Below are 72,089 nucleotides of genomic sequence, written 5' to 3'. Positions count from 1 at the left end.
TTATTCTATCCTGTATGTATAAGAAAAAAATAAACTGGTTTACAAATTACTTGAATAACGAGCCATGTCCTCCTTAATAGCCATTAATACTAATTCTCCATTTTCTTCCTTTTTTACCTTGTAGCAAATTAATTTCCAAATATATTTCATAGCTGTTCAGATGCTGCTGCGATTAATTAATGATATTCTGTTTAAATGTTGTATGTTTGCTACTTACTTGTATACCTCTGTTAATTACTTGTATACATACTATGTTCTTTACATAATGTTTTCCTTTTTCCAGATACACTTACTGTTCAACAGTCCTAAGTCCAACAATTCTATAAAACCCAGTACTGGTTTGTATCCAAACACCTTCATATCACTTCAAAAATATCATTAACCATCCCTTTCAGTAAAATCAAGAACTGGACCTAAACATTACTATCATCTACAATAGAACCTAGCATCCAGTTTTAAATATACTGGTGTTTGTTGAATCACCATAGACTTTCAGTTTTATACATACTGGATCACTTATAAAATACAGACATATGGCATATATATAAAACAATTAGAATTCTTAAAGTAAAGGAAAAGACAGCACCAAATAAAACATTCTGCAACCACAGGAGCCGGAAGCTGTTAAAGAATGGGGGAGATGGGGTGGAGGGTGACCGGGGCACTTAGGGAAATAAAAAGGGTAATTTTTTTATAACTGTTGGCTACCATAACATAGGTTCACTTGGAGGACATTTTAAACTTAGCCAATTCCCTTTTGGTGTTTGAATTACCATTTTCTGATTGGTCTTAGCTATCCTCATGGCTGATAATTGTATATTAGCCCTAGTGAGAACAACTGTGATCATACCATTGATAATTTTAGGGGGCCATGTAAGGGATGCAGTATTTAGGAACTGCCTCTCTCCATTAGTTAAATGGATAGAGTCCATTAGTCCATTAGTTAGCTTAAAATGTCCTCCAAGTGAACCCATTAACTATTACAAACCTATCCCAATTGTTAATACTATTGTGTATATATATATATAAAAAAAAAAAAAATATATATATATATATATATATATATATATATATATATATATATATATTGTATTTTATCATGTTAAGCAATGTGACTTATACCATGAACTGACCAAATGATTATGTACATGTCTTAACTGAATTGTCCTATCTGAAAATGACCTATCCAAAATGTACTGTATACATTGTATAACTATATATATATATATATATATATATATATATATATATATACACACACACAACTATGTATAACTGTCTTATCTGAAATTTATTTCATGTATTTGGTTTCCTTTCATTGTATTTGTGCTTCTTTTCATTATCTATTTGTATTTTTCTTTTTGGAGCTTTTCTCCCCAGGACTCCATTGAAGATGGGCCCAAGTGGCCCAATGGACTATCCTGGTAAACAAACTACAAATAAAAAATAAATAAATAAATTAGTGACATGAGGGGAAATCCTGGAGTACATTTTCTATTACCCATCCTTAGATCCAAGTTGCATTTGAACATGGATGGATGAGCTTTGCTTTATTTTTATGGATAGTCTGTTCCGGAACAGTGGTAGCCTCTGTGATATATATCCATATCTCCACAACATTCAGTTTAGTTACCTGAACTGAGTATTTCTGATGCCATTTGACTTGCTGATGTTCAGTAGGTCCATCTGTATTATGTCGGTGGATGCTTTGTATGCCAGAAATGTCACCTCTAAGCACTCTGTAGGATACTGAGTATAGTAATAAATCTTTGAGGTGATCCATGCAAGACCTATTGTTTAGGACTTGTATCCTTTTAGTAAGGTATCTCTGAAGGTATTCTAATTGTTACATGGGGCTGGACAGATACATGCCAAAGTGGGCATTATACAAAATGATTGACATAATGAGAACTTTGTAAAGGGGGACAACAACATCTCTAGATCTAGTCACAATCAATTTGTTTATAAGCTGTGCAATATAGAAAGGCTTTCTTATGACTCTGGGCACATGTTGGTCAAAAGTTAGGTCACTGTACACACAAGTTCCCAAATGCCAAACAATTGGATCAGTTCTCAGAGGGCATTATCATGATTTTGACACCAGTTATTACTTGGGACAAACCTTCCTGCATGCTGGTTAAGTCATTTGGGGATTCACTAACTTCTCCTAGCTTGCAGTCATCTCAGACTTAGCTGGCCAAAGCTCTTTGGTATTTCCTTTTACTTTTGAGATGTATATGCCAAACAGAAAAAGTCTCAGCACCGAACCCTGGGGGACTCCATTGGTGACTGGTCTCTTCCCCTGTTTTGATCTCCTGCATCCTGTGAGCCAAGTTGGCAATGCAGCTGGTGATGTAAGTGTTTGCTCCTACATTATTCATTTTTTATACTACACCTGAGTAGGGGATTGTGTCAAAAGACTTGGCCATGTCAAGGTAATGTGGTGTGATCTGTTTTACCTTCATCCATTGCTTTGGTAACAAGAGTAAAGCTCAAAATTTGCCCGTGATTTTGAGCCTTTCACACTTTCCTCTGGGCTGTTTTCAAACACATTTTTACGGCCATGCATACATGTATGCATTCCTTGATTCACCTTCCTGATTATATTAAATTATATTCCTTGTATAATACAGCACACTTGTTAGACTTAAGTTAGAGCGATTTTAAATTTATTGTTTGAACATTTTTCCAGTAGGCAATGAAGCAAAATGCATGCACCAATAATGACAAAACTGACCTATTCAGAACATTTCCATGATAACAGTCTACTTCTACACACAATATATAAATACAGAATCACACTAGAGTGTAAGCCATAGGCATGTTGCACAGCTTCGTGAACTTATTTTCAATTGGGGGGGGGGGCAAAAGGCCAAAAACCAGGGACGCATTTTAAACATTGCTTGTATAATTTTGGAAAGTTGCTTGCATAAAATGTGTTACCACCATGCATTTCACTGCCAACTCCTGAACCCAGAACCCTGTGCACTACAATCAGAGCAACATACCACTAAGCTAAACCAGCAGTTTCTTGAAAGACAGGAAGACAAACTTAAATGGCTATCATATCATTTAGTGAATTCAGTTCTCACTTCTCACCATAGCTCTCAACTTCTTAGTACAAAAATACAGAACAAAGCCAATAATGGGGGAATATAGCCCCAAAATAGGGACACATTTCAAATACTGATTTTATAACCTTAGAAAATTGCTAGAATAAAAGGTTTTGTTTTACCACTCCTGCAAACCAGAGGCACAGAACAAAAATGTGAGGCATAAATTCACAAGTGATGGTGGCTAGGGACTTTAGGCTCTTTTTACCTGTACCCAAGGTCTAGGGTTTGAGCCTGAGTACCTCTAGCTACCAGATGTATCCCGTTGGGGGCATTTACACACACACACACACCGAAAATACAGTCCAGAAAATAACAGCAGCCACACACACACACCACTCAGAAAATAACATCTGCAGGCAGCTTCTGAAAATAAATCTTGTCCGTTCCCACTCACAAAACCCAGCCGGAAATCGCCGACAGATGGGAGGCACGGAAAACGAAAATAATTTGTAATATGGGACAGTTGGGATGTATGGGTGGTCTGCAAAAATGGGGGGGAGCTCCCCTCTCGCTCTATGGTTCTGGCACCCATGTCTGCAACCAAAATTTAACAAATCTCTTCCACTCCTAGTGAATATCTCTCATAAAAATCAAAGCAATCTCCTGATCCCACATACTGCTAACATCGCTCACATGGTACTCACCCCACTACTATATCTCTCTGAACAAGGCAGACTGGATCCTGATCCCACATACTGCTAACATTGCTCACATGGTACTCACCCCACTACTACATCTCTCTGAACAAGGCAGACTGGATCCTGATCCCACATACTGCTAACATCGCTCACATGGTACTCAGCCCGCTACTACATCTCTCTAAACAAGGCAGACTGGATCCTGATCCCACATACTGCTAACATCGCTCACATGGTACTCAGCCCGTTACTACATCTCTCTAAACAAGGCAGACTGGATCCTGATCCCACATACTGCTAACATCGCTCACATGGTACTCACCCCACTACTACATCTCTCTGAACAAGGCAGACTGGATCCTGATCCCACATACTGCTAACATTGCTTACACAGTACTCACCCCACTACTACATCTCTCTGAGCAAGGCAGACTGGATCCTGATCCCACATACTGCTGACAAAGCTCACATGGTACTCAGCCCGCTACTACATCTCTCTGAACAAGGCAGACTGGATCCTGATCCCACATACTGCTAACATCGCTCACATGGTACTCACCCCACTCTAGGATGCTTACTGTTAGTTTCACTTGTATTCCCTTATATAACAGAATGATAGAGCTATCACCTATCAACTACCCAAAGACTCCAATAAATTATTGAAATGACTCTCCAGTGGCATAGAGAGAAAAAACCCTGACCACAGTTCAGCAGACCACAGTCTGATTAGCATCTCAAGTGACTGCTGGAGGGGCAGGGGAGAATGGGTGTTATCATTCCAAGTGGGGAGAGGTGGTTCTGTGGGTATCTCTTGTAACAAGCCCTGGTGGAGGCTGTGGACATCTTGATCAGAAGGTGTGGTCCAAAGGAGTATAAAGTGGTGAACATGGCTGAGATACTGCAGAGGTGGGGTAAAATGCTGCATGTTGTCACTGCAGGACCACCCCTTGGATGTACCACAGAGACATTTAGGGAGAGGGGAAGTAACAGAATAGGTCATAAGTGAAAAAGCAAATTAGATCACTAGTAAAAACCACCAAGGCCAATTATGAAGCAAAACTAGCCTCCATAACAAAGGGAAACCATAAAGTCTTCTTCAGTTACATCAGGAACCTCCAAGGCAAAAACCAGGTTTGTTCCAAATTAGTACTTCAAAAGTATGACTTACACTGATCCTGTTGACTTAGCCAACCTGCTAGCAGATAGGTTCAGAGCAAACTTCACCCCTCTGCCCTCCTAAAGGCCCTTTTGACATCCCCAATACTTGTCCCGCACCTGACATCTCCATAGATCAAGTGTTACAGGCCCTATTCAAGGCAGAAAATACAGCTTCCATGAGACCTGATAGTATCCCAGGATGTATTCTGCACCATCTCCAGCAAGAACTGGCTTCACCATTGAGCACCCTATTCAACCACAGCCTAAGTACTGGCTTCATTCCAGCAGAGTGGAGAATCGTTATTGTCATCCCCTTGCACAAAGGTGGTGCCACTACTGACCCTGGAAATTATCACTGCTTTAGCTTGACAAGTCTGATCTGTAAGGCCATGGAGTGTATTATTACGGATCTTATAAACAAGGACATAGGCAATCTCCAAGCACTTGACCCCACCCAGTCCGGATATATCAAGGGCAGATCTTGCCTGTTGAACCTGGTTAACTTCTTTGAGACTGTCACCAAGGCCCTGGATGAAGGAAAGTCAGTGCATACAACTTACTTTGACTTGGCCAAGGCTTTTGACACAATCCCCCACTTGGGCATCATCGAAAAGCTAACACAACTTGGCGTAAATCCCTGTCTCATCAGGTGGGTGGCCAACTGGCTCAGCAACAGGACCCCCAAAGTCAAAATAGACACCTCCACCTCTGATAGCAGACCTGTCACTAGTGGAGTTCCCCAGAGATCTGTTCTGGGACCCCTACTGTTTGGCATTTATTTCTTGGACATACAGGCAAAAACAAAAGGCCTGTGGCTGACCAAGTTTGCCAATGACTGTAAGTTGGGTACTATCACTGACTCCCCAAACAATGTTAACATACTGCAAGAGGGTCTCACAGCAACTAATGACTGGTGCCAAAGTCATGGCCTCAAGCTAAATGCAAAAAAATGTATCATCATACCATTCGGCAAAAACACAACCCCTCCTGATTACCACATCAATGGCAACCCCCTAAGCATACAACATGTGGTGAGAGACCTGGGCACTCATGTTGATAACAACCTCACATTCGACCATTATGCAGCAGCAGTGGTCAGAAAAAACTTTTACTTGGTTCATCTCATAAGTAAAGGGATTGCATCCAGAAAAAAGGAGGTTATTACCTCTCTATACTCCTCCCTCAAGAGAACAATAATTGAGTATAATGCCTTGTTTGGAATGTACCTCTCCAAACATCTGCACCAACTGGAAAGGCCACTGAAATACCTCACAAAGAGAATCCATGGCCTCCAACACCTGTTCTATGCAGACAGGCTCAAATCACTATCACTCTACTTGGTATCATACAGATTGCTCAAGGGTGACCTGTGTCTCGCCTACAAACAAAAGGCCTGTGTTAGGGTCCTCATTCTACCTAATAGACTCCTTCTGCACTTGTTTGTAGTCATTTTTAATTTAATTGTATTTTCTTAAACTGTTTGGTCTAACATTGCTACATACTCAAGTGTGCTAGCTTGCACTGCATTTGAATTGTTTTTACTGCTGTTTTATCTACTTTCCTGTAACTAGTGTAGTCTAGGTTCAGATTTGCTGTATCCAGGACTGTATGTAAGCTTCTGAGCCCCCCCCCCCCCCAAGCTTTCTGTGTTGGAGGGAAGCCTTCTAGGTTATCAGTGGGAGTGGTAAGCACTAGGTAACCTATCTACCACATAAGGAGTGGTTCTGGCCCAGTAATTGTAGTTATTGGCCATTTGGGCAGTTTTTCCATCTCTCTCAACTTTCTGATTTAAAAGCCCGCATTTGCACTTTTCCCCCCTTTCCTGTAACTAGTTTAGTCCAGATACAGATTCTTACTTTTAGCACTTGAATTTGCTTATTCATGATCAGCATTTGTTCAGAACTTGTAAGCACTAAATAACCTACTAATTACTACAGCACTCACCCTACCTCATCACCTAGAGGAAAACAGTTTTGGTACTTACCTTCCACACTTGCTTAGAGAAAAACAGCTCTTGTACTCACTTTCCTCACTTATCAAGAGGAAAATAGTTTTTTTTATTCAGGCATGTCCAATGGTCAGCTCCCAGTGTTCTCTCCTGTCTATCTGATGAATCTGGGCATCTTGGGGCAATGTTGAAATTGCCTCATGTACACAGACAACCCTCTCCTCCTACCACCCAACACTACAACCTGTGAGAGATGCACTTATCTAGCCAAACTGGAGGTAAAGCTCTCTCCAATCAAGACTGAACTTGACAGTCAAGAGGAGAAGGTAAACACTTGCACCACACCACACTCATCACATAGTCTCACTAAATCTACACCTCCAAAATCCACACATAGTAACACAAAAACATTCACGGAGGCTCTCAATAATAATCTGTCTAAGCAACAGAGACCTCCAAAGCAGAAACGCAAGCAACCTCCATCCCCCAACACAACCCAAATGACACATAGCACGCAGACTCAGTGTGCCATTCAACCACAACCAATAAGGCAAAACAGTATACCCAACACACTAGTCATAGGTGACTCAATAGTCAGGCACACTGATGTCCCACTCACCAGGCTAAACAAGGAGAAGGTTACTGTCAGCTGCCTGTTGGGTGCCAGGATCCACCACATAACCCACGCACTCAGGTCACTCCACACAAGTACAAATATGACTCTATCATTGTCCATGTTGGTGTGAATGACCTGAGATGTACCTCCCTGGACTACATGAAAAGAGACATGGAATAGCTCTCCGATCTTGTAGCCCAGGCAGGTATGACCCTAGCCCTGAGTAGCATTCTGCCATCATGCAGAATGATGCTGCAGTACAAGGACAAAATGATTGACTTCAACAATTGGTTAAGCTTCTGGTGCCATTCTAAAGGGATCCAGTATCTGTCTGCCTGGGATGACATGGTCGATAGACCATGATGCTTTGCTACAGATGGCCGGCACCTGTCACCCCTGGGATTCCGGATACTGGCTAAGGTTCTTGCCACCCCTATAGTGCCTTTTTTAGGCAAGGTTCAAATGACAAATTCACCACCGTAACAGGAACAGGCAAGCAAAAACTGAGGGTGATGCTACTCAATGCTAGAAATCTAAATCTCAAAATGCACTCACTCAAGGCACTCCTTAAAATGTAGAACATCGATATCTGTGCAGTGACTGAGACCTGGTTCAAGGCTCCAGAGAGCACCCCTGTACTACCAGGCTATAACTCATACCACACTTTTCGGCCATGTAACTTGGACCAGAACACCAAAGACGAATGTGTGTCCATATTCATTAAGGATATCCACAACTCCAGGCTAGTTGTTCAGCATAATGCAGCCGAGGTTATCGAAGTGCAACTAACTCTGGGCAAAACTGCAATCCAAATTGTAGCTTGCTACAGATCACCCACCATGCCCCAGGATTCCCACTCCTCTTTTCTTGATGTACTGGAAAATATTAGGGTTCAACCAAACACCTAATAATGGCCGATTTCAACTACCCCACCATTTACTGGGAAAACTACTCATGTACCAACTCCTTCGCTCAACGCTTTTTGGAATTCATAAACTCTAATGCCCTGGATCAACATATCCACACCCCCACCAGATGCAACAATATCCTAGATCTAGTCATTGCCAACATGTGTGACCAGTGTTCCACACCTGAAGTCAACGCCTCATTGGTCCGATCCGACCATAAGCTAATTACCCTAGATATCCACATCCTGCCCCCACCCCCCATTAAGGAAACCATGGTAAAAAAATTTCTCCAAAGCCAACTTCATGCTTCTTAAGACAGAAGTGGATAACTTCATGACACCCATGCAGATGGATAATACTGTTACGACTACTGAATCCTACACAATTGCACTTTATAAGCACTTACATGAGTGCATGGATCATGCTATCCCAAACAGAATCAAGATGCTATCCTCCAAAAAAAGGAAGCCAATCTGGTGGTCCCCTACCATAAACAAACTGTACAACAAAAGGAAGAAACTGTTGCAAAAGAGAGTAAAATCCCATGAGTGGAGGAGCTCCCAGGTCAGCCTCAGTAAGAAGCTGCAATCCCTGATAAAATCTCCCAAAGCTAGTTACAAAAACAAAATCGCCACTGATTCTAAAGACAGCTACAAAGCATTCTATAGCTTTGTCAAGAATCTCGATGGCAACACTCAGATCTGCTCTGAGTTACAGCACATTGGTACTAAATATACAGACTCAACTGATATTGCCAACATCCTGGCAGATAGGTTCAGTGCTAACTTTAGACCCCTCTCACCCCCTAAAGAGCCCATCTCTATACTGGAAGAATGCAAAGTTCCTGTAATCACGGCTGCATAGGTAGAAACCACACTCTCCAAAGACAAGAACACAGCATCCATGAGACCAGGAAACATCCCAGGCTGTGTTCTACATGAACTACAGAATGAACTGGCACCCCACCTAAGTACCATGTTCAATCATAGCCTCACCTCAGGCTTTGTGCCTGCTGAATGGTGCACAGCGACGGTTATCCCACTCCACAAGGGGGGAGCTACCATGGACCCCGGGAGCTACCACACCATTAGCCTGATGAGCCTGGTCTGCAAGGCCATGGAATGTATCATCATGGAACTTATAAACAAAGACATCTGTAATCTCCAAACTCTGGACCCCACCCAGTTCAGGTTTGTAAAAGGCAGATCATGTCTCCTAAACCTGATAGACCTCTTTGAAGCAGTCACCAAAGCCGTAGACAAGGGTAAGGTGGTTCACACAGCCTATCTAGATCTTGCCAAGGCTTTCGACACCATCCCCCACTCTGGAATTATAGATAAACTCACTAAACTAGGTATAAATCCCTATGTCACAAGATGGGTTGCCAACTGGCTCACTGACAGAACCCACACTGTGAAAGTAGCAGACTCCAAATCTGGCTTCAGACCAGTGACAAGTAGAGTACCACATGGTTCAGTCCTGGGCCCTCTCCTGTTTGGTATCTACTTCTCTGAAGGACAGGCTAACACAGAAGGTCTTTGGCTAATGAAGTTCGCAGATGACTGCAAACTAGGAGCCATAATCGAAACTCCTAACGATGTGGACATCCTACAAAAGGGCCTCACTTAGACAGATGCCTGGTGTCAAAGCCATGGCCTCAAGCTCAATGCCAAAAAGTGCATTGTCATCCCCTTTGGTAAAAACTCTGTACCCATGAACTACAGCATAGGAGGTAGTATACTTAACACCAAAAGTGTGACAAGAGACCTTGGGACACAGGTGGACAGTAGTCTCTCCTTTGATAATCACATTGCCACAGTAGTCAGGAAATCCTTCTATGTGGCACACCTCATCACAAAAGGTTTCTCATCCAGAAAAAGAGGTCATTGTTCCCCTCTACTCATCACTCATTAGACCCATTATAGAGTACAACGCCCCTTTTGGTATGTACCTCACAAGACATCTACAACAACTGGAAAGGCCACAGAAATACCTCACAAAGAGGATTACCGGCCTCAAACAGATGCCCTACGCAGACCATCTCAAAAAACGCCAGCTTTACTCTGTCGCATATCGCCTACTCAGAGTTGATCTCCGCCTAACATACAAAGCTATGTCAAACCCAGAGCTGTTGGATATGCTCCACTTAAAGAAATCCCAATCCCTCTGAGCTACATGCTCTAGGGACCTAAACCTTGTCACCACAATAAACAGAACATGCCAGAGGGATAGATTCCTGTCCCAGAGACTTCCCATACTCTGGAATAAACTACCTATCTATATCAAACAAAGCTCCTCATTAGCACTCTTCAAGAAAATTCTTGATGATTGGATGGGAAATAGGAAATTCACCCCGGGGATCACATCTGTGGCTCTGCTCGACAGTGGCACAGGAAAATAATTTTCTTGGGTGGCTAAAGCCAGGGTACCTTTTTGGCTGGGCTTGTATAGGCCCCAGGGCCGATAGCCTAGTACCTATGTATAAACAAGGCAATCTTGGACCCTGCCCTTCTAGAGATGTTCCATATCCATAAGTCTAACTTCTCATGCACTACCCCGCTCAAAAGACCTGATTCTAGTATGTGACATTAACAAAACCTGCTGGAGAGATAGGTTTGTCTCCCAAAGGCTGCCCCATCTCTGGAATAGACTTCCCATACATGTCAAACAGAGTACCTCACTGACCCTCTTCAAGTGCAACCTTGATGAGTGGATGGGAAACCACAAATTTATCCCAGGGATTCCACCTGTGTCCCTCCTTGACAGGGGCGACAGGTGCTGACTGAGGTTTCTTTTTGGGGATAAACTCTTGGCTAGGCTTGTAAGGTCTCCAGGGCCATTAGCCTAGTGACCTTCTATGATCTTGTGATCTTATGATCCCATGGTTCTTTGCAAACTCCTGCCCTTTGGGACAAGTTCAGGAGTTAAAAAGTGGCTGGTAGACCTGGTGACAGATGTGGGGGGCTGGGTAGAGTGTCAAAATTGATCCAGAGGATAGAGTAAAAGCTCATAATGAATAAATAAAACTGTTGAAAATGTTTACTAAATATGGTCTTAAATTATGGAACTTACCAGTAAGACGCTGACCGATTCGACTCTCAGCTAGAGCGTCTTCTGCGTGGAGACATGCGTGAATGGGCGTACCTTCATTGAAGGTTGTGCGTTAGGATTGGCAACTCAGCACGTAAAAATCAACTGCCAATCATTAGCGGACCGGAGTTCCACTGTGGTGACCCCTAACTGGGAAAAGCCAAAAGACACAACAACAACATCCTACAAAACTGAGACATACCCAAGGCCTTTTCAGCTTTAGGAAGAAATTATTAGAACTTCTAAAACAATATGCAGGATATGTGCTCTTTACAGACAATGGGTTACAAATTCAGTCAAATTAAATACAGCTGAGACTAGCCTATAAAAAATGCTTTGTTCTTAAAGAACTAAATTATGTGGTTACATTCACTTATCTGTCATTGCAATATTATACTAATCCCCTGACTTTTCATATATTTTGTCAGTGACCCTAATCACATTTCTATAATCATTTCAAAGACTACTCTTGCATTATTAACATTTGCATATTGCACAAAAACTAATTTATAGAGATCATATCTACCCTTTTTTCCAATTTATTAATTGTATTTTGAATATTATAAACCACTTAATTATCAGAACAGGCTTACATTCTAGCTTATTTTATGTGCAAATACATAGCTCTGTTTTGAAATTCTGAATGTATGTACTACTATTTTCTCTAATATGCAAAGTTTACTCTAGGAATGTTGTAATTACTAATAATTGTACCTATAAGTGAGTGCTTTCAGCTACTAACATACCTAATGCTATGATATGCCACTGGCCTGGGTATTTGCTGAAAAAAGAAAACAGTTTATTTAAAGTTTTAACCAACAAGTAGGTAGACAACAAGTTGAAATTTTAGCTACAGAAACAGTAATTTTGAAACAGAAAATAAAATCACCTCTGAACTTTGTAATATTTTCTGAGAATGAGTCCATTAATCTTTTACTTTCATTGTATTGAGACGCGGAAGTCATTAGGCCTGTTTTCAATGGAGCAAGCAGAACCTTAAAGATTTATACAAGTATACAGATATATGTACATACATACATAGATGCATATATACATCCATGCATACATATATATGTACATAAACATGAAAGACAAATATGTGCATAAATCAAAAGAAACACTAAAAATGTCTCAAATTGCAATCAAATTTCAGTCAGAAATAGTTTCTCAAAACATCCAAAATAAACTTAATGAATGTAACAAAAGGTACTCAAAAACTTTTTCAACAACTTTTAATAACAATATACTGCAGGAAGCACAAACATATTTAAATTGTGTTTGATAAAATGATGGCCCTAAAAAATTTTAAATTGTCTTTATAGACCATGAAAGCAGGTCAAGGTGAGTACAGGTTTCTTCTAAACTTACAGATAACACTAGGAACACACTTACAATAAATATTACAAGCAAAAAGAAGTGAGCTGGGATTTAAAAATGCATAGCACATATTGCAGTCCTTTTGTCTGGATTGCATATTGTATTTTACCTGAGTGATACAGAGACCCCTATATTGCTAGAGTGGCACGATGTAGATAGGCTTTGTGTGCTACACCATAAATTTCCACTGGTGTTATCACCCCCCTTGTACCTAATCTGGTTCTTCACTGCTGGGGAATAATTCTGTGATTAAGTCAGCCTTTCAGAAATATTTAAGATTATATTTGCATTAGTTGGATGATTTATTTATTCTATGAACAGGCCGTATTGGTGAATTTCACAGTTTTTCAATGTTTGAAGGACACAAAAGCTTGTTAAGCTTTTCTTACTAGGTAACCAGATATTCTATTAGCTATTTGGAGGTCACTATTATTAAAGATATGATTCTGGAATATTTTCTCTATTATTTATCATAAACACTCTTTTATAATGCATATTTACATTATAACAGCAATCATCTCAACTTTTTAAAAAGAAATCTAGTTAAGAGTCAATTGATTTTGTTATCCCAAATTATATCTGGTAAATGTAAAAAATACAAAGGCAAAAAATACAGTCTCCATAGGACCTGATAACATCCTGGGCTGTATCCCACATGAACTCAGGCATGAGCTGTCAGCTCCATTAGGCAACCTATTCAACCAAAGCCTGAGCACCGGCTTCATCCCAGCCGAATGGAGGACAGCCACTGTGATCCCTCTACACATAGGTGGAGCGTCCACTGACTCAGACAATTATAGGCCCATCAGCCTAACTAGCCTGATCTGCAAGGCCATGGAACACACATCATGGATCTTATAAACAAGGACATTAGCAACCGCCAAACACTTGACCCCACACAATTTGGTTTTGTCAAAGGGAGATTGTGCCTGTTAAACTTGGTCAACTTCTTCAAAATAGTCACCAAAGCCATCGATGAGGGGAAGAAGGTGCACACATCCTACCTTGACCTAACCAAAGACTTCAACACTATTTCTCACTCAGACATAATAGATAAACTCTCCCAGCTAGGCCCCATTTCCAAACCTGGTTTAAAAAAGTTTAAAACCAAAAATGGGGTAAAAGGGGCCCCTTTTTTTTTTAACTCATCCAGAAAAAAAGAGGTCATTGTTCCCCTCTACTCATCACTCATTAGACCCATTATAGAGTACAACGCCCCTTTTGGTATGTACCTCACAAGCCATCTACAACAACTGGAAAGGCCACAGAAATACCTCACAAAGAGGATTACCAGCCTCAAACAGATGCCCTACGCAGACCATCTCAAAAAACTCCAGCTTTACTCCGTCGCATATTGCCTACTCAGAGGTGATCTCTGTCTAATATACAAAGCTATGTCAAACCCAGAGCTGTTGGATATGCTCCACTTAAAGAAATCCCAATCCCTCTGAGCTACATGCTCTAGGGACCTAAACCTTGTCACCACAATAAACAGAACATGCCGGAGGGATAGATTCCTGTCCCAGAGACTTCCCATACTCTGGAATAAACTACCTATCTATGTCAAACAAAGCTCCTCATTAGCACTCTTCAAGAAAATTCTTGATGATTGGATGGGAAATAGGAAATTCACCCCGGGGATCACATCTGTGGCTCTGCTCGACAGTGGCACAGGAAAATAATTTTCTTGGGTGGCAAAAGCCAGGGTACCTTTTTGGCTGGGCTTGTATAGGCCCCAGGGCCAATAGCCTAGTACCTATGTATGAACAAAGCAATCTTGGACCCTGCCCTTCTAGAGATGTTCCATATCCATAAGTCTAACTCCTCATGCACTACCCGCTCAAAAGACCTGATTCTAGTATGTGACATTAACAAAACCTGCTGGAGAGAAAGGTTTGTCTCCCAGAGGCTGCCCCATCTCTGGAATAGACTTCCCATACATGTCAAACAGAGTACCTCACTGACCTTCTTCAAGTGCAACCTTGATGAGTGGATGGGAAACCACAAATTTATCCCAGGGATTCCACCTGTGTCCCTCACTGACAGGGGTGACAGGTGCTGACTGAGGTTTCTTTTTGGGGATAAACTCTTGGCTAGGCTTTTAAGGTCTCCAGGGCCATTAGCCTAGTGACCTTCTATGATCCTGTGATCTTATGATCCCATGGTTCTTTGCAAACTCCAGCCCTTTGGGACAAGTTCAGGAGTTAAAAAGTGGCTGGTAGACCTGGTGACAGATGTGGGGGGCTGGGTAGAGTATCAAAATTGATCCAGAGGACAGAGAAAAAGCTCATAATGAATAAATAAAACTGTTGAAAATGTTTACTAAATATGGTCTTAAATTATGGAACTTACCAGTAAGACACTGACCGATTCGACTCTCAGCTAGAGCGTCTTCTGCGTGGAGACATGCGTGAATGGGTGTACCTTCATTGAAGGTTGTGCTTTAGGACTGGCAACTCAGCACGTAGAAATCAACTGCCAATCATTAGCGGACCGGAGTTCCGCTGTGGCGACCACTAACTGGGAAAAGCCAAAAGACACAACAACAACATCCTACAAAACTGAGACATACCCAAGGCCTTTTCAGCTTTAGGAAGAAATTATTAGAACTTCTAAAACAATATGCAGGATATGTGCTCTTTACAGACAATGGGTAACAAATTCAGTCAAATTAAATACAGCTGAGACTAGCCTATAAAAAATTCTTTGTTCTTAAAGAACTAAATTATGTGGTTACATTCACTTATCTGTCATTACAATATTATACTAATCCCCTGACTTTTCATATATTTTGTCAGTGACCCTAATCACATTTCTATAATCATTTCAAAGACTACTCTTGCATTATTAACATTTGTATATTGCACAAAAACTAATTTATAGAGATCATATCTACCCTTTTTTCCAATTTATTAATTGTATTTTGAATATTATAAACCACTTAATTATCAGAACAGGCTTACATTCTAGCTTATTTTATGTGCAAATACATAGCTCTGTTTTGAAATTCTGAATGTATGTACTACTATTTTCTCTAATATGCAAAGTTTACTCTAGGAATGTTGTAATTACTAATAATTGTACCTATAAGTGAGTGCTTTCAGCTACTAACATACCTAATGCTATGATATGCCACTGGCCTGGGTATTTGCTGAAAAAAGAAAACAGTTTACTTAAAGTTTTAACCAACAAGTAGGTAGACAACAAGTTGAAATTTTAGCTACAGAAACAGTAATTTTGAAACAGAAAATAAAATCACCTCTGAATTTTGTAATATTTTCTGAGAATGAGTCCATTAATCTTTTACTTTCATTGTATTGAGACGCGGAAGTCATTAGGCCTGTTTTCAATGGAGCAAGCAGAACCTTAAAGATTTATACAAGTATACAGATATATGTACATACATACATAGATACATATATACATCCATGCATACATACATATGTACATAAACATGAAAGACAAATGTGTGCATAAATCAAAAGAAACACTAAAAATGTCTCAAATTGCAATCAAATTTCAGTCAGAAATAGTTTCTCAAAACATCCAAAATAAACTTAATGAATGTAAGAAAAGGTACTCAAAAACTTTTTCAACAACTTTTAATAACAATATACTGCAGGAAGCACAAACATATTTAAATTGTGTTTGATAAAATGATGGCCCTAAAAATTTTTAAATTGTCTTTATAGACCATGAAAGCAGGTCAAGGTGAGTACAGGTTTCTTCTAAACTTACAGATAACACTAGGAACACACTTACAATAAATATTACAAGCAAAAAGAAGTGAGCTGGGATTTAGAAATGCATAGCACATATTGTAGTCCTTTTGTCTGGATTGCATATTGTATTTTACCTGAGTGATACAGAGACCCCTATATTGCTAGAGTGGCACGATGTAGATAGGCTTTGTGTGCTACACCATAAATTTCCACTGGTGTTATCACCCCCCTTGTACCTAATCTGGTTCTTCACTGCTGGGGAATAATTCTGTGATTAAGTCAGCCTTTCAGAAATATTTAAGATTATATTTGCATTAGTTGGATGATTTATTTATTCTATGAACAGGCCGTATTGGTGAATTTCGCAGTTTTTCAATGTTTGAAGGACACAAAAGCTTGTTAAGCTTTTCTTACTAGGTAACCAGATCTTCTATTAGCTATTTGGAGGTCACTATTATTAAAGATATGATTCTGGAATATTTTCTCTATTATTTATCATAAACACTCTTTTATAATGCATATTTACATTATAACAGCAATCATCTCAACTTTTTAAAAAGAAATCTAGTTAAGAGTCAATTGATTTTGTTATCCCAAATTATATCTGGTAAATGTAAAAAAATACAAAGGCAAAAAATACAGTCTCCATAGGACCTGATAACATCCTGGGCTGTATCCTACATGAACTCAGGCATGAGCTGTCAGCTCCATTAGGCAACCTATTCAACCAAAGCCTGAGCACCGGCTTCATCCCAGCCGAATGGAGGACAGCCACTGTGATCCCTCTACACATAGGTGGAGCGTCCACTGACTCAGACAATTATAGGCCCATCAGCCTAACTAGCCTGATCTGCAAGGCCATGGAACACACATCATGGATCTTATAAAGAAGGACATTAGCAACTGCCAAACACTTGACCCCACACAATTTGGTTTTGTCAAAGGGAGATTGTGCCTGTTAAACTTGGTCAACTTCTTCAAAATAGTCACCAAAGCCATCGATGAGGGGAAGAAGGTGCACACATCCTACCTTGACCTAACCAAAGACTTCAACACTATTTCTCACTCAGACATAATAGATAAACTCTCCCAGCTAGGCATCAACCTGTATGTTACCAGATGGGTAGCTAACTGGCTCACTAATAGAACCCACTCAGTCAAAATATGGGAAGCCACCTCTAGTAGTAGACCCGTAAAGAGCAGTGTGCCACAAGGATCGTTCCTGGGACCTCTACTGTTTGGGATATACTTTTCTGAGGTGCAAGCCAAAACCAGTGGTCTGTGCCTGACCAAGTTTGCAGATGACTGCAAGCTGGGTGCTGTCTTAAACTCCCCTAGTGATGTGAACATCCTCCAAGAGGGACTTACCCAAACAAATGACTAGTGCCAGATGCATGGCCTCAAACTGAATGCCAAGAAATGCATCATTATCCCCTTTGGGGAAAATGGAGTCCCCTCTAATTATCACATTAATAACAATGTACTAAGAACGCATCAGTTGTGAGGGACTTGGGCACCCAGGTTGATAGCAACCTGACTTTTGACCACCAAGTTGCCTCTGTTGCATGGAAGGATTTCTACATGGCCCACCTCATAAGTATGGGTATTTCATCCAGGAACAAGGAGGTCATAACATCCCTGTACTCCTCCCTTATCAGACCCATTATTGAGTACAATGCTAACTTCAGCATCTACCTTGCCAAGCACATATAGCAGTTGGAGAGACCACAGAGGTTCCTGACCAGGAAAATCCAGAAAATCACCTGTCCTATACTGATAGACTAAAAGCCCTGTCCCTCTACTCAGTCTCATACAGACTGCTCAGAGGTGACCTGTGTCTAGCATATAATGCCATCTCAGACTCAGCCTTGATGGAGTTGCTGCATATCTGTAAGTCAAACTTCACTCGTGCAGCCTTCACGCAAGGCCTCAACCTGGTCTGTGACCTTAATAGAACTTGTTAGCAGGATAGATTTCTGTCCCAAAGACTTCCCCATCTATGGAATAGACTCCCTCTCCATGTCAAGCATAGCACCTCTCTAGCCCTCTTTAAGAGGAACCTGGACGACTGGATGGGAAACAGAAAATACACCCCTGGGATCCCACTTGTATCCTTGCTGGATAGGGGAACAGGTACTGACTTTGTGGGAACATGGATAAAATTCTTGGCTAGGCTTATAAAGGCCTCCAGGTCAGTAGCCCAGTATCATCCTATGACTCTATGCATGCTTGTAGAAGAACTTTAGTTACCTAGCCAAATGATTCATGACAGGAATTACCCGGCAGTGTTGGCTGATGACATAATTCATGAAATTACTGCAGGTTTAGCTAATAATTTTTGCCATTCTTTAAAGCCCCCTGCAAACTACAATCAAGTACACTACAACAACTTTTTCTTGTAATGCATTATGTATCTGTTGACAATAAGGCAATGCAAGTCGTTTGTAAAAACTGGAATTTATTGAGGTGCAGTGAAGATCTCACAAACACTTTAAGAAATGTCACCCAACTTTATTAAAAAAAAGGAAAGAATATTAAATGTATTATTGAGACCAGCACTGAAATGAGACTTGTTCACTCCCAGCATTACTGTGGGAATTGCAAATGTGGGTCTTGTAAGCAGGGTTATTTTTCCATGAAGATCCACACATAACTATAGCTGACTGCCTTTTAGTCATGCATGCAAGGGACAGTTTTAATTGTACTATATTCTGCTTCGTTTACATAGTCAATTGCGATACATTCTAGTTTGAAATAACTGAGAGACATTTATAACAATGTATTTATGAGGGATCCGGTTACTACAACTAATTTACGTTTCAACGAAATGTAAATTTGCGAGTGCACTTCCGCGAACGTGCATTTTGCCGAAAATGCACTTTCATGGGAAGATTAAAAATAAGGAAAAAAAAACATAAGTAGTTATAAAAACATGCAGCCAGAACCATAGAACATGGGGGAGGGGAGCCCCCCCACTTTTGCAGATCACCTTTGTCCCTTTCAGTTTTGTTTGCTACAATGACATCAGCACATTTCCAGCTGTTATTTGCAAGCAGGATAGTGGAGCTCTGGCTGTTATTTGTGAGCTGCTGCAGATGGAGTTACAGAGTGGAGCGGGGGAACAGAGAGTTTGGAATTGCAAAGTGCAGCAGGGGAACAGAGAGTCTGTCTATCAGAGTGAGTACACAGCAGGAGAACAGAGAATCTGTATATCAGAGTTAGTACACTAATTGCAGTGTGTATATGTTTGTATGCTCCCAGCAGGGTACATCTGGTGGCTAGAGGTACTCAGGTTCAAACCCTGTACCTGGGATACAGGTAAACAGATCCTAAAGTCCCTAGCCACCATCACTTGTAAAATTATGCCTCACATTTTTGTTCTGTTCTTTCTGGTTTGCAGGAGTGGTAAAACAAAACCTTTTATTCTAGCAATTTTCTAAGGTTATAAAATCAGTATTTGAAATGTGTCCCTATCTTGGGGCTGTTTTCCTCCATTATTGGCTTTGTTCTGTATTTTTGTGCTAAGAGGTTGAGAGCTATGGTGAGAAGTGAGAACTGAATTCACTAAATGATATGATAGCCATTTAAGTTTGTCTTCCTGTCTTTCAAGAATCTGCTGGTTTAGTTTAGTGGTATGTTGCTCTGACTGTAGTGTATAGTGCTCTGGGTTCAAGACTTGGCAGTGAAATGCATGGTAGTAGCAATGTTTTAAACAAGCAACTTTCCAAAAATATACACGCAATGTTTAAAATGTGTCCCTGGTTTTTGGCCTTTTGCCCCCCCCCCCCACAATTGAAAATAAGTTCAAGAAGCTGTGCAACATGCCTATGGCTTACAGTCTACTGTGATTCTGTATTTATATATTGTGTGTAGAAGTAGACTGTTATGGAAAAGTTCTGAATAGGGCAGTTTTGTCATTATTGGTGCATGGATGTTGCTTCATTGCGTACTGGAAAAATGTTCAAACAATAAATTTAAAATGCAGTTGTGTGTGGACGTAGACCTTTATGATGAAAATGTTCTGAATAGGGCAGTTTTGTCATTACTGGTTAATGCATTTTTGTTTCATTGCCTACTGGAAAATGTTTAAACAATAAATGTAAAATGCACTCTAAATTAAGTCTAACAAGTATGCTGTATTATACAAGGAATGTAATTTAATACAATCAGGAAGGTGAATCAAGGAATGCATACATTTATGCATGGCCCTAAAAAGGTGTTTGAAAACAGCCCAGAGGAAAGTGTGAAAAGCTCAAAATCAAATTTTAAGCTTTACTCTTGTTACCAAAGCAATGGATGAAGGTAAAACAGTTCACACCACATTACCTTGACCTGGCCAAGCCTTTTGAAACAATCCCCTACTCAGGTGTAGTACAAAAAATGAATAATGTAGGAGCAAACACTTACATCACCAGCTGCATTGGCAACTTGGTTCACAGGATGCAGGAGATCAAAACAGGGGAAGAGACCAGTCACCAATGGAGTCCCCCAGGGTTCGGTGCTGAGACTTTTTCTGTTTGGCATATACATCTCAAAAGTAAAAGGAAATACCAAAGAGCTTTGGCCAGCTAAGTTTAAGATGACTGCAAGCTGGGAGAAGTTATTGAATCCCCATATGACTTAGCCATCATGCAAGAAGGTTTGTCCCAAATAATAACTGGTGTCAAAATCATGACAATGCCCTCTGAGCACTGATCCAATTGTTTGGCATTTGGGAACTGTGTGTACAGTGACCTAACTTTTGACCAACATGTGCCCAGAATCATAAAGCCTTTCTATATTGCACAGCGTATAAACAAATTGAGTGTAACTAGATCTAGAGATGATGTTGTCCCCCTTTACAAAGCTCTCATTATGTCAGTCATTTGGTATAATGCCCACTTTAGCATGTATCTGTTCCGCCCCATGCAACAATTGGAATACCTTCAGAGATACCTTACTAAAAGGATACAAGTCCTAAAAATAGGTCTTGCATGGACCACCTCTAAGATTTATTACTATACTCAGTATCCTACAGAGTGCTTAGAGGTGACATGTTTGGCATACAAAGCATCCTCCGACATAATACAGATGGACCTACTGAACATCAGCAAGTCAAATGGCATCAGAAATACTCAGTCCAGGAATGTTGTGGAGCGATGGATATATATCACAGAGGCTACCACTGTTCCAGAATAGACTATCCATAAAAATAAAGCAAAGCTCATCCATCCATATTCATATGCAACTTGGCTCTAAGGATGGGTAATAGAAAATGTACTCCAGGATTTCCCCTCATGCCACTAATGGATAGAGGCAGTTCCTAAATGCTGCATCTGTTACATGCCCCCCTCAAATTATCTATGGTATGATCACAGTTGTTCTCACTAGGGCTAATACACAATTATCAGCCATGGGGATAGCTAAGACCAATCAGAAAATGTTAATTCAAGCACCAAAAGGGAATTGGCTAAGCTGAAAATGTCCTCCAAGTAAACCTATGTTGTGGTAGCAAATAGGTATAAAAATATTACCATTTTAGTTCACTAAGTGCTCCTGTCACCCTCCCCCCCCCCAGTCTTTAACAGCTTCCTGTGCCTATGTCAGTCATATAGGCAACTACTCACTCAAGAACTCCTTGATAACTAGTCAAAAACAATTGCCTTGCATATGGTAGCTTTATCTTTGACTTTTAGTACATTTGAAGTTTGAATTTTAAGTCAATGTATATATAATCTAAAATTTAAAAATAAAAGTGTTATCTACCTTAATTGCCTCCTTGCCTTTTGCATGAAAGAGCATTTCACAGTGCTTTTTCTTATTTTTTTTCAGCAAGTTTACTCACAGTAAGGCATACCTTAATGCACTGAAAACAGTGGATCCACGGTTTCCATTTTATGGAGAGTTCAATGAAACTTTACAGACTATAGCAATTGTAATGTACTCACATCAAAAATTGTAGAAATGCAGATGAAAAAATATTAGTGATTTACTGGAACATGGAATCAAAAGTAATATTTTAGAGTGAAATTTAAGCCTGTAATTTGTAAAAAAAAATAACTGTTTTATTCAGAAAATTTAAAAACATATAAAATGAGAGTTTTGATAGTCTTTTAAACAAAAAAAGAGTTTCAAAGCTGATCTGCTGTTGCCGATAGATGTGATATAGTAGACATTTTATTTAATTTGCTAATCTTCAGAAATATCACAGGCAGCTGAAAAGCCGACATACCAGTAATGCAGCTTCTGGATTCAAATTAGTTTATTTCTGTCACCATGTCATATATGTAGAGCTATAAAAATATACATTGTTAAAATGAACAAATAAGAGACATTAAAAATAAAATGCTTTCACCAAGAAACTTAACCACAGGCTGACTGTTATGGCAATATCAAGTTTGCATGTCATCTTAGCTGTACATCAATGTTTAGTGTTGATGTACAACTAAGCAAACTAGTGCTGAGATTGTGGTACAGTGAGGATAAGGGAATATTCCCTTTTCCCCACTGTAGTTCGATCTCGGAGTGAGAATATTAAAGTGGGGGGGTGCAGGGGGGCTTGGCCCCCTGCAAAATATTTTTTTTGTGTGTTTGTTGTTTCTGTTAGGGATCCGGTGAGTATACTTCACCGAAAGTGCACTTTTGTTGAAGTGCACTTTCGCTGAAGTGGGGATCTACTTTTCTTTTTCAAACAAGTGTATTTTCGATTAAAAAAGGTAGATCCATTTATGAGCATGTTTACACTTTTCAGAAACGTGATAAGAATAATGCCCTCAGAAAACAAGTTCATTCTAGAAAAGGGTCCCAAAGACTAGAATACCAGGAACTTCTCTGTCTACAGCAGAACCACTTTTGCCTAATTCCCCTTAGGCCAAATTACACATTTCCTATCATGCTATTTATCACATTATCCTAAATTGCTCCATACTGTAATGACTTGACTGTGCAGATTATGTGTGATTACATCTGTGGCTTCTTTAATTTCAACTTTGTTAAGGTGCTGTAAATGTGCCCCCCCCCCAACATGTGGAATTTTCTATCCCAGAAGAGTGAGATATATTTTCTGCACCAGGCCATGATCCTGGCTGATAGAACTACATATGTGGGTTTTGTGTTTTAGGTCATAGGGTCCATGATGAAGAGATTGTCCTGTTTTTACACTAGTCGGATTCTCTTTGCAGATCAAGAAACCTGATGGCTGCACACTGAGTAACAGATTGTTTCTACCTCTCCCAGTGTGAAAACAGAACTTGGCAGAGGAGGCCAGTAGACTCGTGTTTATGGGTAAATATCAGTAACTGTCAAGTAAGTGCGCTACCTGGATGCCACGGATAAAGAAATACAGAAAACCTGGAAAAAAACTCAGCTACAGAAAGTGAGGAAGAAATACTGACTGGGGAGAGTTCTACAGCTGCTCAGCAAAAAGCAATGCAACCTTCAGACATGACTTTCAGTAACTTACAGGAGGATATAAGGCAACTGCATACAGACCTGTTTAAAATAAACAAATCACTGATGGAGTATATCAACACAAACAATAAAAGGCTGGAAAAAATGGAAGAAGCTTTAAACAGATATTCAGATGAGGTGATAAAGCTGCAAAAATCAGAGGTTGAAATGAAGAAAAGGCTAGCTGAATATGAGACTGCTCAGGAAGAGAAGTTTCAAAAAATAAGAACCATTGATGTATTGTCTGTAAGAGATAATAATTCTGCAGCATGAATGCCATAGTGCTAATATTAATTATATTGCTTTGTTTTAGGACAAGGTAATGGATTTGTGCAGTCATACAAGATCATTAACATTCTATGGTTAATATGTTGTGTTAACTTTCATTATCAATAAAAACATAGCTTAATAATGGATTAGTGAGAGAGGAGGTTGACTTCCTTCCTTGTCCTTACCTTCAGGTGAGCAGAGTCAGTTCCACCACTTGTGGTTATTGCTGTAATCCATGAAATACATTTCATGGATATATGTCATCTGGATAGGCACCCACTGCATCGATGAACATCTCTCCACCCCTGCTGATGTAAAATGCACTAAGTCTTAAAAGCATTTAGTTGATATGCTGGTGACTCCAGCTTTACTGTTGTGGCTTGGTTGAAGATGGTTAGAAATGAGTGTGAGTGGTCTGTGATATCTTGTTTGTGCTGAAAACATGTATTCCAAATGAGTATTTTTCCCGGTACAGGGCTGTTATACATGTATACCCTCAGTAGGAATGTGCGAAGGAGTTGTGCATAAGTGGTCTTTACTGAAATTCTGTGACTGCCATAACCAATACTGTATTAGAAGGCACAAATAGAGCTATGGGGAGTACATGATGGTACATGAAAATAAACACATAAATACCAATTAAGTCTGAGTTGGTGTAAGTGGGTATAGAATGATAGATGTGTCTCACATGTATTTTAATGAAAGGATAACTGAGCCACGGTAAAAAAAATGCAGCCACTTTAAGTTAATTTTCTAGATAACATTATGTGAACATAGAGTGGAAGAGTATAAAGCTTGTCCTGTACCTGTGGTATCCTACCAAGAACAAATTGTTTATTTATGCTGGTTATAGAAGACACATTATAATCACTTTTTTTCCAGTTTGCCTGTACAAAATGTGCGTTGAACTTCTTATTGCCGATTTGTCCTCAAAATGCTTTCAGCACGGTCACTGAAGGAATAATAAGATATGTCAGTAAAATGTTATTGAAGTGCTCACTGCTTGGTACAGATGGGTGTAAATGAAAATATGAAAGAAATACAGGGAATATTTTAAGGTGTATTCAAAATAATGATTTAAATCTTGTAGGTGTCTAAAATAAACATATTAGGGCCCTGATTAAGAATCAGACACATCATTATCGATTTACCTCACACATTTGCTCATATTTGTATCCTTTAGTAAGTAGAACAGCCTAGTTTAGCAGGACCACCCTTCACAGACAATTCTTGTCAACCATGTCATGAGGCATATAAATACTTTTACTTTTAGTTATGTTTATTTAGTATGTTTTGGGGAATTATAACTATTGTAATTGAATTTGGGGATTATTAGAATTATTGGTTCATATGTCCCTTATACATATCCTGTTAGGAGTCTATGGGATTATTCCTAGGGGTAATGGGTTATATGGGAAAGAAGTATAATGTGGACTAGGTCCACTTTACTGAGTTTATATTGTAATGAAACTATTTGTTAAAGGCAACCTCAAATTAGAATAAGCCAATGAAGCATGTTTACAATTGCAAATGTTTTGCATTTTCAGACTGAACTAAGAAGTCTGTTATATGGTACCAAAAAAGTCTTACAGAGCATAATCTGGAGAAAATAAAAAGATGGCACAAATTAAATTTGTTTCATGTAATCCCCAAGATATCCATGCTCCTCAAAAATGAAAACTTTTTTGACATTTACTATTTCAAGTGAATATTGATGTTTACTTAATACAGAAAACTCAAAAGCCTTACAATTCAGTGGTTATAAATGAAAAGGGGATTATAATATCTTTGCTACAGATGATTCAGCTAGAAAAATGGTGTACCAAACCTGGTCAAAAAATGTCACTGTTTGAAATAGCTCAAGCGTAAGAGTCTCATTTAATAAAACCATTCTCTATAGTATAATTTTATGCACAGTGTAGTGAAAGTCAACTTTTCTTGTATCACGTATTGAAAATACTGTCTCATAAATTGATATACATGATTACACGTTAGCTGGAGATTGTAATCTAACAATGGGTTACTATTTGGACAGATATGGATAGCGTATTAGAGGTTTAAACTCTCAGAGCTTATTAAGGATCTAATGAATATCAGTGATTTGTTTCATTCACATAGATCTTTCTTCCCTGAAGATAGGGATTATACTTTATTTTCTCCTCCATATAAAGTATGGGTCTAGTATAATTATTTCTTGGTTTGCAAATTATGGAGAACTCTGGTTTGGAATGTAAAACAGAACCTATGTCTTCTTCAGATCATTCTTTCATATACTTAAAGATACATTTTCAACTTTTATAAATTCCTAGATCAAACTGGGGGTTTAATTATGATTTGCAAAAGAAAATAGATGTTAATGAACAGATAATGCAGCTTATTAAACTTCCGTTTTTGAATGCCCTAGATAAGAACATACACTTTGATATAAAAAAGATGGTGTTCACATTGTTTGATGTGGGATATTAATTAGTTAATTAAGTATTGTATCTGAAAAAATATAAGAAGTAGAAAATTATTAAAATAGAGAAAGCTATACTTAAACTAGATAAAGATTTGCAAAATAAACATGATTAATCAAAATATTCAGATATGCTGGTGTTTCAAAACTAGATAAAGATTTGCAAAATAAACATGATTAATCAAAATATTCAGATATGCTGGTGTTTCAAGGTGAATTTAAAATATCCATGCAACAAATCAATTGAATTTTGAAATGATAATAAAGATTAAACATAAAACTGAATGGACCAATGTTTTTTTTCTGGCAGATATTTCAAAAGTAAACCATGCTACTAATTGTATAATGTGCAACAAGGGTAGTGATCTGGTCTATAATATGCATCAAGAAATACTAAATGTTTTCTTCAACAATTTATGAGTCATCAAATCCTCGAAATAATCAATCAAGTATCAAAAATTAATTAAATAACTAAATTCAAATACAATTCCCAGTGGTATGATAGATATATTGCAAATAATATTATTCTACAGGAAGTCACAAAAGCCTTGGCTTCTCTAAAATCTGGTAAGACATCTAACTCTGATATATTGATGCATCTTTCTCTAAGAATTATTAACACCAACTGATTCCAGTTATATAAAATATTTAATTTAATCAAATAAAAGGGAATTACAATCACTACGATAATTCTCAAACTATTTCCTTCCAAAACCTAATATGCACTCTAATCTTATTAATCATTTTATTCATATATCCTTAATCAACTAGGAAGTTAAATTATTTGCTACAGTTCTAGCTAAACATTTAGGAGTGGTAGCTGGTCAAATGATCTCAAGGTTTCAGTCTATCTTTATCAAAGGAAGGTAACCACAAAATAATCTCATTTTGAAACTAATCTTACATGATAATTGAAAACTGAACAGATCTAGACTGGTTTTGTATGCAGTCTTTGCAGAACTTTTAACAGTGTTCATATTCCTCTCCTATATGAAATTTCCAAGAAATTTAATTTTCCTGAGAAATACAATAATGCTGTTAAAATTCTTTATGAATCAGCATCTACTGTCATTACAATAAATTTGCTAGTCTCCCTCCTATTAATACCCTTAACTGGAACCCAACAAGGAAACTTCTTTCCCTTATTTTTTCTTCCTTTCATCTAGTCTTTTACCATACTATACAAGATTTTAAACATATGACAATATGCATTGGAGGAAAATTATCAATACTGCATCCATTGCAGATGATATCCTAGTTTGCTTTCTTAATTTCAAGCATGACACACTGAGGTTGCTAAAGATAATACAAATCTATAGTAAAAGTCCAAACTATAATTTTAATACAGATATATTGTTGCAAATCACTTAATCATTTATGGATACCATTGAGTACAATGAGTTTGTCACAAAATTAACATAGCATTTGAAGATCTTAAATATTCTGGAGGTCAAATACAACTTAAATGTTAATGCACATTCTAACATTAGTATGGACCATTCAGTTAAAGTTATAAAAGAAGATTTAATATCATAGTCTAAACGCAATTTTAGTATATTAATTAAATTCTTAATAACTAAAATGCATGCTTTCCCATGACTGTTCTATCATAATAACATGACCCTTAAAATTTCTCTGGAATGATTCAAGGCCATTCATAAACTTATAACCAACTTTGGTATGGCAAAATTCTGTGGATCATTTTAAATAAACCTTGTGACCAGAAGACTAATGGTGATTAAAATTACCAAATTCCAAATTTTCCATGTTTGTGCAAGAGTTATTCATCCCTTATCTACTGCAGGTCACCACAAACACATTTCTCAAAATACTCCCTTGTGAATTTAACCTATGAGATCACAAATTAAACTATGAACTCCTCACATAGATATGTACATCTTCCCAACAGTAATTTTAAGTGATTTATTTAATTACCAATACATATTAAACTCATTGTTCTAGATTTTCATTCATTATTGGAGAAAATTGGCTATTCGTTTAATTTAGTTTGCGGTAATATCTTTTTCACAATCCCAGTATTACAATTAATAATGATCCATTATGTGGCAAACAATTTCCAATGCTTTTTGATGTTTCTCTGATCTATTTACTGGTTAAAAATGAAATAATTTATGCTAAGACAATGCTGTTGAAATTGTATCTTAAACCTTCAGCTTATCCTTTCCTTTACCTGATCAGGATTGCAACACTTAAGATTACCCCAATTTGATTTTATATCTTCTTGGATGAACTATCTCAAGAAAAAAATGCTTTTTCATTTCTACATAATTCTATTATAAATTCTAATTTATGTTCTGATATAAATATTTCCAGTTACAGCAGCTCCCTGTTTGAAGATATTAGCATGCACCCTGAATGGCCGATTATCTGACACAATGCATACAAAATATTGTCCAATGTAAAACTTACATATTAGGAATTTATGCTGCTCCACAATGCCTACTTTTCTGCTCATACATTGTTTGCAATGGGTAAACTACTTTCCCCTCAGTGTTTAATTTGTAATGACAACTCACTGGCAGATCTATTACATAATTTCTGAGCCTGCAAATCTATCAAAATATATGCAACCTTATGCTAACTGGTTTTAGTATATATTTTGTTTTATAAAGCAAAATATTACAAATGTCATCATTACCTTATAGGTATATCTATGGGAAATGTGTAATCGAAAGGTTACTATCTACTCTGTACAGTATCCTCCTGGGTTAACCTCTTCATAATAATGTATTGGTTGGAAAGAGATGAAATTTTAGTGTATGGAGGTCTTTTTAAATCTCAACTGATGTTGTAGGAATGCACTACTACATTTCTCTGTGCTATAAAAAGATATCCAAATTTATGAGTTAACTTGTCTGCTATTTGTAATAGTTATGGCACTACAGATAAGTAATGCATAACATTTATTATTAAAAACTATCATGTTTAATGTACTGTGAGTCTACACCGATTGCTTGATTGTCTTATAGAAAAGAACAGACATTTTGCATTCTAGATGCAGAAATTGTTGCTAATTTCACTTTTGGAACCATGATATAATAAGCAACTTATAACCGATACATAAGACTGTAGATCACACTTGCTAGGATTCATGGGCAAATCATGTATGGTGCAGTGCTAACTAGCTTTGATACAGGGGATGCAGGGATTCAAAGACAATGTGAAATGCACAACTTCTTAGTTATCAGTCACCCCATAAAGTGACTCCAAAGGACTAGGACTTAGCAAACACACACTGTTCATCTAAGAATGCCAGCCTCTGTCTGCTCTTTCTGCTGAAGAACTGTTGCCATTCAAAATTTCAATAGTAATGGAACATTTCGCTAAATCAGATTAACAGGAATATAACGTTACTGTTTAACTGTGGACCTTCATTTTTTATGCAAATGTAATTAATGCAACTTTATATTTATATAAATTATAGTTGTTCATATGGAAATTGCAGCAGCATATCCCTTGTCTGTTTTATTGTACATGCACATTTTTATTAAAGTGTACATCTTAGAAGATAGATGCACAATTTGCTTAAAGATAGGATTACTTACCAGAAAACAGATTTACTTATCTGGAAAAACAAAACGTTTATGACTGTAGAAGCAACAGCTAAAAATGATGAATAAACTCCTTGTGCATACAAGAGGTATCATTTAGAGAAGTGTGTACATTTTTGTAAGGTGGGGGAGACATGTCATGCATAAGTTCAGAATGCAATTTTTCTGTCTGCACTCCTCATCCTTGCAAAGTGTCTACTGTTTAAGTACAGGTATGGGTATGCATGCAACATTCTTTAATTACATTTTCCTATATATTTTACATTACTCTGTATGGATGTCAATGTGTCAGTATTCATAAACATTCTTTTTTTCTACTTTTACTTCCTAGATAATGGTAAATACACACAGACAGACATCCAGGAGGGTGCATATTCATCTAGGTCCCAAGCATATAACAAATGAGATCTTTCTTTCCTATCATGTGAGTACAGTTATGATTCACGTATGCACATAACATTTATTAACTATACGTTCTTATATAGTTTACATCACTATGTGTTAACACCACTGTGTCAATATTTGGAAATATTCCTTTTCTTGGAAGGGTATTCATCTTTATCCCTAATGTATAAAGAATTAAATCTGACTACGGTTTGTATATACCTCCCAAAGTATCAATAAGCAGGCATTTTATACTACCAGTCTAACAAATGCAACAAAATACTACTAAAGAGAGTGTTTGAGATGGCTTCTTCTCATCTTTTTGTACTCCTCAACTAAAAACTGCAGGAAAAAGGGAATTATTCAATCTTGCATTGACTTCACAGCTACAGTAAATCAGACCAAAAGTTCAGTGGAGCAGTGTGAAGTATGTGTGTGTGTGTGTGTGTGTGTGTGTGTGTGTGTGTGTGTGTGTGTGTGTGTGTGTATAACCTCTCAGCTATACAGATTTTCGCAGAATGTCCAGATTTTTGCCTTATATTTTTGGTCTGTTCCTCATAAAAACTACATTTTTTGACAAATCACTGGGATGATCTAAGGATCAAAGTCACTAAATGATGATATGCATGTGAGTGTCAGACTTCATATCCTTCAGAAAATACATGCTAATACAAATCCTGTTATTCTAGAAACTTTTTTTAGTTTATAAGAGCAATATTTAAAATTTGTCCCTATTTTTGGGTCTTTGTGCCCCATTATGTCGGGCTTTGTCCAGATTTCTTGAGCTAATAGGTTGAGAGATACACACACACATATAGTCTCTCTCCGTCCGTCTAAGCAGATGAAAATAGTGAACATGAGGACGAAATTCCAATTATTTCCAAATATGCTAGTTTATAGCTGTCCTCTGACCAAGAGAGGGCAGCACAGAGTAAGAGTTTGCAGTGCAACAGCTACCTCAACCACCAGCACAGACTTTTTCTGGATTGGTTAAGGAGAGAGCGAAACGTTGAAGTGAAGCTCTGATTGGCAGATGCCCGAAAAGTGACGTGAAGTTATGGGGTGGCACAAAATGAACAACTTCAGAAACGGAACAAATAAACGTCGAGGAGTGGAGCTGTGCATTTATGTTCGAGTAGTGGAACAGCTGTAACGATTTGTGCAGACTTTGGTGTCTGCGTGTGGAATTCTAATTGTTATTTGTTTGTTTATGCGTTTTAATTCGTGTCTTGGAAATTTTGAGTTCTTGACTGCTAAATTCCAACCGATCAGTATGTTATGTTATGTGACCAGGCCGGATTCTGTTGTGATGGAGGTTGAGGTTGATGCTAAGGCGAATGGAGAGGATTGTCTCAATCAGGTAATGGCGAGGGGGTCCTTTTCCCCGAGACGCATTATATTTTGGAGTTGATCATTCTGAAGTTTGTTTTTTTTTTGATGGGTGTCAGATGGTCTTTGGGAAGGTCGGCGGCTATATATTGAACCAAGTATTTTTTTTTGAAAAGTACATGATTTGCAGTCAGAGGCGCGCTTATTTACTTGTGGTTACAAGTATTTTTTTTTTTTTGGGGGGGGGGGGCAGCAGCACTATAAACTTTGAATGTGTTGGAAATTAAAACGATGGTTAAAAAAAAAAAAACATGTTTTCCTTTGCATACTAGTAATTGACTAGTTTTGTAGTGTCCGCTGACTTGTGATCGTATGAAAAGTTTTGTGTGTGTCCTTTTTGATTTCTAGTTCATTTGGCGAGATAAGAGATTGATAAGATAGGCATACCTCTTTAACGCAAGAAATCTGGACAAAGACTAAAATAATACGGGGACAAAGGCCCAAAGATAGGGATAGAATTAAAGTGTTGCTGTTATAAACTTGGATAATTCTTAGACTAACAGGATGTATGCTTTGCACGCAGTTTCTGAAGGATTTGAAGTATGAAATTCATGTCATTATTTAGTGACTTCAGTCATTTACCAGAAAACCATAAATTTTATGAGGAACAGACCAAAAATGTGGACATTTAGTTGAGAGCTGAGGGTATGCAGGGGTCTTTGCGATCCCATATTGTATGCAGTTTCAACACAATGGTATTTATTTGTTATAAAATTCATGTTTTTGCAGATAGTTCATTTTAAGAGAGGATTGGCTCTATAATTAAACTGGTTAAGCACTGTAATTCTAAAAAAGTGATGTGATTAACTGTAGTATTATTATTATTTGACTTTTGATATTGAAGTGGGACAAAGCAAAAATTGGCACCTTTTAAAATAAGGTTCGTAACAGGCAGTGTTTGGAATTTTTTAAAATAAGGGGTATAACAGGCAGTGTTTGGAATCTTGTTGACTTTGTCAGGCATATTTGGAAGGTCTGATTCAGATTATCTATACTATACAGTGTTGCAATTACAGTATTTACTGTGTTCTGTTCCTATGTTATTGTTCATCCTTCCCCATTGTTTTGGTTCCAGTGAAGTGTGTCGGGGGAGGGGGTGGCATCTTTGCCAAGCTCAGATGTTAGAAATATAGATGAAGAAATATATTTTGTCGCATATTGTTTTTGTGTGTGCCTGTATCTTTAGCTTAACAGACAGTGTTGTGGAAAAGTGTAGTGATCCTAAACTGACAGCCTGGAGAAATGTTAAAGGCAAAGCTGCACTAAATGAAAGGATAATGACTAACACTGGGTCCAAATTTTGGTAATGTTTCATTTAGTTGGGATGCTTGTAAACATTTAAGAGAGGAAATGGTGAGTAGAATTGTAATTTTGTTGAATGACTGTTCAAGCACCAAAATACAAAAAAAACCCACCTCAAAATACAAAAAAAAAAAAACCACACATGCTTCATACAAGATCTGATTTTGATTTAAACATTTTGAAAAAAAATGCCCTGAGCGCTTTGTTTGCTAAGGGCAAAATGTATCCCTGTTATTAAATGTATAATTATTTCCCTATTAGGTTTGTAGGAAGCTGGGCATTATCGAAGTAGATTATTTTGGGCTTCAGTTCTTGGGCAGCAAAGGAGAGAACTTATGGCTGAACCTTAGAAACCGGATATCCCATCAAATGGAAGGCATGTCTCCTTACAGAATGAAACTCCGAGTCAAGTTCTTTGTGGAACCTCATCTCATACTGCAGGAGCAAACAAGGTACGGACTTTGAATGTAGTGTAGTCTAAATGTAAGAAACAGCTATAGTAGAACATAAGAGTTAGTGAATATTTTAGTATTATGTAGAAAAACTAGATGAGGTTAGCTGAGACCCCACTTACTATTTGTTTTCATATTCTTTTGAGAGGTAAGGGAACACTAGTTAGTCTGAGAAATGTCTGGCAGAAGTTGATTGCAAGTCACATTGGCAATAAATAAATGGAGAAGTAAATTCAAGCTGGTACTTCTAAGCTAGCTGTATTTAACCACACTTAATTTTGTTAAACTGTTTTCATAAGAAAAATGTCAGCTAAACTTTGTTTTGGAAAACAAGATTGCCATCTTTTTGATTTGTGGCCGTAAGTTTTGAAGTTGTGAAGAGTTGAAGGGCTAACTTCAAGAGCTTTTTTATCACTGCCTGTTTCAAGAAATTGTAGCTTTTCGAAGCCCCAGGGGTGAGGTTCTTAACTTACTTTTGCTTGTATGAATGTCCGATAGTAACCCTTCCCTGTGCATTGTTACATTTTGCCTGCTAGAATGTCCGATAGTAACCTTCATCTTGGAGTTACTGTAGGTCATTTGAAACCACTCTATTCAAAAAGCCAGGAAGTGGCACCTCCCACATGAACTTGCTGAACTGCTTGAGGTCTGTTTTGAGTTTTTATTCTTTTTCCTTAGTGCTTTGTAGCTTCATAAAAGCAAGGTTTTAATTAAAATCTGCAAGTGCCATAGTTGTGCTACCAAAAGAAAGCAGTAACTTGAGATTTCTACAGTTTTCTTGTAAAAAAAATAGTTGATTCAATTCTGCATAGAGTTGCTAGTTTGTAAATTATTCTAGTGTAAAGTTCTGACAGATATGAACCTACTATTCTGGCGTAAAGTTGTGACAGATATGAACCACAAAGAAAAATAAGACTAGTCTGTTTGCTGTTGGATACCTTGCATATCTAGTAATGTAATACCCCCCTCTTTCTTTTTCAAGACTCTGGTCTGGACTGCATCCGTTACTGTTTGAACCCTTAACCACCTCATGTTCAGTGTCTTGCTGTGTTTATACGCAGCTGCAGTTTAATTTTGATGTATTGTGTATATGTCCTTTGTTTCTAGTCTGTATCTGAAATTCACGTACATGTCTTCTAAACAGTAATTTTTTTGTTTTGTTTTATTGCATTTAATGATTATAAGTAGTTATGCTTCCTCATCGACATGTAAACATTTTAAGAGTGAATGCTGCTTTATCTTGCACAAACGTGCAGTGGTGTAAATGTATATTTGTGGCAGTATTTAAAAATTGTATATGCGAACACTGGCGAGCATCCAGTAATAAAGTTGTGGGTGTCTTTTATTTACTTGTGTGGTAGAATATTGAATTATATGGGTGCTTGGGATGTGGTAGTAATATGAAAAATCTGTAAAGGTAGAATGATTTTTAGTAGGAGTGCTTGAAATAAGTTGTGCTTAATACGGTGGCCACTTGTGCAAAAATGCTTTCTGTAGAAGAAAATTCCCCTTGTGAAGTGCAGTGGTCTCTGCTGTTTATACTAAGCAGTAGGGTGCAACCTTTTTTAACATGCTGTAGTGACTTCAAAAATGTATGCATTGCTTGCAATTGTGCCAGCTGCTATCTTAACAGTGTAATGTAGTTTTATGGAACTTGTGCATACAGTGCGATGTAAGGGCTAAGTAAGCAGTCAGTAGGCTGAGGGGATCTTGGGAGTGTTTTTTTTTTTTTTTTTTTTTTTCCAAGTTGTTTGACTGAAAGTAACCTTTTCAGTTTTGGATGAGAGCCAGGTTCTTTTCTTTAGCTGTTACTGTCTGGGCCATGGCCGTCAAGTGTCATATGAAACCCTACTTTGGATTGGCTGCCTGCTCTTGATTTCAAGGCAGAAAATACTTCCACTTTGAAAGATTTGCACAGCTGATAACCGAAAAACATTGTGTTTAGTTCCACTTGGTGTATTGTGATACCTTTTTGTCTTTTGTGTGTGTTTATTTTGCAGTACATTTATTAGACTTAACTAAAAGTGGAGGGATGCAACTCTGCATTTTGTTTCTTATCCTGCTTGCTCCTGTACTTGGTAGGTTTGTGTTTTATTCACATAGACGGGACTGTAGGAGAGCTGAACAGAGGACATCTGTACATAAAATGTGCTTTGTGAGAAGCATTAAAAATTCTGAATGCAACCTTTTGTGGGGGGGGGGGTCTTCATAAATATATCTGGGGCTTTTTTTTTTTTTGGTGGGGTTCTTTATAAATGTATCGCATATATTGGGATTTTCTTCTAAGTATTATTGTTGCCCCATAGCATCTATCTACTTTATTCTAACCACAACAGGCAAGACATTTTCTAGTGAGGGTGAAAATTCCCACTGAAATACGACGCAGAAAGTAATTTTTGTTGCTGGTGATTCTTTTGTCAGTCTTGAGTTCCATCTTTTTTACTGGTGATAAGGTACGTTTACACAAGCTCAGAAGCTGCAGTATTTTTGGGTCTCTGTAGTTGTGAGACAGATGCCAGATGAACAGATGGGAGTATTTTGACTAGCTGCACTGTCATACTGATTGGGTCTCTGAACTTTATGCTGTTCTACTAAACAGAGGGGAAATGTCTACCTCTGATATTGGGATGTAGTGCCCCCCTCCAAAGCATACACACAAACAACTTTGCCTTATGATGGCACAATGAGCTTGATTCCCTTTGTATTTTAGATTACCTATACACAGGAAGAAAATCATAAAGCACAGACTAACCAGGCTTGGGTACAAAACATTCTCTTTTTTTCATAAGAGCGTATTAGTATCTTTTACAGATGCTTGAATTTTAGCCTGAAAAAATGTAAAATATGCTTTGCAAACCAGCACTCAAAACATACAAGACAACTAGTGGTACTGACTACTTTAACTAAAGGAAACCTTTCAGAATGTCATGACCTCTGTGTTATAGAATGCAGTAAGCTGGTGGTTCCAGCTTTAAAGACACATTGTCTTCTCTTGTAATAATAGCTTGTGGATAATGAACCTAAATTAGGGAGGGAACATAAATCAAATCCCATCATAAAAGTCTGTATTTGGGAGAAATGTATTTGGAGTTTTATTTATGCCGGTATTTCACTTGGCATGTTGAGCAGAAGTGAACTCTGCTACCGCTCCCACAAAGAAGTCAAATAACTGAACAAAATGTTGGCCTGGAGAAGCAAAGCATATGAACTAATGCAACTGGGGCCTGTCTGGAAGTTTCTTTGAGAGTTCTTACCCATTTTCAGGTAATGGGGTGTTTACTCACAAAGTAAGAGTACAGTTTTAATCTGAGCTTCCAGTGCAACATATTTCAATTTGATCCCTCCAACATTAGCCACTTGCACCTTGAAAGGTATTAGTTACAAATTGCATGACTTCTGTGTAAATGCTTATTCTGGGATGTAACTATGTTCTATACATTGCACAGAAGTGTGGCACTTGAAATGTAAACCTGCTATAATACAATGTGCCAGCTTGCGCCAGTGAACACCGCTACACATGTTGCTGTAGTATGCATCAGTAAAGGTCCATGTCTCTGTCCCTCTTCAAAGCGCTAATGCTCTAAACTCATTCTACCCTTGAGGGGGGGGGATCCATGACCCACTGTGCTAAACGTGAAACTTTCTGCATTACTCGCTGAAACCTACAGCATGGAAGAGTTTGTACTTGTGACGAAACAGTACTGCAGTGGAGAAGTATTGTGGGCCACTTTTTTATACTTCCACTGTTGTGCCGACTTCACCGTAGCATGTGAAGTGGTGTATAATGCAAAAGGTAAGACTGCAGTAAAGGTATATGCACCCAAAGCCTCTGGTGTATATCTATGAAAGGCTTATCACAGTCTCTCTCCATATTTTATTGTGAGACTTTTTTTTTAGGGTAGTAACAACTGTGTGGTGAGCTAAAAAAATGCACCTTAATGCTTATGCCCTCAGAAAAATGGGCCAACTCTTGGTTTGAGTACTGTAGTAGACTTGTATTATGGACATTTGTTTCACCTGGCATTGGTCAGATATCCTGCAGGTGGATGTCCTGTATAGTGCTAGAGACTAACAGTTCTGTGTATGGGTGTGTCATATAGGTCAGAATAAAAATGTGAAATTCTAATACTGTATTTCAGGCCAAAACACAGGCATGCTATTTTCCCATTAAAATACTCCCTTTTTCTAAGAGGGTGCACCAACCTTTAAAGTTGTACCATGTTGTGGTCCCTTTGCTGTTTGACCGATACTGCCTCCACTAAAAATAGGGTAATATCCTTGCTCTTTTTCCTTTTTGAGGGAAGGAGATTGATAAATGAAAACTGTACACTTGTAATGTCTCAATGACGAGAAAAAAGGGTACAGTATTAATTGATTACTACTACTTCACATAAGTGACCCAGCAAGCAGCTCATTTGAGAGTGGTCCTGTTATGACATGGTTTGACATGACATGCTACCTCAAAAAGATATTCAACTTCTATTGATAATGCTAGCCAGATCAGATTAAAAAAAAAAGTCCTCTGTGCTCTTTTGATATGTTGACATGAAAGGGTCATGAGTGATCATGGTATTGACTTGTACATTGAAATACAATGAAACCACACTGTGCTATATGGAAGCACAGGTGAGGCTTCTGCAGTTTTAAAGTGGCAGGCTTTGGCAAATTCAGTGCAAATGATTGTACACACCACTCCGTGTTCAGCTAATGTACCCTGTTTCCTAGTAACTGAAGTACTGACCCAATGGTAACAATCATGACTTTCTGCTTACAATTCTTTAAAATGGAATATCTTAAGCTTGGAAATTGTACATAGCAGTAAGGTTTTTGATCTGTCTGCTCATTCGCAGGTGGTAGGATGTCCTTGTACCTCTTTTTTTTATTTGATGTATGCTTCTGTTTCCTTTGTTGGCTGCCCCTTAGGTTGGGGAAGGATCAGTGTTGGCCTTGCACCTTGCTGCAGTAATGAAACCCTGAGAGATTGCATTCTTGTACCCTTCAGGGATGGAGCTGGGCCCACCAGAGGTGATTTTAATCTTTGTGTGCAGGTGTCCCAGAGAACAGACCAATGAGGCAAGGTTTCTTGGTATCTCAGGAAGACCTGAATTTCAGTGAAGCCTGTAGTTGAGGGAGCAGTGTAATTGGCTGTCACAGTAATTTTGTGTTTATTTTGTAGAACACTGCGGAGGTTGCTGTGAGAATGTCTTGAGTCTGGTATTCCTAACTCTGGATGTGTACATTTTGTATAATGCATGTATTGTTCTCTGTCTATATAATGGGCCCAGTTCTAAGAGACTTGCTGTTCGTTTTAAGTGCTCCGTTAACATGGAGAGCAGGTCTTTTGGAATCTGGCTTGGAGTTGTGTTTTGTATTGGCTTTATCCCAGGCTGAGACTGAAAGGTCCAATGGGATCGGTGCTGTACCTTGGCTAACAAGTAAAATGAATAACTGTGCATGAGTACTCCCAACACTTGCTGCAAAACAGGAGATGAACAGAAGTTTAGCAGTTTTGTTCTTTTGTAAGCCAAGAGCAACTTCAGAACCATTTTGAAATGAAATCTTTAAACAACACAACCATGATCAGCTGACATAATTTTTCACTCTAAGCTTTTCCGTTTGGATGTAATATTACTTTTAATGTTTCGTTTTTGAGTTGTGGTACCTTGTCTGCTTCTAATAACAAAAAAGTTCTTTTTTTACACCTCTTGGAGTAGTGTAAGATGCCCAAGAAGGTCTAGTAGAGTAGTCCTTCAAAAAATGATTTTTTTTTTTTTTTTTTTGGTCAGGACCAAAATATCTATCTCTACACTTCTCACCGCACCAGAAAATACAACAGCTCCTCAAAAAAAATGCCATTCAGGGGGTCTCTGGTATTTGTCAGCAGTTTTTGACTTTGGGCATAAACATTCAGTAACAACGTACTTGTCTTGAATGTTTTCTTTTTCATACTTTGTTTCTCTTGAAGTCTGCAAGACCTTTTTTGGGGGGGGTTCCACTTGCACTCTATTCAGAACCTGTTTTCCTTATGGCATTTGTTGTCTCCCTTCTGCCATTTTGAAATGTCATCACCTTCAGAGATCAAGTCGGTGACATGAAAATGTCTGGTGTGCTTTCGAACTTCCTCTCACACACTTTCAGTTTGACCTTCCATGTTTTAAGGGCTACCCAAGGCTCAATTCTACCAGCAGTGTATTTTAGTGGCCTTTCTGTGCAGGGGTCTTGGATGGCAAAATTCTGTACAACTTGGTCCTTGCTAAATATGTTTTTTTTTTTAACATTGTGTAAGCTTTAGTTTAGTTTGTGTCCAGGTATAGGTCTTCATTTGGGGCTGCAGACATTAGGGGTATGTTCCAGTAGGCAAGCCACAGAGAAGGATTAGCTAAGAACTCTTTCTCACAGTTAACAAGGGCTGCATTATTGTTTGAAGGCAATTTTTTTTTTTAGAATGTAAGCTTTAGTGGTGGTTGGAGGAACAGTCAGTCTGGGTAGTGGTTTGGGGAGCACATCAGTCTGTGTAAGAGGTCTTTTGGCTGAAGATTGCCCCCCCCCCGGCGGGTATCTTGGAAAGCCACGCAGCCATGGGGAAAGTTTTTATATTTGCTGAGCTGCTCTGAGGCCTATTACTCCAAGTAGCTCCAAACTTGTGGCGAGCAATTTTTTTAGTATGAGAAAATGGTTTGTGATTCCCTAGAATGGGGTCTGCGCTGCATAGTTACATATAGAGCGGCATTATTACTAGTATGTTCTTTTAATATTTTATGATATGGGCGGCACAGTGGTGCAGCGGTTAACGTTGTCACCTCACAGCAAGAGGTTCTCCGGTTTGATTCTCGGCTGGGGTGCCTTCTTTGTGGAGTTTGCATGTTCTCCCTGTGTTCGCGTGGGTTTCCTCTGGGTACTCCGGTTTCCTCCCACATTCCAAAGACCTGCATCTGGAGCGTTTCTCCCTGGGCCTCCTCTGAAAACAGGCTCTGTGGAACCTAGTCGGACATTCCCGGTCAACAAATGTTAAATAAATAAATGATAGCTTGATGAAAATGGTTCTTGTTAATTGAGATCTGACACAAGTAGTCTTCATTCTTGCAAGCTATACAGTACTGCACTGCTTTTTTTTCAGTACCAGGTCATTTGCAAAAATGAGCTGGTGTGGCTTGCATTGCGTTAACTCATGTCTTTTTCATGTTTTCTGAGTCCCTTGCCTATAGGATGCATCATTAAATAGTGATGGAGTCCAGAGGTTGGTATCAGTATGGCACTATAGAGTAGGCATAGCTGTCCTACTGCAGTCCTCTTTATTTCTGAAAACCACTGTTTGATGTGTTGGAAGTATTAATTGTATGTGCTTTGCCGTGGTTGTCCCATTGTTATTTCTCAAGCATTTTAACCTGCTTTTGTCTACATTGGGACTGATTTTCTCCTTGTTGCTGTTTTGCCTATTTTATTTCTGAAAACCATGCTGTCTTACAAGTTGTTAGGTGGAATGAGACTTTTGAGGTGAGAACTGTAAAGTGAATGTCTAACACAGTTATGGTTTGTTTATTTAATTTAAATTTCTGATGTTTTGTTTTGTAGACATCTCTTCTTCCTTCATGCTATGGAGGACCTTCAGGCAGGCCACCTGCATTGTTCACCAGAACAAGCTGTTGAGCTGAGTGCATTGCTGGCCCAGGCAGTATATGGTGACTTCAGTCAGTGTACTGCAAAATACATCTATAAGGAGCTCTGCTCAGAGGACCTCACCACAACCATTCTGAACAGGTATGTAGTCTGGCAGGAGTGTGTGTGTGTTTTTTTTTTTTTTTTTTTTTCCTGTGTTCCTGTTACCTCCAACCAGGGTTGCCATATTTCCAGCCAGCCAGGTAGGGACAAAAAAAAAGGTCTTTCACGGTAAGTGAAGACCAAAAAAAAAAAAAAAAAGGTCTTTAATGTGGAACAGTAGCTCTGCTCTAAACACGGAGCTTCTCGTGTTTAATGCATTGCAGTTCCGCATTCAACACAAGTAGCTCCGTGTTTAGCGATTTTTGATTAGCCCGTATACCGGCATACGGACCAATCAAAAATCATTAAACACTGAGCTACTTCTGTTTAATGCGGAACACAAGAAGCTCCATGTTTAGCGATTTTTGATTGGCCCGTATGCCAGATATACGGGCCAATCAAAAAAAAAAAGTGGAGGCTGGCCAGGATTTAAACCGGCAGGGCGGGACTCTGAATTAGGCTGCTGATCTCGGGACAGTCCTGCCCAAATAGGGACGTCTGGCAACCCTGCCTCCAACTCATGTGCTGGTGGTCAGATTGCAAGGAATGGGTCTTTTTTATATAGAGGCTGACTTCAGGATAACATTCTGTGTTCCTTTGCTTTTTAGAAAGCCCCTTGACTTAATCACCTAAAACTGTTACCAGGGTACTTGGCATTGCCGAATTAAACCACTGCCTTTAAGTTGTCACTGCTCATCCACTTTCTTCTTTCCCAGTATCCAAACAAGTTGATCAGCTTTTAGCTGGAAAGGTGATTTTATAGAGATGTATATAATATTGTATGGGGCAGCCTTTGTTTTGAAAAGGTAGCCTTGAGCTGTGTAGCATCACGCATGGCTTTGTGGTGTCTTGCTTGTATATACTTGTATGCTCTGGATGCCTTGGCCACATTTCAGTTCTTGGTGTGTGCTGTGAATGGGAACTCAGTTCACTGGGCTCATCCAAGTTAATCACCTCTGCTGCTTCCTTTCATAGTAGGAGTAGCATTTTGTCCTGAGCAGTCTTAACTGACTGCATCACTTGTGTCATATTCTTCTTTACAGATTTTGCCTTATTGCTGTAAGGCATTGGCTAATATTTTAATGAACTGCATGAATCCTCACTTGTAACCTATATCTAAAATAGTTTCTGTAATTTCAAAATGCAGATCTGTACGTTTTTATGTAATGTGAGGCAGGTGGAGTAGTCCATAGATATTTTTCAGCCCTAAACAAGCCGTGGAGTGCAGTAAATTAATGTTACACTTGGAAAGTTGTAAAAAAAGTACTTCTAATTGATGCTTTGGAAAGATGTGCTGTTCACTTTATGTATTTCACTTTGATGCATGTGAGTCTAAATTTTGGAGGAGGGGGACATTGGTGCAGGCATAGACCACTTATTGATAGAAGACTTCCCCATTGAAAAGCATATCCTCTCTACTGATGTTGCAAAGACAGCACCGTAGAGCAAAGGACATGTGCTACATTTCCTACCTTGAAAGTCTTTGAACTGTCTGCTTATGGAAACTGGGTTATGCAGATATATATGAACATGCACAAAATGTCACCTGTACTTGGGCTTTGTACATAATTATTAGCTGGCAGCTGTCATGTATAACAAGACAATGTGTCTTAACAGTACAACTGTAAAAACTTTGTCTTGCATGGGATTACTGCCTAACAAAATTCCTTACAACATTGCTGGCTGAGTCATTGGGTATAGATTCCAGGTTAACTGGGAGTAATGTCATTCATGGATAGTTATGCGATGAAACTGGTGGGAAAAAAAGGAAACAAAGGAATGGGCAATCTGCAGTACTATTCCCCCCCCCCCCCCCAGCCCACACACACATTAAGATACACAATTGATTTGAAAACAGGAAGAGAGAGTAATTCATTCATACTACTGGTGTCTGGATTGTTTGGTTAACTTCCCTGTAGCACAGTTGGTGTAATTGTGTAAGCCTATGATGTGACGGTAATGTGGATGCACTGAACTCTGCAGATGTCCTGCACCCTTCCCTGCACAAACATCCGTTTGGTTTGGTGCAGTCCCTATGTTGCTGTCTACCCCCCCGGTTGCTGTATTAGTTTGCATGTTTCTCCACATGGATGACTGGTCTTGACTTTCAGTCCAGTCTGTTTTAATTTTTTATGTAAATATTATCAGAACACATTGCTTGATGAAATTCCCGCATTGATGTTCACTGTCTTGGCTTTCCCGACAAATTTGTGTACTTTTGCATTATGGCTATTGTATTAACTTCAGGTTTATAGTTGCAGATTACATACATGACTACTTTGCTATATACTACTTTGCTATGTACAAGATGTTTGTCTGTACTAATTTTTTTTTCCCTTGCCTTGTGTCTAGTATAACTGCAAAGCACAAGAGCCTTGATGGTATGAGACAGGCTACTGCGGAGTATCAGGCCCTACAGACAGTGTCCTCCTTGGAGAATTATGGTGTGGAATGGCACTCTGTGAGAGACGGTGAGGGGCAGAAACTGATGATTGGAGTTGGACCAGATGGGATCTCTCTCTGCAAGGAGGATTTTGCTATCATTAACAGGTAATGCAGTCATTTAGAGAGAGATTGGTTAAAAAAAAAAAAAAAAATATATATATATATATATATATACACACACACACACACACACCACAGCATGCAATTCATAGCTTAATAGCAGGTTCCGTAGCACCTTGATTATTCCTTTTGTTTTGAAAAACAGCATGATCTGATGTCGTCCATTTCATTATTCATCATGTCTGGGTCTTGGATCTGATCCGGCACTTTACAGAGTAGATTCAAGGCTCGAGCTCCTTCCTTCTCCCATAATCCCCTTCTGTCTTCAAACCTCAGATCTCCTGTACCACATTTTGCTACAGGTGTTGATTCCTGGCTCACAGTGCTGTTAAGGGTTGTTTCATTGGACTTTTGTCAGCATATTTTCTTATTTTAGGTGGTTTTGCTCTTTTTAAAATTTCCCCTTTCTCAAATTTCTTTTGTGGTAGACGCTGTTCTGGTAGCAGTTATTTCTGCCAAGAGGGTTTCTGAATTTTGCAGGCCTTGTCTTCTAAGCCTCCATATATTGTTTTCCACAAGGACAAGGTGACTTTATGAATTAGCCCCACCTTTATGCCTAAAGTAGCTACAGAAAGAAATCTCAACCAGGTTATCTAGTCTGTTTTCCTTAATCACTCCAGTAAGGACGAGTATCTCCTCCATACCTTGGAATTGATCGAAAGCTGAGACTCTTTTTACATGGGAATAAATTCTTCAGAAAATCTGGCCAATTATTTGTGGCTTTTTCCATGAATAGGTATGGCCAAGCAGTATCTAAATTGGACTATTTCTAAATGGATTTCTAGTTGTATTTCCCTGGTTTACTCTGAGGTTGATCCGACAGCTCCATGTATAAGGTGCATTCTCTTAGGTCAGTGTGGCTACTTTGGCCTTCCTTGCCAGGATGTCCTTGGATGAGATTTGTGCTGCGGCCACTTGGTCCACCCCTCACACTTTTTGTTGCTCATTATAAACTGGATAGGGTCTCTGGAAGCAAAGCAGCGTTTGGCTCCACAGAGCTCAGGTACGTCTTTCCTTAGGGTCACTCGGGGTTTTCTGTAGTTGGATATTCTTACCCAGATGTGATGAATAATGAAGTGGATAACCACATCCGATCAGTAGTTATGTACTTTACCATAAGTTGGCATATCTGTTATCTTATTTCATTATTCATCACTTCCTACCCCCCTTTTCCATGTGCTATTACTATCTTTGCCTAGTTGGTTTAGTTATGTGTCAAGTTTTTTGAAACAACTCTGTAAAGTACCGGATCAGATCAAAGACCCAGACGTGATGAATGCTGAAATAGGGTAACACTGATACCAAGTTAAGGAAAGTACATAACTATTGATTCAGTTACCAGGTTACGGTAAGCACATAACTATATTGATGATGGTCAATCACCCAAAATAGCTGCCACTAAAGTTGGCGAGTCCAAATCACTCTGGCAGCTCAGGAGCACTGAAGTTGGTTACTGACTCAAGTTGTAATTACAATAGCACTTCAGCCGTACCTTCAAGGTATTCTTAAAGGTATGGCCGAAGCACAAATATGACTTAATTTTTGATGTACTAAAGGAAGGATTTTAATATTCTGAGCAACTGTTATTTGAATCACAGGCTATACCTTGTCAGCAAAAAGTAGAACTGACAGAAAAGGACATTGAAGTGAGGTCTCTCAAAGCCAGAGAGACTCTTCCTGTAGCCAACAAAAGTAATCTAGCAGGAAAGGTATGGCTACATGAATATGAGGTTGGGGATGTGGTAGTGAGGGTTTTAAGCAAGTCTTTAGGTACTTTCTGGTAGGCAGTTCTTACAGTAATAATCCTGCAAAGGTTTTTGTGTATTTTTCTTTATACATTATTGGTGCACTCTGTCACGTGATGCGTAGATTTTTTTGTCCTAGCTACTTAAAAGGTTTTCATCTAGTTTTGACTTACTTGCGTGTCTCACTTTGCAAAGGACCTGGCATAATACTGCAGAGTTTTGTAAAATTTAGCTGTAAAGTCTGTAACCCATTGGCTAACATTTTCCCATCTTTATTGAAGGATTCCTTACTCTGTGGTTCAGATTGCTACCCAGACTGGGAAGAATATGTACTTAACTGTCACTAAGGAGTCTGGGAACAGTGTGGTCTTGCTGTTCAAACTTGTCAGTGTGAGAGCTGCAAATGGCCTCTACCGAGCAGTAACTGAAACCCACGCATTTTACAGGTAATAAGCTCTGAACTGTATGTACTGCATGTGTATTGGAGACTGTGAACATGCATATACTGGTCTAGATTGCATGCAGAAGTAATAGTATTGCACGTTGACCTATTTACAGAGACTAATACTTTGTACTTCAGCAAAGGCTGTTGTGATGTGCTGCAGATTGGGTAAAGAGGTCCGCTTCTGATAATTACTGATGCACGTTTTGCAGAGTTCCACACACTGGGGAAGATTCATTCTGAAAAAAATATATATACTCTGAAGTTCAGAAAGTAGAGCAGCAGTATTTTTAGTATATACAGATTTTTTTTGTTGCAGACTTGCCTCTGCTTGTTGCCATATTTTACACATTGTGGAGTGTTTGTAGACCACTACTGCTTTGGGTTATGAATGACTTTCAGGCAAACGTAATGCTGCTCCTGCTCTTTTCATTTTGGGAACAGTAAATGGTGCCTTTTTTATGTGGGTAAAAAGGATTTCATAAGTAAGTTTTACTGAAGTAAATGCTTTACTACCAATTCTTGGTGATGCTGGTATAAGAAATAATCATGCAAATGAGAGTGGTAAATAGTGATACTCCCATATAGTTAAGTAAACTATTGGTAAAGAATATACGAAAGTAGCATTGGGGAGAAATCCATTCATTAGATGTGTTTTTAGTCTGAATTTCGTTAAGCAAAATATTAATACAGTTTCATTTAAATATGTAGCTGTTCTCGGTGTAACTTTTTGCAGATGGTGTAAAATTGTAGTTAATTTTCATTTTACCAGTAGCTAAAGGACCATTAGACTTGTAATTCTAAAGCATTTGCATGTCTTGTTATGCATTTATGAACTTTACAGTAGTATACATTAAGGATGTGAGGAATTCCCTATTTAAATATACCCTGACTTTTTGTTTGGAAAAAGTGCCAAAGAATCCCAGCAGAGGTTGATGGGGAGGGATTGCATTGTTTTGGCAGATTAAAACCTCCCCACCAGTTTAATCCTGGCATTGCAGTGTCAGTAGAACAAATTGGTATCCCACTGTCCTTTATAGAAGGCTTTTGGTTGTATTTCTACACCTGACTGGTTGTTGACATTACAGGGCATCCTAAGGGTGGGGGGTGCTGCACTCCTGAGTGTGCCATCCTTTGGATGAGATGTTAAACTGATGCCGCATTTGCCTGGGTTGGTGGTAGCCCATGGCAGAGAGTATGGGAATTTCCCCAGTGCCCTGGCCAGATTTCCACTCTGGTCCTGTCTGGAGACAAGTAGTCAAGTGAGACTTGATTTGTCTGTGTAGTTTTTATGTGTATCAAGTTCTTTTATATTTAAAACATTCAAAAGTCCATATATATTGATGTGTATAACTGTTGTGATTTATGGAAGCTGTTCATGTTTTTTTTGTGTGTATATATCCATCATTCTGAGGACATCCGTAGTGGTTCTGTAGAAGAAAGTATTTAGTAAACCTATTTTGAGTGAGTCTTGTACTTGATTCATCTAATTTTTTAGTGTGGTTCTAGATTCGAGCAGGTGGTGATTGAAGGGCTAGGTAGGGTATGTAACATACAAATGCCTGCACGTCAGTCATGAAGCACTGCTATGTCTTGGATATCCAGATGAAGACTAGTTTACTAATTTTTTAGTCCTTGAAGTTCATGAGCCCTGATCTACATACCTTGAGTTTTATATTGCAGCATCTCCATAAAGGCACTTTTTATAGCAGGGCTGGTAAGTGTAAATGCCCACCATCTGGGGGGGGGTTGGGGGCTGTCAAAGTTCAGAGATGCTTTTGAGTGGTCCTCTGTTCCCCAGGTGAGTTTGCTGCGATGTTTAATACCAGGCAATCAGTCATCTGCAGATTAACTGTGATCTGGCTGGAGGTATGGGAATTCTGTTAATGGTGTTCCTTTTTTTTTTTTTTTTTTAAGATAGTCAGGGCCACTTGTCACCAGTTATCCTGGGCTTGTTACAGCAGATATTTACCTGATTACTTAGTTGCTTTTATTTTACAATTGCATTTTTTATGGGAGAAATTCAATCTTTGTATACTGTTACAAAATATAATGTAGTAGTACATTTAACTGTTTATATGCATTTTCTATTTCTGTTTACAGATGTGATACAGTGACAAATGCTGTCATGATGCAGTACAGTAGAGATCTGAAGGGACATCTTGCATCGTTATTCAGTGAAAATGTGAGCTTTGGCAAGAAGTACGTCTTTGATATTAAACGCACTTCCAAGGAAGTCTATGATCATGCAAGGCGGGTTTTGTACAATGCTGGCATTGTGGACTTGGCTTCACATAATGATCTCAGCACTCCAAATTCTCCCCTGAAGTCATCGGAGAACAACCTGAACTGTGGCAGTTGTGAGGGTCTTAGTTGTCCAAGTAGAACCCTCCAAACCCAGCTACAAAAACTGAAGGAGGCGATGCTATGCATGGCATGCTGTGAGGAAGAAATTAATTCGGCTTTCTGCCCTTGTGGACACATGGTTTGCTGTAATGCCTGTGCCAGTCAACTTCAGGTGCGTGCTTATTAATTAAATTTCTTTGGCAGGGATGGGGTGAATCTGGAGTGAATCTGGAGAACACATCTGCAAAATTGCAAGATTGAAAATGTAGGTGTGCATGCGTACCCTATAGTAAAATGAACGTCATGTGGCCATTTTTGTAATGGCAAGATCAATGTCTAGACACAATTTTTATATCAAACTTTCATGTTGTAACACCTCAGCAAGCAATTGTTAAGGTTTAATCTGTACTTTTGGCTGCACACAATTTTTATATCAAACTTTCATGTTGTAACACCTCAGCAAGCAATTGTTAAGGTTTAATCTGTACTTTTGGCTGCATTTGATTGACCATAACTCTTGTCTGATATAAAGCTCTAACAGAATATTTTAGGGGGGGGTGCAACTTGGCTGGAGGGGGAGGGGGGGTGCAACTTGGCTGGAGGGGGAGTGCAACCTTAAGTGTTTTTCCTCTGGTTTACATTGAAACCTTGAAACTGCATCTGTCAACTGGCATTTGGTCGAATGGCGGTTGTTTTTTTTTTTTCCAAGTCCGTGTCAACTACACTACAGCAAATGGGTAGTGTAGTTTGAGTATTTGGGTTTGACGTTGTGCAGGGAGATCACGGTTCAGTGCAGAACAGCCAATTAGTCCATTTCCTCACTGTACTGCGATCTCAGAGATGGTATTTAATGTGCAGGGGCCCCCCCTGCAGAATAGTAGAATTAATGTGTAGAGCAGGAGGTGAGAGATGCCATGTAAAATGCATCAAATTATGGATGTATAATGTTGATTGTGTTCATTGGCACCTTGGTTGCTGTTTCAAAATCCCGAATTCAGCTTTTCAGGTTGACTTTCTTGAACGGTTGAAGTGGATTCAGAATGTCAGTAGTAAACTACCCCCCCCCCCCTAAGAGGCAACGGACTGATTTTTAAGATTATAAAGCAAAGTTCTTATGCTTTTCTGTTCTGTTACATCAACCCTAAATGTTTTCTTTTTCTATCTAACTGTATGTTGTATAGGTTTGCCCATCTTTATTCAGTTTCTAGCAGCAAATGTCCTAACAATTTATGCCCTCTTGCAGATGTGCTGGTAATGTGGTGCAGACAACCCTGGTTTGATTTTTGACAGAACTGCAAGGATGAGTTGCTGCCCGTTCTACTTTCCTGGGGTAGAATTACAAGTATTTAGTCCACTGTGTTAATCGTCAACAGGCAGAGGCTTTTGAACTAAAATAGTGAAGGCTGGGATATGTTTTACAAAGGTATTTTCAGTAGTCTTGTTAGGGTGGGTGGTGTTGGCGCTGTGGGTGACAGAGTACTCAAATTGGTTGTGAAGGTATGGTGTCAAGACTTGACGTTTTAATAAACTGAGCTCTGTTAACATGGGTTGGATATTCTAGTTAGTTCATGGCCTAGGGATAATTATGGGTCCTCCCTTGAATGTAGGTGGAACCCAAGGCCCTTGAGATGACAAAGGTACTGGAGACCTGTGGGCCTGATGAATTTTAGGCAGAGGGAACAGGATTCTTGGAGGGCAAGCTCCTCCAGTCAGGTTTCTCCACCTCCACTGACAGTCTGAGGACATGTAATGTGTTTTTATAGGCTATGGGTAGATGGGGATCTGATGGTTGGTAGGTGCGGGGTGGGGACATTCTTTTTGCAGACATTCCTTAAAAAAAAAAATTCAGAATCATTATTCTAGAAGACTGAAAGCTCGAGTAAGGAACTGTCTTATTGTATATTGCTTTTAAGGCTATGCCTTCTAAAACTTCAGAAATGTTCCAAGAATGAGCTCTTTACTTTTCCAGAGTCTGTCACTATATTTTGGTACTCCCAACACCTCTGCTGACCATGGTCTCCTCGAGAGTAGCATCCCTGCTTATACTGTGAGAGGTAAACCTAATTATGACCACGTCCTGCTGTATAGACAAAGTTGTCTTGTAATGTAGTCTTCCATTCTAGGAAAGTTGAAATATCTTGTCTCCAGCTTTCAATTTTCCCTTTTCAGGAGATCTTCATCTTGTTATACATGCATTGGTCAGGTAAGGGCTTCATACAAGTTTGACAATGTCATGTGAATGGAAGGCCCAGATGAAGGCCTCTGAAATGTGCCCAGTCTAAAATATAATTAATGTCAAAAGATACAGCTAAGATCTCCACCTTCAGACTTTCCCAAATTTGTAAAGTCTTCAAGCTTGGGCAAGCAGTACAGCAACCAACCAATTCCCTCCTCTGTCCCATAGGTGGCTATATAAGCATGCAGAACAGTGTAGTAGTCCTCCTTGGTGGATATTGAGGCAGTCTGTGCATAAGAGCACCCTAATAACTGTGGTCCTTGTGATCAGGCAGAGCCTTGGATATATTTTTTTTGTTTTTTTAGACATCTGTTGTCATAGTTCCTGAAGTAGAGAAAGCACTTCATTGTCCTCCAACCCAGGAGTCACTAGCTCTGAAAACTGTAGATTACTTCCTGTGGGCTTTAAACTTGTCTAGCTGTCCTTTCAGTGAGGCATGCCGAGTAATTTCATCATTCTCTAGAGAACATGCTGGACAGTGACCCTGTTTTGCTTTCATAGTTTATAACTATGTGCTATGAGCAGAGGGGGACTAGATTTTGTTTTGATCTACAACATAGTTGTCTGCACGTAAAGATCAGGAAGTGGATCTCTCTCCTCTTTTTGAATAGAGGCCATTATTTACCAGTCTTTATTTGCAGTCTAGACATTTCCTCTAGTAAAGTTAATGGATATGGAGATCTTGTGAATGTGGCAAGAATTTTTTCTGTTATCGATGATGGCCTGGATAAACTATATTGTTGAAGGGTGGAAAACTCTTTCTGTGGATTTGTTTTGGAGCTCTGCAAGCAATGCTTGTAAATGTGATTTCCTTCGAGAATTGTTTAGGTTTATTGCATATTTATTTTGGGTGGGCACTTTTTTTGGTGCTCTTCTTACACTGTTCCCAGGGAAGATGAAAAGAATTCTTGCCCGCTTTCCAGCTGCACCACTCTTCAGCGTTTTGTTGTATTTTTAGCTCCTTTACCATCAATTAATTGCATGTAGTTTCTTTAATCAATGTGAAATGTAGTAGATACTTTTTTTTTGTTTGTTTTGTTTTTGTTCTTACCAGTTTAACCTTAGAGCATCCCTTAAGAATCTTCTGAAACAGTAAAATGGCAATAAACGGCAGAATGAAACAGTCTTTAATTTAAAGCGCTTTTCATCTGAAATACTATCCAGACATCTTCATAAACAGTAATGCATAAGTCATTTTAAGTATCCCTCTTAACCATCACATGACAAAAAAATCTCACATGCCAAACCAATATGTGACCATTCACTCAATAATATTCAAAAGTAAAGTGTGTGTGTGTGTGTGTGTGTGTGTGTGTGTGTTGAAATTTGTGTTTTTTATATATATAATTATTTTGGCAATTGCTTCTCAATGCGCAGGGTTTCCCTGATTTAAATGGTATGTGCTCAATAACTTGCATGTTGAAACTAAAAAGTCTTGAACATTGCTATTTGTTTAATCACTTTCAGGTTTCTGAAGAAGTTTTGATAGTATTTCAGATGAAAAGCGCTTCAAATTAGTTTGTTTCAGCATATTCTGCCATTTATTGTCATTTTACTGTTTCAGTAGTTTGTGTTTTTCATCCTGTAAGAATGTCTCTTTCCCTGCAGAGATGTTTTCACCACCTGCTGTTGAGTTGCCATAATTCTGATTTATTGCTAATTGAATGGGGTGAACAAATGAACTTAGTTGATGGGTGTGCTTATGTTGTCACAGGCACAGATTTGCAGATGTCCCCAAATGCATGATATCAAAATCCTGGTTACAGTGCATAAATTTAAACTTTTATATATTCTGTCCTGTGTTTACTGCTGAACAGTGACAGTTGCCCTCCATTTTCATTTTTGCTGGTTACTGGACTGCTGGCTCCTCCAGCAACAGGGTCACCAACCATTCCTTAGTGTTGTATTTGAGTCTTTTATCCTGATGTACTTGTAGAGATATAGAGATATTGAAAACCCTAAGGATACTTTGTATTTCATACATTTTTCCAGACCTGTTTTATCCAGATTAAAAATGTGGTTCATTCTTAATTTGTCCTCTTGACACAAACTCTTGTCGGTAGGATGGAAGGTGTGCAATGTTTTGTCTACCTTGCATTTGCTGTAAATGTGCATTAAATGTAGAACTGGTTTAATGTACCTCGTGTAAAAGAGGGGTGTATGTCTAACTGCCTGTTTTCTGTTTTGCAGTCCTGTCCTATTTGCAGAGCATCAGTGGAGCATGTTCAGCACGTTTATTTACCTACTTATACCAGCCTGATGAATCTAGCCATGCTTTAAAGACCAGGAACTGGATTTTCATTTTGGAAGAATGTTCAAATTGGACTCTACAGTATATGTGCACTATGAGAAGTTCCCAGCACTCTTGACAAGGATTGCTGTCGTTCTGACAGCTACATGCTTCCACTGGTCCAGGAACCAGCTTTTGTTTTAATGTCTTGGATATGCAATGCAGTGCAATGAACTGCTGTTTTAAAAGCTGTTTAAAAAGTCGAGTGGTTTTGAAAAGCTTATCAGTTGATCTGGTAAACAATATAATTTATTTGATGTTACATTTTAGTTTGCAGCACACTGCTAGTAAGTGTGCGTGAATCCAAAGTTTGCATGTAATTCTGATTTTTAGTATGTTCAATGTTTTTTTAATGTTTTGTATATTTTTGTTGAATTTTATGAGTATTTTAAGTGTCTCCTAGCATTGATTGTTGTTTTACAAGAAACATTTAAGTGTGTATTTTTATATTGAAGATTTAGTGTCATTCTTATTTTAAAACACTTTGCCAAAGTTTTTATGGAAATGGATCTTTTTGTGCTTTCATTAGGAAGGGAAAATTCAGCATTCCAGTTCATGGTGAAGGTGTGGTGGCTAGGTGCTGCCTTTAGGTTACAGTTACAAACATTTCTTTAAAAAATATAATGCAAACTATTTGGAATTCATCTGTTGCAGGTTGATTCAGTACTGCAGAATGCAGAAACTGAAGATCAGTTCCTCTGAGGAAGTGTTGCATTGCAGTTGCAAATATCTTTACTTTTTGAGTAACTACATATACTTTTCAGTATTGTTGTACACCTGCAGTTTAATGCTGTAAATAGAACCAGAAATCATTAGTGACCCCCTGTAGTATGATCAGTTTGTCATTAGCTGCTCTGAACACTTTTTATAGGTTCAGGGAATGTAAGAACCAAATGACTGTTGGCGACCACTGTCACAAATGCATCGCTATCACCATGGACTGTGAAAGTTTTATGTAGCAAAACACAGAAGATCATGGGTGCAATATTAGCTGCTATATAGGGTTTGATGGAAGAGAAGTAAAATGCTGTCACTGAGTTTAGAGTACAGTTCTGTGGCTTGCCATATTAGCAGCAGTATGTACTGTAAGCATTTTTTCTTTGCACATGGACAGATGAGGGGATGACGTGGTGCATCTTTTAGACCTCTTAAAGAGGTGTTTATTTTTTCACTTTGTGAAAGGAGTTTTGCCCATTTGAAGGGGAGGAAACTTTTTTTTTTTTTGTAAAGTAAACTTGTCCTTTTACATGAAAAGTATTAAAGAATTTAAAGGATGAACATTGCTTGTGTGGACTTATTTTCTCCCAAGAAGTTTGGGAAGTGAACTGTCACAAACCATAGTACTGTTTTTTGTTGATTTTTTTGTTTGTTTGTTTGTTTGTTATTGCATGTTGTGGGAGTAATGAGTTAAGGGAGTTAATAACTGGGCAAGCAAGGAGGATACGTCTGGACTGGAATTTAATTTACAACAGTGAGAATGTATCTGCTGTCTAGAAGGGAAAATATAACAAGGTACATTTTTTAAGAAATTTATGAAAATATTTGGAATGCAAGATGTGAATTTGGTAGTAGGAACTCGAGAATTTGCGTATTCCCCAAGGTGCAGTAATTGGACTAGATTGGCTAGAATTTTCACAGGAGCATGTTTGTTGTTGGATGCATCAACATTTTCAATTGTTCCAGGTCATGCACAAGTAAAAATGACACTACCTCTTTCCCACCTACGTATTAAAAAGGAAAGAATTCAGGAAATGGTTAGTGGAAAAATATTAGTTAATAAATAGAAATTCCTTCAGAAAGGTTAGCTAATGAATGCAATAAAATGAAAATTAGTTTAAAAATAGGGTAGAAGTAAGAGAACAATATGGTTAAAGTAATAGGAACTGTTTAGAGGTGGGCTGACAAAGTATTGCAGAATAAAGAGAATTTCACAGAAGAGCAACTGCAAAGTGCTAAAAAGAAAAAATAAGCGAGTTTTTGGATGATATACATAAGTTCAGAAATAATGCTGCTAACAAATTAATTCCATAGCACAAAAGCCTGTAGCACAATGACTTGGGCAATAGATATAAAGTAGAAAAGATTGTCGCCAAACATAAGGAGATTTTAACAAGAAAAATAAGCTGAAATCCTATAATGGTATTTGAGATTATTTCGGAAATTTAAGAAGATATGCATAATCAGAGGAATGTGGAAACAAAGAGCACAAATGGAAATATTTATGTAAGACTTAATTACCCCAAGGTTGGAGGAAAAGGAGGCTCAACAAAACTATTATTGTACAATCTACTGGAATGGAAGTCTGCAGGAGTAGATGGTATTCCTGTGGAAGTTAGGAGGGAAGAAAGTGCTAAAGATCTGGAAGGTTTTGTTTAAATGCATTTTAAAAGGAGGGAAAGCACCACCATCTTGAGTGCAGTGGTGGCTGTATTACCCAAAGAGGGTACTCATCAGACCCAGCTTCGTATAGACCCATTTCAATTTTAAACCCAGATTTTTAGGCCTTTACTATCTAAGGAATGCAAAGGTGTTGCCAAAATTGGATATGATTTAATGTCATTTTATGGAGGAGAGGCAAGCACTTGAGCATGTAGAACAATGATGATCCAGAGGGAAGTGGAATGTAAGAAAATACAACTGTTTTGTGGGTATTGATGTAGGGATATCATTCAATAGAATAAGCCAGGATTTTGGTATGGCAGTGGAAGCATTTGTACTCCCTGATGCAATAATAAGGTAAATTGGGAAGTTATATGAAGGATCTGATGCAGATGCAAGAGTTAAAGGGGAAGGGTTTCTCTACAGTAAGCTGTGTTTGAACAGAGGAACCAGGCAGGAGATTCCACTTTCTGTTTATTTAGTTAATTTTCTTCTTTAACAATGGCGATTTATAATGGTATGATGATCAAAGGCTGGCTTTATATGCGGATGATTAGTATTTGTTAAATTGGGAAAAGGTCATTTTGGTGTTGTGAACATTGAGACAGTTTTTCATAATATAAAATTAATGAAGATCAAATGAATGCTGTAGCCTGAAATTATGTACCCGTACACATTGATTCTGCAGTACCCATATTTGTGGGCCCCAAGGTGAAGTATTTAGAAGTAGGGATTAAAAAGACTTGTGTTATGGCAGCTGAGGATATGTGGGAAGAGCCTAAACAAAAAATAATACAACACCTGAGAAACTGGAAGCTCTTGTTAATAGAGATGTATAGTAAGATAAAGCAGCAAAACTGTTTTACATACAGTCGGGCATAATTAATGAAGAGATGAAGGAATTTATCTGGGAGGGAAGAGGGAAAGAGTTGATAAGCTTATCCTCCCAGTAGGATAAGGTGGTTTAGGATTACCTGATTTGAAGAGAGATTTGAGCCACGGTTAAGCTGATATATCTAACTAGAAGTAGATAGGGGTGATTGTGAAGTTGGATGATTATGAAGTTGGGGGGGGGGTTCAGGAAATAAGGAGAGAGTGAGACTTTAGACGCAGATCCTTGATGTGAATAACAACCATACATAATGTTGCATAAAAGTGTTTTAAGAACTAAGCCAACATGGGAATGGAGAAGGGGATTTTTGCCAATATGGATGACTAAGTTTGAGTACAGAAAATGGGCAAGAGAAGCTGGCAACAGAACCAAAGGTTGGGAACAAAGAAATAGGGAGGAACGGTAATAGAGTGGGGCCAAGAAGTCGACTAGATGTTAGACTCTTCAACATTAAAGATTGTCGTATTATGGTCTATAGAAAGGGAGTAGTTTTAAGTGAAAGACCTGTTCTGGTAGCATTTTTAGTTGAATCTGGGGATAATTAGTAAGGCATATACAATATAGCATGATAACTATAAGAATCAATTTGGAGGAGGTATTGGGAAGAGACTGGAAAAGTAATTTTGTATGGGAACTATTCTGAGGCATATATATGGCTCCCAAGTGTGCAACAGTCCAAAAGGTTTAGGATTTTTGCTTGAAAGTGTTAGCATAGCTATTTTATACCCTACATAGATTAGAGTATTTCTTCTGGTAAGTAGAAACATTTGGAGGTGTGATGGGGAAAATGGGGGTAACTGGAAACATTTTGTTTTTCTTGGGGTGGGGGGGTGATGAGCTGGCATATTTTAAAGATTTGGGTACAGACTACCCTGCTAGAAATATTGGGGAACCAAATGGCAGTAACTAAGGAAATTTGTTAGTTGGGGCACAGGATTTGAATTACATAGACACATTAATTTTTGTAATGCTGGACAAAAAATATTATGAAACTATGTTTGTAAATGAAAAACTTAATGTGTTTTTTCTTTTTAACGTATATTTGAGTGATAACAAAAAATGTTACCTGGGAACAACTGAGGAAAGAGAGGTGCATTAGATTGGCAAACACTTATGGACTATAGTGTTTCGTTTCTCTCATTTAGATTTATAAAGAGATGCATATGTTGAAAAATAGATCTGTAACCTTCTGTAGCATGATGTTCTATAACAATATGATAGCTATAAATGAAAAAATGTTGCCGTTATGTAATTTATATAAACTTCAGCATTTGATAGGGGCATACACAAAACACTGGCCAGTAAATTAGAGCAACTAAGCATTAGGTATTTTGATAAGATGAGAGTGATACATGGCTTATAGAAAAGGAAATGGCAAGTATTGTAGAGCAACTGGACAGATGCAGTTCTAGGTTATTCGGGGCCTCCCACAGGACTCTGTTCTACACCTATACTTATTTAGGTTGCATCTTTCCTTTTCATCTGAGGTATACTGCAGTCTATGTAGATGACTTGAAAACTGGTAAAATGATTGTGTGTTATATATAGGGGTGGTCTGCAAAAGAATGTGACTAAATTTACCATTTTGTGCACATGAGAATAATATGCTGATAAATCAAAAACTTAAAGCATATGAGATTTGGGAGACCTAGATTGAATGGTGACTATTTAATACCACACGCAGTCATTGAAACTGTAGTTTTGTTTAATCTATCAATTGGTTAATGATAGTTGTAGAACTGTAGGTTGTATAAAAATATTAAGCCTAGGAAATAAAAACTGATGAAATCATTGTATGGCAGTTACATTAGTCTCACACTTGAGTATGGAATAAAGCAGAGAATGTTTATGAAAACAAGCCAGAGTAAACTGGAAAGTGTAAAGCAGAAATATAACAAGGGCATTCATGGATGTGAAAATTTTAAGTTATGAAAGACTAAAATATCTGAGCTTGTACAGTGTCTCATGTAGACATTTAAGAGACCTTGTTAGGTATACAGAACAAACTATCTATCTCAGAGTGTTTAGCATGATCAAAAAGTAGTAGAGAATCATTAGACAATCTGTATAGAAGATTATATGGGAATGAGATGTGATTAATCTTTCTGTGAAAGAGTGGCTGATGCATAGAGTAGACTACCAAATTACAAGCAGTAGTTCAGATATTTTTGAGCAACCTGGACACTTATGGGAATAATTGTTTTGGTGTATTGGCAGGCTAGAAGGGGCATCATTGTACGTGCCTAAAATATATGTATGCACATAACAGATAATTAGCAGAATATTTGAGACATTAATAAAGGATAAATGGGTAAAGAAAGATAAAAAAACAAAAATGGTAGAGCATTGCTATCGGAGTTAATTGAGCATAAATTTAATTATATCTGTACTGTGTGACAACTTTTCGTGGTTGTGGATGATATCCCAGAGGAGTCCATTTCACTAGCGTCTGTTTCTGAGATTTGTGTTGGCCCACAGCCTCTCAGTAGCCAAAATATCTTCTAGTGATGATGGGTCCTGTGCAGTAGTGTGTTCACCTTGCTGACCAGTACCAAGAAAATGCAGCCCATTTTCTCTCTCTCCTATATTGGGGAACTTACCTTAGGGATGCTGTACTCGGCAAGGGGCTATCTCTTTGCTTCTATGAATTCCCCTATTTCATCTGATGGTATGTTCATGCAGAAGGTCATTCTTTCCAAACTGAAGGTAATTTCCACAGTTCATTATTGGTCCTGGTTCTTCCTACTTCCTCAGATCCTGTTCTTAAAACCTACAAAAAAAATAGTTTCATCCATTGGACATACCTTACCCAGACGGAACTTCCTGTACATCATTGCTTGGTTTCTCCACTTTCAGTATTGGGCAGCAATTCCTCGTCTGTTGGAAGAGAGCTCAAAAGCCCAGCACAAGAAAGGGAAAATGGGCCTGCTTTTTTCTAGTTTGGTATTGTGAAGGGATTACGTCTGTTCACAACCCCTGTTCCATCAATTCAATACTACTGTGATTTATATTTTTATTTTATTTATTTAACATTTGTTTACTGGGATGGTCCAACTGGACAACTGTGTCCATTTTCAGCGGAGGCCAGAGTCGAAAAGCTCCAGCAAAGTACATTTTTGCTAATAATTTTTGGCACAGGACTTGTTGTTCTGTTAAAGCTCATTTGACGGCTATTTCTAGTACTCATGAAGGGTTCCATTCCCTTATTTTGTTCAGAAGTTTTGCAAGACCTATTTCAATGGTACTGTAGTCTTGCTGAAATAATCACCGATAGATCTAGTACCTCCAAGAAACTTGTGCTTTTCTCTAGAAAATTAGCATTGGCTGTTTATGATCCTCCTCCTTCCGTCAGTTTAATTTTTTTTTTTCTTAAAATCCCTTTTCCTGTTCAGGAGAATGTCAGAATTACTGCATCTATTCACAGAATTGCCAGATCTAGCCTTTCATGAAGATAGACTCTCTCACCAGACAAACTCCTTTGTCAAAGGTCACCACCAAGGCAGATCTTATCTCTTTACCTATCTTGTTCAAACTCTTTGGCGTACATACTCCATTCATTTGTGTACATCCATGCACATATTACATTGACAAAATCCATAAAAGATTCTCAACTCTTTGCTTCCTTTCCTAGCAAAAACACACTTGCCATAAGATTAAGTAATCATATTACATTTTGTTACTTGAAATATAACAAACTCTCAGCATTCTGTAAAACGCACACACTACTAGAGTTTTGGTAATCCTTGTAGATTTTTTCCAAAATGCAGCAAAGTACAGTTATGTAAAATCTTATAATGGTAGATGTCCTTGCCTTCACTGCTGCAGTATTCACTACTATATGGGATTTCCTGCCGTGAAGCCCATCGTCCAGCCAGTCTACCAAAATCTACAGTTGCTTTAAGGTATGCTGAACGTCGCCTATACACTCCTAAAGTAGTGTATGGCATAAAGGTGATGTTCAGGCGTGCCATAGTCAGAACTGATGGCCCCCATAGGAACAACAGTCCAAGGAAAACCAAAAAGCACCTGCACATTCAGGAAGGAAAAAAAAGACTAGGTGGATGGAGGGAGGGAGTAAATACTGCAGTGGTGAAGGCAAGGAGGGAGTGAGTAAATACTGCAGCAGTGAAGGCAAGGACATCTACCATTATGGTAAGACTTTATACAGCTGTACTATGTCCTTACATTAACTGCTGCAGTATTCATTACTATATGGGAGAGTGTTAAAGCTCAAGAAGAAATTTGGGAGGAGGAAGCAGCAGTAGAGCCTTCTAAGAAGCCATGTGCATTAGCAAAACCAGCTGTAGCTCTAGAGATACCGTCCAACTCGTAATGTTTGGTAGTTATGCACATAAATTCAAGTAGCTGCTTCAAGAATAGAATTAGTGTCTGAAAAAAAGCACCAGAAGAGGCCACCGCTCTAGTAGAATGAGCCTTTACAGAAGGAGGGTTCTCGACATGAAAAGTGTAACAAAAAGAAATGGTCTTTGAAGCCCAGGTAGAAATAGCTCGATTGGAAACGGCCAATCCTAAAGACCTAAGATGAAAGGAAATAACTGATCAGAGTTTCTGATGGCTTTGGTCTTATCCAAGTAAAATCTGAGCAGTATATGCATGTCTAAGGTATGCAGCATCCTCTCCCTGTCAGATTGTGTAGAGGGGAAAAAGTAGGGAAATTATTAGACAAGTGACAAACTCCTTAAGCACCTTGGGTGTAAAAGAAGGATAAGTACACAAGGGCACCCTGTCCTCGTGAAATATCAAAAAAGATGGACAAGCCATAAGGGCTTGCAACTCTGACACCTGTCTGGCAGAAGTAAGGTTTACCAAAAGAATGATCTTCCAAGAACAATATTAATATAGTATGAATCTTGCAACCCAGAAAGACATGATCCTTAGAAGGAGTCAGGGAAGACTTTTGTGAAGTGTACCGTGAACCCCAGAGTTTGAAGAGAAATGGTAAAACAAAGATTTTGCCAAAGGGCCTCCAGAAAGAATGCCTGAATCAGGTTATCCAAGTAAGGAAATATTTGGATCCCTTGGTTCTTCTAAAAAGCAATCACAGGAACGAGACATTTGGTGAACAACCTTGGGGCAGTAGAAAGGGCAAAGCACAGTGCTGAAAATGCCAGGAAGCACCAGAAACACAAAAACCTCCTGAAAAAGAATATATTGGAATATGGAGATAAGCTTACTTGAGATTCAGAGACACCAGAAAGATCTGAGGTAGCAAGGGTCTGAAGGAACAACATTCGAAAGGAAGGCACCTTCAGAAAGGTGTTTAGATGAGAGAGGTCTAGAAATGTTCTCAAAGTACCTTTCTTTTCTGGGCACTATAAACATTCTTGAATAAAACCCCTTCCCCCTTTGGGACGCAGGCACCTTTAGAATAGTACCCTGAGACGAGATCTCGAAGAACCTCTTGAGTAAAAAGGAAGTTGTTCCTGAGGAGGCTGAGGAATGCCCATAAAAGGAGGGCAGGAATTCCACACCATGAAGTACCCCTGACGAATGATTGGCAGAACCCAAGAATCCTGGGTGATTCGAACCAAATAGGAAGAGAGAGAAAGGTGAAGAGAAAGAGGAATATGTTTGGGAACAGGTTTATAGTCAGACACCTGGTTTGTAAGGAATGGAAGGTTTGAGAATCCATGCAGTCTGACTGGCCTTAGCAGGAGGAGCCTGTTTACCACCCTTTTTACCTTGAGCAGGAGAGTTAGATTGCCTATGAACAAAGGGTGGCTTAGAAGGGTAGTTTCTCTGAAATTTAGGCACAGAAGAAACAGAGATGTTTAACTCCTGTAAGGCCTTCCCCTTGTCCTGAAGAGACTTAAACAAACCAGCAGCCGCTTCCCCAAACAAAAGTTTAATATCCAGAGGAGCATCCAACAACTTAGCCTTAATATCATTGGGTAAAGGTTGAAGCCTAAGCCAAGCATACCTCCTCAGTACTGAACTAAATGTAGCCGCCCTAGAAGAGGTATCTGCTGCATCATAATACATCTGATAGAATGGCAAACTACTTGAGAGGAAGTCCCTAGCAAGGAAAAAGCAGAAGATTTAATCTTAGAGTCTGGAAGATCAGAAAAAAGCTGACAAGCCTGGGAAAAAAGAGCCAACACATAGCTAGATATATGGGTCTGATAATTAATAGCCCTAAAAGCTAGGGTAGCAGAAGTATAAACCTTCTTACCCAGCCTGTCCATGGTTCTGCTGTTCTTGTCAGAAGGCAGTAATTTGGTCAGAGGTAGCAATTGAGACGGCTTATCAGAGGCTACAGACACCACAGAGGGATCAGCAGCAGGACATTTGAACAAAAAGGAACAGTTCTCAGGCACCCTATAAAAGCGATCAGACTTCTTAGGAGCAGGGGGGAGAGAATTAGCTGCTTTATAGGCATTAGAAAAAAGCATCTAATAAAGCAAGCAAATCAGAAGGAATAGTCGCAGGTTTAAGAGATTCCGTCTACAGTAACTCCTAGTACCTCTTATGGATATCAGAAACCTGGGCACAATCCCACTCAAAAAATTCCATCATCCTAGAGATTGTATCTGTAGATCAATGTGTGTATGTACCTTTAAGAAGCTATCCAAGGGCTTGCACCACTGTATAAATACTGAACATGTTCAAGGTTGGCTGACATTTTGTGGTAAGCTGTAGTTGTAAGGTCTGTCTGTTAACCAGTTCATTTATATTTTATGATGCTGCTATCCATCGTGATGGTTCTATGTATTAAAACATCTAAATGAAATACCATGCCTGATTGTCATCTGTGTTGGGGAAGAATGTGAGACATGGTGTCAGAAGCAGGATATCTAAAGGACTTGAAGCCAGGATGGAGTCCAAATCTTTCAGTTCGAGATCGAGAGGTATTTAGTTGAAACTGGAGGAATATAGAGAGGCGAGTCATCCGTTTAATGTGCATACTTAGCAAAACGGGTCAGAAACGAATTTCAGATGTTAAAACTTGCTCAAAACTATTTCTTACTCACAAAATATGAAACCAGGCATACAGAATGCTCTAAACGATATTTGCATAAACCAGTATGTCTGATATTGATAAAATATTCGAATTACTACAGAAAATGTTTGAAATGAATTGCATAAAACGAATAAAATAAAAGGGAAACTGCATTTCACTAAGCACGTATTTTTCATATTAATCAAACATATCTGAGTTATTAGAAGTGTATACGGTGTTTGCATGTTTGTACAGTATTACAATAGTTATTTTGCAGAATACAGCCATTACAGAGCATAGTTCACAAGGTACAGTATTTTGAAGAATTTATTGTGCATTTGAATGTTATTACAAGCCCACAGAACAGTTTGTTCATACATAATTACAAGGGCCATATTTTCAGTGTGTTTGTACATTCTTTGTGGGCACAGCAGACAGATTTCAAAAACCCAGTGCACTTGTGTTTGCTAGTAATATTGCAGAGAACTGGAGAGTGAGCAAGAGTACATTTTCATATAGGCTACATTTTCTGATAAAGATGATTGTACAAAGGCATTTATTCTGCTTAATTTAGCTGAGTCAGAAGCCATAGAAAGGGAATATTCATTTGTGTATCCGCTTGCTGTCTGTAAAGGAGAGGAGGAAAGCCATCATATTGTTGCACAGGCTGAATCAAGGGAGGACCCTGAGTGCTTAAAATGTAAATTTCGAGAAATGTGTAATGCCCAAACAAATGTTACAATGGAAAGGCACTTGTAAGGGATCAAAAGCCTGCTGAAACTTTTGCATTATATATCACTGACTTGAGAAACAAGGCTAAAACGTGCAGATTTGGTGATTTAAGGGATGAGTTGATAAAGGACAGACTTGTAAGTTGTATTAAAGATGATGCTGTGAAATAGATTTTGCGTTGTGACAGTGATTTAACTTTAAATAAGACCATTGAGATTTGTCAGATATAAAAGCTCACAGAAAAGCACGCAAATATGTTTAAGAATGAAAACAGCTCTAGAAGGCACAGTGACAAAGCTCATGTTGATAGTATGCAGCACGTAGTTAAAAGAAACAGGCAGCAACTCTAGCCCCTGCAACCCTCACTGGTAAACCCCAGGGCTTTCCAGCAAATTACAGAGTTCGCACAGTGTCAGTGAAGCATAAGAGCGAGTCAGCAAACTCAAAGCATAGGCCCCAACTCAATTTCATTGCCAATTGTTGTAATTGTGGTGGAAATCATAAATCTAAAAGGGAAAATAGTTCGTTTTTGGTCAGCAATGCCACAAATGCAATAAATGGAATCATTTCAAAAGGTTTTGTAAATCAAAAGGACCACATTCTGTTATTAAAAGGGAACATTTTAAGAAACAAGATAATAAATTAGAGAGCTGAAGCCCTACTGTTTATGTGGATGGTGTGTCAGTGCTTCATGAAATTTGCAATGCAGTAAATTTAAGTGCAAAGAATGAAGTATTTAGTACTGTTTGGATAAATGGAAAACCCACAGAGCTCAAAGTTGATGCAGGTTCCAGGTGCAATGTTTTATGTACATGAATGCTTCCAACAGTTACATAGAATCATTATACATACCTATACACTTCTAAAAAAAAAAAATAATGAAGAAAAAAGAACTAGTAACCATATAAGCCAGGTGCAATGTTAATGTCAGCAGAAGCAGTTGCTAGTGTGTGTCATGGTGAAAGGCTTGATGTGGCAAAGTGTGCAAAGCTTGTTGCTTATGGAGGTGAAGAAATTCAAACAAGGTTCAGTAGTACTTTCATGTTACACTGCTGGGAGAAGCTACGACATTTCATTTGGTCAAGAGGCACATTCAAGTCATTATTAGGGCTCAGAGACAGTTTTGATAATGGGACTGCTTTCATTTAACAAGGAAATTCATCATCTTAGCTTGAAAGACTACTACTACTCAAATATCCCCCAGTATATTTTTTCTACCTATACTTATCTTTTAGAAGACAAATTAGGGAAGCTTAAAGTTGTGTACTCCATGAAGTTAGATCCAGATGTCAGTCCAGTTAGGCCAGCATGAAAAGTTCCAATAGCCATGCAGGACAGAGTCAAAGCCAGGCTAGATAAAATGGTGTGAAAAGGTGTGATTTGTCCAGTTGATTCTGATACTCCAACTGAGTGGTTATCTTCCATGGTGGTAGCTCATATCTCATAAGAAAAGCTCAGATGACATCAGAATGTGTATTGATCCATGAGATTTGAACAAAGCACCAAAAAGACCTCATCATCCAATGTGCACAGTCGAAGAAGTCGCAGCTTTGATGCTAAATGCGACTGTTTTTTTTTTTCTGTTTTAGATGCAAAGAGTTCATTCTGGCAAATTCAACTTAAGAAATGATTATCATTGCTCACTATGTTTAGTACTCAATTTGGCAGCCACAGATTTTTGAGAATGCCATTTATGATAAGTTCTCCAAGTGAAGGCTTTCGATGTGCAATGGAGCAATTTTTTTCTTGGTATCCCTGTGCTATTATAATAGACATACTAGTATGAGGTAATGGTAAAGCTGAGCATGACAGAAACCACAGAAGAGTTCTGGAAAAGGCACGTCAAATGAATCTTAATCTCAGTCCACAGAAATGCAAATTCAGGCAACAAGAGGTTTCTTATGTTGGTCATTTATTTACTAGTTCCGGCCTACGACCTGACCCTTCTAAGCAAACAGCCATTCTCAAGATACCAGTTCCATGGTGCACTTCAGTAATATTTTAGCACAGCCTGCACTGGTGGCATAGAGAGATAAAACCCTAACAATTACCCAGGCAGCCCGAGTTCAAGTAATGGCTCAGGCAGTTGACTGCATAGGTAGGGTAGATGGGTATTCCCATCCAGGGAGAAGGGTGGGCTTACTGGGATATACCATCAAAGATGATCCCTAGTAAGATGGAGACACATGGTGGGCATTGTCTATAGGGGACAAGGCTTGGGCAGAGTTACACAGAGATGGGTGAGATTCTGCAGTGCCCATTGCATGCCAGGTATTGAGATGGGGCATGTGCATGCAAGGGAGGTAGGGATAGGAGTTAAAACTCGTCTCAGCAGTAGTGTGAGGCTGCCACAGGTGCCTTAGTCTCCTCACCTGTCCCAGATATAGGCTAGAGTTAGTGCACGGGTGGTTAAGGAGTTTTCGTCAGATGAAGTGGAATTTGAGAGGCTGTGGGGGTGTAGTTGGTGGTCAGCAGATATTAAAGAAAAAGAAAGCAAAAAAAGTTACCTCACCGTTGACCATATAAAATACAGAGCAGTGCATCCTTGATAGATATGTAGATATGCTTGGTGTCATTTTCTTTCACACATTAATCATCATTGATAAACAGTATGTGTAAGTGTATGTCATAATGCCATGGGGGTTATGGTTGTCAAATGGAATGCACAAAAGATGCTGCGAGTACTGTTGAGTCAAGATCGATAGAGCAACCTAACCTTGCCGTCATATCTGAGACGGAAAACACCTATGCTGCTACATCTTCTCTTGTGGGTGAAGACTGAACCCCCATCACCATTTACAGGGTGTTCTCAGTATAAAATGATGCTGCCTAGCATGGGAACCCTGTTTTCTTTCTTTAGGCACTTAAGAGATTGGACTGTTTAGAAATTCCTCATGTTCAGCACCCAAGAAGCCTTCAACAAAATTGTTCTGCAGCAACGTGGTCACTAACCAGGAGATTCCTGTTTAGACTGAGCCCATAGCACTATGCTAAGGTTCATAGGTAGGTACTAGGCTATCAGCCCAAGGGCCTACGTAAGCCTAGCCAACAAGGTTCCCTGGCTTATGCCACCCAAGAAAGTTATTTTCCTGTGCCACTGTCGAGCAGAGACACAGAAGTGATCCCCGGGGTGTATTTCTATTTCCCATCCACTCATCAAGATTTTTCTTGAAGAGTGCTAATGAAGAACTTTGCTTGACATAGATGGGTAACCTGTTCCAGAGTATGGGAAGTCTCTGGGACAGGAATCTATCCCTCCAGCATGTTTTGTTTATTGTGGTGACAAGGTTTAGGTCCCTAGATCGTGTAGCTTGGAGGGATTGGGATTTAATTAGGTGTAGCATGTCCAACACCTCTGGGTTTGACATAGTTTTATATGTTAGGCAGAGATCACCTCGGAGTAGGCAATATGCTATGGAGTAAAGCTGGAGTGTTTTGAGGCAGTCAGTGTAGGGCATTTGATTGAGGCCAGTAATCCTCTTTGTGAGGTACTTTTGTGGCCTTTCCAACTGCTGCAGATGTCTTGTGAGGTACATTCCAAAAGGGGCTTTGTACTCTATAATGGGTCTAATGAGTGTCAAGTAGAGGGGAACAATGACCTCTTTTTTCCTGGATGAGAACCCTTTTATGATGAGGTGTGCCACATAGAAGGACTTCCTGACTACTGTGATGATGTGACTATCAAAGGAGAGACTACTGTCCACCTGGGTCCCAAGATCTCATCACACATTCGGTGTTAAGTAGATTGCTGCCTATGTGGTAGTTCATGGGCACAGAGTTTTTACCAAAGGGGATGAGACCACTTTTTGGCATTGAGCTTGAGGCCATGGTTCTGACACCAGGTATCTGTCTCAGCGAGGCCCTTCTGTAGGATGTCCACATCATTTGGGGACTTGACTATGGCTCCTAGTTTGCAGTCATCTGCGAACTTCGTTCGCCTGAGGCCTTCTGTATTAGCCTGTACGTCAGAGAAGTAGACACCAAACAGGAGAGTTCCCAGGATGGAACCCTGTGGTACTCCACTTGTCACTGCTTTGAGGTCAGATTTGGAGTCTGCAACTTTTACAGTGTGGGTTCTGTCAGTGAGCCAGTTGGCAACCCATGTAGTGATGTAGGAATTTATACCTAGTTTAGTGAGTTTAGCTATAATTCCAGAATGGGGGATAGTGTTGAAAGCCTTGGCGAGGTCAAGATAGGCTGTGTGAATCACCTTACCCTCATCTATGGCTTTGGTGCGTGCTTCAAAGAAGTCAATCAGGTTCAGGAGGCATGATCTGTCTTTCACAAACTCGAACTGGGTGGGATCCAGAGTTTGGAGGTTACCAATGTCTTTGTTTATGAGTTCCATGATGATACGTTCCATGGCCTTGCAGACCAGGGTCATCAAGCTAGCAGGTCGATAGTTCCCAGGATCAGTGGTGGCTTCCCCTATGTGGAGTGGGATAACTGTTGCTGTGCACCATTCAGTGGTCACAAAGCCTGATGTGAGGCTATTACTGAACATGGTGCTTAAGTGGGGAGCCATTGTTCTGAAGTTCATGTAAAATGCAGCCTGGGTTGTTGTCTGGTCCCATGGATGCTGTGTTTTTGGCTTTAGAGAGTGCAGCTTTTACCAGCGTAGTTGTGATTACAGGGACTCTGCTTTCTTCCTGTATAGATATAGGCCCTTTAGGGGGTGAGGGGTGGGTAAAGTTAGCACTGAACCTATCTGCCAGGATGTTGGCAATATCAGTTGGTTCTGTAATTTTTGTGCCTTTGTGCTGTAACTCAGAGCAGATCTGGGTGTTGCCATCGAGATTCTTGACATAGCTATAAAATGCTGTGTGGTTGTCCTTAGAATTAGTGGCGATTTTGTTTTCGTAGCTAGCTTTGGAGGATCTTATAAGGGATCTCAGCTTCTTACTGAGGCTGACCAGGGAGCTTCTCCACTCATGGGATTTTACTGTCTTTTGCAACAGTTTCTTCCTTCTGTTGTGCAGTTTGTTTATGGCAGGGGACCACCAGATTGACTTCCATTTTTTAGAGGATAGCGGCTTGGTTCTGTTTGGGATAGCACGATCCATGCACTCATGTAAGTGCTTATAGAGTGCATTTGTGTAGGATTCAGCAGTTGTAACTGTATGCATTTGTGTAGGATTCAGCAGTTGTAACTGTATTGTCCATCTGCATGGGTGTCATGAAGTTCACCACTTCTGTCTTAAGAAGCATGAAGTTGGCTTTGGAGAAATTTTTTACCATGGTTTCCTTAATGGGGGGTGGGGGCGAGATGTGGATATCAAGGGTGATTAGCTTATGGTTGGATCGGACCAATGAGGAGTTGACTTCAGCTGTGGAACACCGGTCACTCATGTTGGTAATGACTAGGTCTAGGATATTGTTGCCCCTGGTGAGGGTGTGGATAAGTTGATCCAGGGTACTGGAGTTTATGAATTCCAGAAAGGTTTGAGCTGAGGCATTGGTACACGAGTAGTTTTCCCAGTTATTAGTGGGATAGTTGAAATTGCCAATTATTAGGGTGTTTGAACCCTAATATTTTCCAGTATATTAAGAAAAGAGGAGTGGGAATCCTGGGGCATGGTGGGGGATCTGTAGCAAGCTACAATTTGGATTGCAGTTTTGCCCAGAGTTAGTTGTACTTGGATAACCTCAGATGCATTATGCTGAACAACTAGCCTGGAGGTGTGGATATCCTTAATGAATATGGACACACCGCCTTTGGTGTTTCAGTCAAGGTTATGGCCGAAAAGTGTGGTATGAGTTATAGCCTGGTAGTGCAGGGGTGCTCTCTGGAGCCTTGAACCAGGTCTCAGTCAATGCACAGATATTGATGTTCTCCATTTTAAGGAGTGCCTTGAATGAGTGCATTTTGAGATTTAGACTTCTAGCATTGAGAAGCATTACCCTCCGTTTTTGCTTGCCTGTTCCTGTTACAGTGGTGAATTTGTTATTTGAACCTTGCCTAAAAAAGGCACTGTAGCCTTGCTAACCAGTGCTTCATCCTGCAAAACTGAGGTATTTGAGAAGTGATGCTGCAGGGATAGAGAGAGGAAGCAGGAAGCCTATCTGATATCAGGATATGTAATAAACAATACAGACACACAATGTATGTGGTCTTGCCTCAATGATGTGTGGTCAGACTAAACTCTAGAACTTGTACAACATGACATGCTATAGATTTCACATACAACTCCTTTTTATAAATATAAAAATGTATATGTATACGCATGTAAATGTACATGTAAGATAGTATGCACTATGTTACATTAATCTTACAAATTTAACACTAAACCTGTGATTGGCTAATTACACTGGATGTGCAATCTCCCTTTTGGGATGGTTGTTAGTATTTTATAACTTTTTTATTAACCATGTTTTCATCTTTCTGAAGGCCACAATGTATACTTTATTGTGACATTTCTGGTTGCACTTTTTTTGGGCCTTTGTTACATATGTCTATGGTTTGTACAACTCCCCTAGAACACAAATAGTGTATGATAATGGATCGTATGCTTTACCAAATATTTCATCATCTAGTATTCTTACTTTGTGGCCAAGCTGTAAATTTGTATTTGCTGATTTTGTTTCCATATTTCCTTTACTCTAAACTTGTTTTCAGACACCAACAATGTAGTTGAAGTAGGTAATTTGCTTTTTAGTTTTCTGCCAAGGGAACTTAGACTAATAATCCTTACATATGCAATATATGGTTTGTTTTAACTGTAGCAAATATGCATCCTAGACTGTATGGAACTGGGTAGGCATTTCAGATGGCAGAACTTTGCATGTTTCTTCTAAATCAATATTCTTAGTGTAATAGTTTGTCCTTTCATTGTACTTTATGATTCCCACCTGTGAGTTGTGCAACCTTTCAGGTATTATGGGCAGTGTAATAGATAACAATCTTAAATTTGAGCAACATATTCTACAAACAATTAAAAGGACCCACTAGAAACTTGGCTCCCTTTATAGGACAAAACCGATCCAGCAAGAAAAATTCTAGCCTCATCCTGTTTGCTTCCAATGCTCTTATATGCCCAGCTATTATAAACCTAAGCTCTACACTAAAATCCAAACTAGCCTCCTGTTACAACAAAGTAGCTAAATTTGCTGTCATTACTGCAACCCAAACTCACCACTGCCAAGCATACCTCTCAATTGTACAGATTTTTGCAGAATGTCCAGATTTTTGCCTTATATTTTGGTCCGTTTTTCATAAAAGTGTGGCTTTCTGGCAAATTAATGGCAAATCATTAAAGACTGGTTGATTGTCTTTTGGCTTTTCCCGGTTAGGGGTCACAATAGCGGAACTCCTGTCTGCTAATAATTGGCAGTAGATTTTCACGAATGCCGAGGTGCCAGCTCGACATTCAACCTTCAATGAAGGCACGCCCATTTACACATGTCTTTCGAACGCCCACGCAACTGCGGGGAGGGCATGCAGACTCCACACAGAAGGCACTCCCCACACTCCAGCCAAGAATCGAATGGGAGAACTTCTTGCTATGAGACAACAATGCTACCGCTGCACCACTGCGGATTTGGCAAATCATTAAAGACTAAAGTTAGAAAATAATGACAGACATTTGAGTTTTAGACTTCATACCCTTCAGAAAATTCATGCAAATGCAAAACCTGTTATTCTATCAACTTTCTAAGTTTGTAAGAGCAATATTTAAAAAGTGTCCCTATTTGTACCACTTTTTTCATGGTTTTGTCCAGATTTCTTACTCTAAGGGGTTGAGAGATATGCTGACAAGCCTTAAAACAGCAAAACTGGCTAGAGTTTAACAACTGCATAGCATACTCTCATCTATTTTTTGCGTACTAACTGATATATTATCCAGAGCAATGCCCTTCATTATTACCCTAGATCAGTGTGACAATAAGGGGTATTGCCAGCACAGCTAGCTGGAAC

At 38.9% G+C, this 72,089-nt stretch overlaps 1 protein-coding gene across 1 annotated transcript; it reads left to right on the top strand.

Annotated features, from left to right (window-relative positions):
- Positions 1–31,779: 31,779 nt before the first annotated feature.
- On the top strand, positions 31,780–54,488 carry LOC122796600 (myosin regulatory light chain interacting protein). The gene is made up of 7 exons (XM_044065203.1): positions 31,780–32,045; positions 33,638–33,828; positions 41,401–41,586; positions 43,939–44,136; positions 46,178–46,342; positions 48,442–48,856; positions 53,111–54,488. The coding sequence occupies exons 1-7, from the start codon at positions 31,896–31,898 to the stop codon at positions 53,198–53,200; spliced, it is 1,395 nt and encodes a 464-aa protein (XP_043921138.1). The 5' UTR covers positions 31,780–31,895; the 3' UTR covers positions 53,201–54,488.
- Positions 54,489–72,089: the final 17,601 nt, after the last annotated feature.

Source organism: Protopterus annectens, chromosome 3.part0 (genome assembly GCF_019279795.1).
Source record: "Protopterus annectens isolate FY-2018-M chromosome 3.part0, PAN1.0, whole genome shotgun sequence".
In the NCBI taxonomy this organism is placed as follows: Eukaryota; Metazoa; Chordata; order Ceratodontiformes; family Protopteridae; genus Protopterus; species Protopterus annectens.
Note: the sequence above shows the minus strand (reverse complement) of the source record. Positions and strands in the feature narration are given on the sequence as shown.

Coding starts and splice junctions, on each gene's coding strand:
- LOC122796600 (XM_044065203.1), top strand. CDS start 31,896: ATGCGTTTTAATTCGTGTCTTGGAAATTTTGAGTTCTTGACTGCTAAA. Junction 44,137..46,177: donor GATTTTGCTATCATTAACAG/GTAATGCAGTCA, acceptor TCTTTATTGAAG/GATTCCTTACTCTGTGGTTC. Junction 48,857..53,110: donor CCTGTGCCAGTCAACTTCAG/GTGCGTGCTTAT, acceptor TCTGTTTTGCAG/TCCTGTCCTATTTGCAGAGC.